The sequence below is a fragment of the Rhagoletis zephyria genome, unplaced genomic scaffold, assembly GCF_001687245.7.
Source record: "Rhagoletis zephyria isolate East Lansing unplaced genomic scaffold, Rhagoletis_zephyria_1.1 Rzeph_scaffold_02772, whole genome shotgun sequence".
Classification (NCBI taxonomy): Eukaryota; Metazoa; Arthropoda; class Insecta; order Diptera; family Tephritidae; genus Rhagoletis; species Rhagoletis zephyria.
In genome coordinates, this window is record NW_016159856.1 from 15,787 (window position 1) to 75,438 (window position 59,652).

Consider the following 59,652-nt stretch of genomic DNA (forward strand, 5'->3'; position numbering starts at 1 on the left):
ATGGGAGGTAGGCGTGGTTATTGTCCGATTTTGCCCATTTTCAATACCATCCGTCCTTCCTACGCCCGAAAGAAGTACACGTACCAAGTTTCGTTACGATATCTTGATTTTTACTCGAGTTATCGTGTGCACAGACGGATGGACAGACGGATGGAAGGACGGACGGACGGACGGACAGACAGTGACCGCTTAACCGATTTCTCTTTTCATTCTGATCATTTATGTATACATTTGTCTATATCTATCTCGATTCGTTTTGCCTGTTACAAACAACCGTTATGTGAACAAAGTTATAATACCCTTGTGCACAAGTGCGCTCGGGTATAAAAAGTAAGTGCGCCTGGGCCACACTGGAGAAGTGAAACTTACGTTACATATCTATAACCAATAAACGTACATATCGCACACCATCTTCAAAAGAGTCACAACTCAAAAGTTGGCATTTTTTAAATTATACACTAAAAATGTACACAGAGCTATTATTTACCTTTCACCAAAAGCTGGAGTAAATTTTTGTTATAATTTGTTAAAAAAACCTAAGGAAAAGTCGGCCTTGCCCATACGATTAGCATGTGCTACGAAATAGTTTTTCGCATTTTCTGACGAACGTATTATTTTGAGTTGTGACTCTTTTGAAGACGGTGTGCGATATGTCTGTTTTTGCTTAAGGTCTATTTTTTGTCTGTTGTTTCGTTCTAATTGCACTTATGTTATTCTGTTTTCCTTTATCTCTATTTTTATCTTTATACTCTATCGATAACAAAATCGATAGTAACATCCAACAAATTATCGATAATAGAACCGACAAAAATATCGATAACAAAATCGATGACAAATTCGAGAAAAATTTCGATAGCAAAATCGATAATGATATTGGTAGCAAAATCGATTAGAAAATCAATAAAAACATTGATAAAAATATCGATAACAAAATCGATAAAATATCGATTATTACATCGACAAGTTCTGAAAATATCGATAACAAAATCTATAAAAATATCCATAACAAAACCGATAAAAATTTCGATTATTATATCGATAAGTCCCGAGAATCCAGAAAATCTCTAAAATCCCAAAATAGTTCCCAAATTGAGTCTCCGTGTCTCTAGGTATATCATTTTCTCTATAATTACCTTTACTTTCATCTTTCTTCCTCTATCTTCATCTTTTTCTTTATATTCACCTTTGTTTTTACTTTTATGTTTATCATTTTCTTCATCTACATATTCCTCTCCTTTGCCCTTATTGAAGTAAAGTGTTTAAATTTACCTTGGTCTTCATTTTTGACTTTATCTTTACGCATCTTTGTTTTTGTTTTTATTTGTATCTTTATCTTTATCCTTTTCTTTATCTATGTACGTATTCACCTTTGTTTTCACTCTTGTATTGGCCTTTTTCTAAGTGTTATTGTTTAATCTTTTATTAGCAAGTTTTTGTTTAATTATTAACATACATTCAAGAAACAATTGTTTCCGTCCCAACCATTTCCGCTGCACCATTTTCGTTGGGTTTGCCAATTTACTCTAAACCAACCAACCGCCGCTAAAGAAGTTTCACTTCAAAAATATTTTTGGAAACAAAGTTTTTTTTTTAATGAAACTTTTTAATCGGGTAAAGATGGTATGAAAAAGAACGGAACTTTAATAATCTATTCTGGAAGTTGTTTATTTAAGCAAGGTTGATTATATTTATTCACACACGCAAAGAAAAAATATGTCTTATAAAATGTACCTGACTTTCGTTCGCCAGTAGGTACCACGTCGTAAGAAATCTTGTTGTGACTCAGAAAGTAGCATATTTTGCAGTAAATGAACTCATGATTTTTAAATCGAATGCCTATGACCTCGTGAAGGGTATAAAAACTTGCATCCCACATGCCTTCATATTGTACGCCACGTTCTCAACATCGCGCTGCTGCGTGGTAAAACAGCAAATGCAAAAACAAAACAGGAATTGTGTGTGAAATGAAAAATATCATCAAAATCAAAAAAAGTATACATATGGATATGGATGTACATATGTATGCATTTAAAAAAGAAACGCTGGAGATTCAATAAAAATCGCATCATACCGGCTTGTTGCTTGTTGCACGTTGCACGGCTGCTACTGGCCGCGTGTTGCATTCATCAAAGCGTTGACAAAGTGTTTGCTTTAATGTCAACTGACAACGAATGATGTACCCTCATTCGTTCGGAGCGGTTTTGGGGCGCGCCTCCCTTACGATGTGCCCCCTCGTACATATCATCCTCCTCTTTAACTTGCGTCTGGCTATCTGTCTGTCTGTCTGTCTGTCCGTCTGCCTGTTTATCTGTTTGTTTGTTTGATTATTTATTTGTTTGTGCTGTTGTCTTTTACGCTTGTTGACTCTGTACGCAACGCTTTATTTGCCTCATCATTTCTTCATTTGTGCTGACGCCGTCATGTTGCAAGTATGAGTAGAGTGTTCAACTTTCAGTGCGCAGTGCATGAGAAGAGATTTCGCCCAACGCACATGTGCCACAACTCCTTCCAGAGGGAAGGAAAAATCGAAAAAAAGAAGAAAATATGCAATATGGATAGCAAGCATTAGCCTGCAGCTTTAGTCGGTGTGTATTGGTATGTTCGCCTGTGTGTACTTATGTATGTATATCCTAAGTCAATGTCAATGATGTGTTGGTTGCTTCATGAAATCCGCCACATTCATTACAACGCCCTGCACTGCCGCGCCGCATACACTTAGCATCTTTAGCTTAGAAGTTGCTTGCAACAGCAACTCAGTGTGGCAGTTGTGGCAGCGACAATTGTCAATGAAATTTTCGTCATAAATTTTCCGCCTTTCAAATGTCGTGCGAGATGCTTTGATTCGTCTTGTTATTTCATTTGGATTGCTTGTGCTGTTTGTTTTGTTTTTTTTTTGCTTTCCTGTCTGCTGATCTCGTATTCTATGCCTTGTTATTGCTGTTTCATCGTTGAAATCGGTATGGTTATAAATCGGCGCACATTTCACGCTTTCTTGCATGTCAACAAACGCCGAACACCGCACAACGATCTTTTCTCTGGTTATGGTTTTGCCCTTTTATTTCTTTTTATTTTATTTTTTTCCGGTTACCATTTGTTGCAGCAGTCAAAGCGCGCGTTGCAAGTGCAAATGAGTGTGCCCTTTCGGCCGCCAGTTGGCTACAGGAAAAGGCATCTACATAAATGTCACATTTTTTGGCTTATTAATTTCATCCATAAATGAGTGGCAACGTAAATTTTTGGTATCATTTTAAATGATGTGTATCCTCGGTAAACGAAGAAGGGTAATTCAAAGATTTTTCGATACGAAGTGAACTTAATGAGATACAGTAGAATGCTTTGAGGAAAAAAATTATGAAACATTTTTTAATTTTCAGGTGTTTTCAAGTCGCGCTGATATATTTTTAAAAAAGAACTGCAAAGGGTATTTCAACAGCTGAAGTTAGGTAAGGTTTTTACTCAAAGAGTTCTACTTTTCCACAAAAATCGGGTCTTCAAAATTAATGAAGAACTGAGTGCCTAGGAAGTCAAGTCTTCGGCTAAACAATGCAGGACTAAGCATGCAAATTTTGGCGATTAACATCGATACATTAATGTTTCGATGCGTCTTGGAAATGAACATCGATGCTAAAATACATTGTCAGAATAATATTGATATATCGATGGTTTCCGATGTTTCACAATTTGTTAGGTATCGGCAGATCGATCATTTTTTAGTAATAAAGTTAGTATGCTTAATACTGGAAGCCACGAATAAATTCAGAAATTCTGGATGTTCCCCTAAAGAATGAGTAGTAAAATTCATCACGAGTCCAAAACTTTTAATGGTTAATTTGAATCCAAAGCAAGTCTGAGTCTTACTAAAGTCGATGTTTAAAACATCGTTGAAGCTGTCATCGATGTACCGTCAATTAAACGATTTTTTAAAATTGTAAACATCGAGGGCAAACATCGAATTTTGAGCCGATATTATCGGAGTGTCAAAAATATCGATACCTCGTTTGCATCCCTTTGCAGGATACTGACACAAAAGTGTAATGTTTCTGTTCGCTCAAGGCTTGAGAACAGCTGTGCAGACGATTGATTACAGGCTAAAAATAGTTATAAAATATCAAGGGGGCGTGGCACCTCCCATACAAACTGAATTTTTCATACTGCATGTCCCAGGAAGTGTTTACGGTCGACTATTGCGACTTGATATCGAGATATATGAAATCAATTCTATACTCGTGGGGAAAAATGAGGGCTATTGGAAAAAGGGGCATGGCACCTGCCATAAAAACTGTGTGGCCACCTACCGTTGGCGTTTAACCAAATAGCCGAACTGCATACGTTATATGTATTTACAACAGAGTAAAACTATTTTTTCTCTCTGCCGTGAGGATTTTTATTTTTTAACTTCGAAGTTTCATTGAAATTATTGGTATTAAATAAAATAGAAAATTTCGAAGAATTGAAAAATAAAATCATTTGTTTTTTGTTTTTGTTGTGTTTTTCCGTATTTAAGATTTTCTATTTTCAGATATTTGTGAAATTGTTATATTTTCAATCAATAATAATCGCTAAATTAAATTTTTACTTTTTCGGTCAAAATTAATCGTTATTTTAGAATTTTTATTTTTCCGATCAAAATATTGGTTATTTTAGATTTTTATGTTTTCGATAATTTTTAACCATTATAATGTAAACTGCGTATTTATGATCTAAAAAAATAAAAATTAAAAATAACGATCAAAAATTGATCGAACAAACCCCAAAATAACGAATATTTATTCTTAATCAATAACATTTAATATTGATTGAAAAAATAGAAAATGTAAATGTAATTATAAACCTTTAACCTTGAATATCATTGAAAATTTCCAATAGTTATTTTTGATAAAAATATGTGTTTAAGACTAAAAGGATGTTCACATGAGACAATTTTAGAGGCGATTAGTTGATTCCAAATTTGGCTACCTCCAACTTCATTGGGGGCGCTTATTTAAAAGGCCGTTCACACCAGGCGATTGTCGCTTTTAACTTAATGTTGCCTGTGAAATCGCCTCATGTAAACTCCGTATATGTAATATGTATGTACACTTCCGCAGTCTCGAATTTCGTCCTTCGAACTTTATTCTTCTTCTTCTTCCTCTTATTTGGCACTACAACCGTTTGCCGGTTTGGGCGATACCAGAAAACTTCGCCAATTGCCTCTCTCCTTTACAAATTGACGCCAGTTGTTCATCCCGAATACAGAGAGGTCATTGCTCACTTGGTCCTTTCATTAGGTTTGTGACCGGCCTTGCTTTCATTTTCCACCCATGGGTGCCGAGTCGAATGACGTTTTCACTGGACTGTCATCATCCATGCGCACAACATGTCCAAGCTAGCACCATCGTTGTATTTTTATGCGCCTACCTATGTACATGTCGTTAAAAAGCTAGTAGCTAGTAGCTAGCTTCTATCCTCTTCGATACCCGTCGCCTACGCCAATAGGACCGTATATCTTGCGTAGAATAGTTCTCTCAAAAGCCCCAATCCTTTCTCATCTTTGTTTGACATCCTCCTTATTTTTGCGCCATATAAAAAGACGGGCATTCTGAGAGACTTGAAGAGCGTGATTTTTGATCGTCGAGAGACAAATCCGCTTTTCAATTGCCTACCGAACCCAAAGTAGCACCTAACGTCCGGAATATACTAAGTCTAACTCCTTATGTGTTGCCAGAGGGTTATTTGCCTTGCTATTTTTTCAGCGTAATATACTAAACCAAGTTTAACAAATTTACTGAGTTTATTAAATTTCATCCCACCGTGGCGCTTGTAATGTAATGTCCCATTTCACTGCGATAGAGCAGATCTCGCTCAAGCCGACAGACATCCGTGATAGTCTTGCCATTCGTCTGTGCGAATCAAAGTGAAATTATGTAAATTTCTTTTACCAAAGAAGGTGAAAAAAATAAATAAATGGAGTACAAATGTAGTTGTGGTTGTGCTTTAGTGGCAGTTGTGCAGTGCGGGGACAAGTGTAAGTATACTCACATGTCGCCGCGTAATGAGATGTTTCGCGTTGGCATTCCATTTTGCTGTCATTTATTTTTCCCATAGATTTTTATGTCATTTCATTTTTTCCCAATTACGGGTTCAAGTGCGCTTGCCGGTAAATGATGTGCAGTGAAGTGGAGCGCTGGAAAGGAGCAAGGTTAAGGCGATATGGATGGAAGAAACGAAGGAAGGAAGGAAGGAAGCGGGAGTGCATACATACATATGTATGAGTGAAATACAGAGCAGCAAGAACAAGCATACTTACATACATTAGCTACGTATCAGCTGGAGCTTGTAAAACAGCGATTGCATATAAATCATTTGCGGCCGCCCATAAGCGAGGGGGAGTGTGTATGGGCTTTCTACAATGGTTGAAGCGGTGAAGAGAAAGAAGAAAATATGGAAGCAAATAAAGTAAGAAAAAAAAAATTAAAGAGTAGTTGAAGATACATCAGAATGAAGCAGCGCAAAAAATGAAGGGGAAGTGGCGTAGAAAACATCAACACTTCGAAGAGATTGCACTGACGGTAAATAAATGTGAACGCTGAATGTGTCTATTTTTGACGCAATTGTCTTCAGCAGCACGGCAATGAGCATAAATGAAACAATAACAACAACCGCAATCGCATGATATCGCAGCACCCAACAGCCCAACACTCATTTCATGCTTGACAAATTCGACAAGAAATCCTTTGAATTTATCGCAGCCGCAACGCGATTCAGTTGACGCATATTTAAGCCAATTGCTGAAGAGACGGGACCGGGGAACAGGATGCCAGGCAGCGCGCAGCAATGGCATATCCCTCGTGGCTGTGCAGCTTTTTACAACACCCAACCAACCAGTCAGTCAGACAATCAGCCTTTCAACTGTTCGCTGAATGTGCCAGCAGTGCATATGGTAATCATTTGAAGTTCACAAAACGAGCTGACAGATCCACCAAATGCTGAGCTGTTGGATTATTTTGGAGAAGAGGAGAGAACGCATTGAGCACACCAGACGCCGCCCGCATCTACGCTTCATGGAGCATTTAGCTAAATACAAATGTATGTGGGTCAGAGGCGCTCTAAAAAAATATTTTATGGGGGAAGGTTTGAATCTGAATCACGACATTGAAAGGCTTTTCCTTTTTTTATATTTTTGGGAGGTATACTAGTCAAACGGATCTCAGATTCGAACTCAGTGGCTCGAAGTACATGTGGGTAGGTGGGTCTGGTTAAAAGCACACACCACTTTTTTTGTGTGCCGGTTGGAATTAGGAACCGTTGGGTAGCAGCTTTGGATAATTCTCCCCTAATAGCTTCAAACTGTTTTTTTTCAATATAGCCCTACTATTAGAGAACAGTAGATGCCGCGACAATGATTGCTGAAATGATAAGCTTTTAAAACAACTAAAAGGAGAATAATCAAAACCAGGTTACGACTTTGCAAATATTCCTTTTTCAACCACCAAAGACTGCTTGTAGGAACTCCNGGAACCGTTGGGTAGCAGCTTTGGATAATTCTCCCCTAATAGCTTCAAACTGTTTTTTTTCAATATAGCCCTACTATTAGAGAACAGTAGATGCCGCGACAATGATTGCTGAAATGATAAGCTTTTAAAACAACTAAAAGGAGAATAATCAAAACCAGGTTACGACTTTGCAAATATTCCTTTTTCAACCACCAAAGACTGCTTGTAGGAACTCCAGACCTAAATCCACTCGTAATAATTTTGGGCCGCATAGGTTCTAACGCATAAAAACAAAAAAAAAATATTAACTCTTATCAAAGGGAAAAATACCTTCAGTTTTCACAAAACGCTGATGGAAACAATGGGAAGAAAAATTTCGCTACTTCCAAGAAGTATTGAAACTTGAAAATATTTGGTGATTTTACTGAGAAGCCAGTTTTTTAAATTTTTTCTTCACACAGTGCATTTAAGAAATTATTGGGTTTAAACCCCAAAGCCCCCATTGGATGCGCTCATGATGTGGAAGGAGCTATATATGTACATAGGTAGTATATATGTATGTATGTACATGCATAGATACCCTGCAAAAAATTGTGCGACTAATCTCTAAAGAGAGTTGTAACTAGTTAGTCCGTGTGCATGCTGGTGATGTGGCGCGACGTGCACATTTGGTAGCTAATTTAGGGTCGCGATGCGTAATTATAATTGGGGCTGATTCATTGTACCGCCATACTCGTATGCGTGAATTATTTACATTTATGTGTATATACTATAGATTTGTTCGTTTATTTCAATTATAAATATGTCGGCATGTATATGGCCTGCAGGAAAGGCACTACAACTTTTCCAACAGTATTGCAGAAAAACACAAATGTATTTCAGAAAGGGCCAAATGAATTTCAGAAAAACTCAAATGTATTTCAGAAAATGGCAAATGTATTTCAGAAAAGTTCAAATGATTTTCAGAAAAACGCAAATGTATTTCAGAAAAGGACAAATGTGTTTCAGAATTTCATTTGGCTATTTCTGAAATACATTTGGCCTTTTCTGAAATAAATTTGGGGTTTGCTGAAATACATTTGACTTTTTCTGAAATTCATTTGGCCTTCTCTGAAATTCATTTGGCCTTTTCTGAAATACATTTGAGGTTTTCTAAAATAATGTTGGAAAAGCTTTCCAGATTAACTACGAAATGACAGTCGTCCGACTATGCATCAGCACCTACCAATAGAAATGCTAGTAGCATAATACCAGTTGGCTTGATAGTCTGCTGATTCATCACCCGTGAAAGGAATAAGTAGCCGCTGCGACAGTCACAATGGCCGACAGACAAAGTAATCCAAGGTCTTTGCCAATTAAAACGCAGGTGGCGCTGATCTCATAAGTGATTCGCAACTGCCGAACTGGTAGACCATCGCTTTAGCTTATACTAGTTAATTAACTGGTATTTTACTGACTGATTTGGCTGCAGGGTGGTTCTCCTTAGATTTTTGTTAACTGCCTCAATAAATCCATTTGAATAATTCCTCATGTTCTCGAAAATAATTCTTAACCGCTTGACTTAAGAATTTATACTTCTGTAGCTCTTAAATTTGGTGTTTTTATTAAAAAACTAATTGAAAACGATTACATACATATTGTACTAGGGCTATGGAGCTATGTGTTTGTGGTTGTTGTTAGGCTTATAAGATTTAGTTAAAACCTTGTTTATGGCTACGCGCTAAAATTGAGTAATAAACTAAGGGTTGACAAATGTTTTTTGACTTTTAATTGTAAATTAATTGGTGATCTGTAGAAGTATTAACAGTTGATGTAGGGCTATTTTTACATCTAGTATTCCCTTGAGTTTGTGATTCCTTAACTGCAGATGGATAACTAACTTAAAACATTACAAAAAAAGCCTTCGAAGAGTTTATTATTGACACAAAAGCTCCTTGGACTTGGTTTCACTACGCATAAGTTGGAGCAGAAGAGAAACGATTGGCGGGATTTATTGAACTCCACCAAAAACGCGTTGGTGGTTACAGCGCCAAATAAGAAGAAGTATGCAATTTAATAATCATTTTAAAAATAATTTCCGGGTAGGTTGCGGGTGTATATAAATTTGCTTGGATTCGCTGGGTGGAACTTAGGTGAAGTTCTCTGAAAATAGAGTATAATTTGACTAAAAAGGTAGAAGGCCCACATTTGAAGAAGTAAATAAAAAACACTTCGCTTTTGTTAAACCGAACTTCTAATCCAATTTGGGGAGTTCTTCTTGGTGTTACACAAAAGGACCTACAGTTTTACGCCACCAAGCAATGCAAATGATTTTCATAGGAAGCTTATTCAATGCAGAAACATACTCGGAAATTTGCTATTGCCTGCCTTGGGGTGACCGCTTTAGAGAAGGATTGAAATTATTTAAAAAAACGAATAAACTAATTACATTTTTTGGAAAAAAAATCGCGAATTTTTAATTAAAAAACTATTTCATCAACAATAAAAATGACACTCCATCAATCTACGAAATAATTGCATAACTGTCAAGAATAGCTAATTAGCTAGAACAGCGCTAAGACATCGCTTATGCAACTTCTCTTTAGAAACGGATCACTCCAAGTATTCACAATGATTTTCATCGTCTCCCTCATTAACCACAACGGCAAACTATAATTTCCATTTGTTAAACATTTGGCATGCCAGCTCATTAAGTTGAGGTAGTGGTTATGTGCCTCAGAATGCTGCTTGTACATCCGCTAGCCATTGACAAAAGCCGGCGAACCGCTGCTGCGGCCGATGTGCCCGTAGTGCTGGCAATCGTGAAAAAGAAGTCAAGGTCCCAAACCATTTAGCACATAAATTTCATTCAAATGACAACAATTGAAGACAGCAACAAGCAACAGCACTCAAGCGGCAACAAATTTAGCTGCACGAGCACGACCACCAACAACACTACAGCAGCAAATTCATTGTTGTTAGTGACCGCAACGCAAGCGATTCGCTACAGGTGTGGCTACTGCAGCTTAGAGGTGCAACGGCAACGGCAACGGCAACGGCACCGCCAACGCTACCAACGGCAACTAACCAACCGTGACCACAAGTGAATGAATTGAAGCTGCGGCAGTGCGGTTGCAACGATGCGCGCCATTACATTCCATCAGCCAGCCGTGGTCAAGTCGTTGAACGAACCAACGACAACAATCCGACACGTTTGCTCTCAAATGGCACGGAGTTGATGGCCGCAGGTCGCTCTCAGCGGCCATTCGAGGTACACCCGCTAACGCCGGTTGCGCAGCGTGAAAAATACGCGGATAGCGCTAGCAACNCCAAGTAAATTTTTGTGCGCCTGCGCTCAACTGTGATTCACAATGGCAAAAAAAAAGAGCACAAAGAAAACTTACTTTGGCCCTAGCACGTCTCCATCCAGTGGCGCAAGTGTGTTTTCGTCGCACAACTGGCGAAAATTTATTTGGTAAAATTCTCATTAAGCGTTGAAGAAGTAGAAGAGTGCACTCTAAGGGCGTAAGCAAACAGTGCGTGAAATGTCACAAACGCAAAAAATAGATGCAGGCGTAAACCTAGTGAGGACTAAGCTTAAACACTGAAAAAAATTATTCGTGCATTTTCAACTCACATTGTATTTAACTACTTACCTTCTCTTCATTGTCTCTCCATCCTCACTTTTGGTAGACAAAATTAATCTGATCGGCGATAATATGTCTACTTGGTTCTCTATCTGTGAAAAAGTTTTACTGTACTTCTTCTGATGCAATTTTTTAAGGATTCCTCAGAGGGAAGAATTGAAAATTTTTTTGTAAAAGGGTTAGATTAATATTAAGAGTATGCAGCATCTCGCCCTTGTTTCCGTGACCAAGTTCGATTTATTGTAACTGGACCTATATTTGAGCTACATATCGTTAACCAATTTCAAGAGGTATTTTGGCTGAATGCTATTTACATAGGTGAACGGCTATTTGGGAACTGCGATCCTTGAAAGCATATTATCGGTTCCGAAGTGGCACACATTGTGCTCTGCTCCTCCTGTTCCTCGATACCAAACCCGCAGTGGACAAAGTGAACAACCCCCACGATTGAAAAGCGCTTAATTACCCTGCTGTAGCCAGTAAGTGCGACAATTATTAGTGCGCGCCTAGTACGGCAGAGGAACACTTCAGTTTTCCTCATTGATTTTTCCACGTATTTTATTATGCATATTTTTCATCCGGATATAATAATTCGGCTTCAGCTAAATAGCTGCTTTCGTGGCGAAAATATCTGATACTTCATTGCCCAATGCTCCGCAGTATCCCGTTATACAAATGTGGTAAACGGGGATAAGCTGAGTCTTAAATCTGAAGGCTAGCTGTTAGAGTATGCTTAAGTTCGGATACATGCTTCATGCCAATTTGGATTTTATGCCCCAGTTCCTCCCCAATAGTTTCCGTCCTGGCCTTTTAAATAGCTGTATCTGTGTCCGAATCTCATTAGAGCTGTCATCAAGGATAGGTCTCTGATATTTGACATATTTTCTCCTTGAATAAATAACTCTAGAACTTTGTTCTTTAGAGAGCTTTGAAGGGAACTAAAACGGTGGACGTTTTCGAGATCAAACTTCTTAGCCAACAAAAATTTTACGAGAGCTTTCTATTCTGAAATCAAACTTCGAACACTCGAAGATTAACTTGCTGCCCTCTAGGCACATCAGAAAGCATCTCTACCTACTCATGGAGGAGATTCATACGTACTTCGCACAACCACTGACCCGCGCCTCTACAATCATGCCATAAGCGAGATTCCAGTGAGACTGTTATCACTTTTAATCTCTCGCCCCATGAACACCGTCATTGGAGTCAACTAACACCTAATAGATTTATGTCCGCCTTGTGAAGGTCTTCTGCAGACCAACCACCTCTTCACTTGACCCATTAAACCACGTTATGTAACACCTTTCTCACTGGCCCGATAGCACCGAAACAGCGATATATGATTCTATTGTTATGTAAGCTTGACGACAACGATTGCCGGACTAGCTAATTTAGGCAGGCCTAAGTAGTGCCGCTCGAAGAAAAACAACAGCAGCAGAGTTTCTGATTATGAGAATAACTCACACTTGCCTGCATTAAAGTATTGAATAGGAATACGCTTCAGAAATTTGTTGCCTCAGGTTTCGCAATAAATTTTCCCCAGGTGGATTTTGCCAATAGTCTCCACCAATTAAAAGCCGGTAAATGTTGAAGTCAACACCCAGTCTTCAATATGTAGTATGTATGTATACGAGTCCGATCGTTCCTGACTTTCAACTCAGTGGCGGCCAGAAGGGAGAATGTAGCCAAATTTTCTAGTAGGTTTGATATGTTGGGAAAGCACGTATTTTGTCTTCATATTTCTTCTCGGAAGCATATTTTCTCATTGTGCCATTAATGAGTGCCAGGAGGAAACAAATTTCTCTAACCGTTGTTATCCACAACCATTACTTTCTAAGGAGAAATGAGGGAGGTCCGATAGTTCTACTTCAGTGTGGGGCACACTCACACTAACACATGTTGCGAAATGTTGTCAAAAACGCCTGAAACTATTCTACTTTCATTATCTCTACCAAAGTTGGTAAAAAGTGTGTGCTTTTCATCGTCTTATGTGGATAGTTGGACTTTAGAGAGAACTTGTTGGTATTAGCTGTAGTTGGATAATTGGTGCAAAAACACGGTATACTGTGATGATTCCAGTAAGAATTATCACTGCGAATTTGTTTTAAGTTAAAAGTTTATAGGCTTCTTTCTTGGCCATAAAGGCTTTGAATCTTAACAGTTGTGTCGGTTTGTTCATAGCTATCCTCAACTTGTCTATATCCGTGATGCACTTCGAAAAATTTCGCTCAGTGTTCGCCAGTTTTATTACTAAAAATTATAACCGCTGTCAGTCTGCTTTGCATCTCACTACCAAGTAAATAAGCAAGCAAAGCGAAGCGCAGCCAGTCAGACGACGAGAACGCGTCACAGCGACATTTGTGTAAATTTTATTAATCACAATTTATGTGCGTATAAATTATAAACGAAATCGTTTTCATGCGAACACTACAACAATCATGAAAGGCCAAGCTGAATGCAGCAGCAGGAGAAAAACGGCAACGGTTGCAACAACAATAAAAACGCAAAGCAAAAAAACGAAAAACAAAAAAACAATGCGGCAGTTGCGCAAAGTTTGCGATGACTGCGCGCAGCAGTGGCCAACAATATTTTTGACGCTACCGAAGTGCGTTGATGTTGCCGCACGGCAAAATATAGAGTCTGGTGTTTAAACGGCTTGGAGGTGAATATTGCAGTCTATTTTTGCTGGCGATTTTTTTACGCGCTTGTTACCCCCCATCGTCTTAAATTAACACAAATGGATTGGCGGCGGTTACGGTGTAAGTGGCTTCAGACCGCTGGCTGTCTGGCTGTCTGGCTGCCTGGGTGAAGCTCATCTCGCCCCCATTGCTAATTTGCGCAGGCGCAGCATCCTTTCATTTGCCACCGCTGCTGCTGCTGGCAAATTATTTCGCTCATTTATAAATAAATACGAGTGCGGGCCTAGAAATATAACCGACTTTTACTAAATGCGCGGCAACTCATTAGTGCGTCGGACTAATTGTACATTGATGCGCGGAATGAAGTCTGTTGCTCCATTTGTAGGATATTTAAATGTAATGATTTCGTTTTTAGTATTCCACAGCTACCCACATGCATTTTTATGCAAATCTATTTTATAAAGTGCATTCTCACACAGTTATTGTTCCAAATAGTTTATAATTTATTTTTCAATCCCGTGCATCCAACAAAGGTATCTTGCGGCACGACACACGTGCAACGACGCATCCCATGTTATAGTCAATTACTACAGAAATTATGTACTACACTAACAACTTCTAATTTAAAATTATTTACTTTTTTTCAACTGTGCTTGTGCAACCTTTTGTAGCATGTCTTACAAAAAGAAAAAGAGCGCTGATGCGATTTTTACCTCGCGGTTATTGTTACTGGATTAGTTGCATCATCAATGTTAGAATGTGTTGCGCGTGGCGAGAGCAAATTTTTTTGCCACATTCTGCGTACCTTTTAAGATGCTGCGCCTCCGCATGTACGTTTTTCACCATCGGTTCATTTGCGCTGCTGAAGTTAACGAGAAAGAATTTTCGAAGTTATGCGCATTGCATGTAAGCCATAAATTGAGTCATAATTGAGGATCGGTAGAGCGGTGTAGCAAAGCTAAAGGTGCACCATATGTAGTTATGTATGAATATATGTAATGTTTGAAGAAATTCCTGTATTGTTTTTGGATGAATTTGTATATTTACGGTGGATTATCTGGAAATAAAATCTGGACCTGCTCAAGCACAAGAATTGATAAAGAAAGGACGAAAAGAGGATATCTAGGGGGTTTAATTCGAAAATCGCTCCCATTGAAAAGGCATTTAGAAGTAAGAAGAGGCTTTTTATGGATTATTAAACAACGTCTTGAACATTTTTCGAATAGGAGGATTTTCAATCCATTCTGAGATAGGGTGTTTTTGGTGCGGCAGCTGAGATAGGGCATTTTTGAATAAAATTCTGAGATAGGGTTTTTTTCAACTAAATTTTGAAGTAGGGCGTTTTCGAACCGGTTACCGAGATAGGTCGATCCGTCGCTCAGCCATCGATATGTAAGAGCGCCAGGAATTAGGAAATGAAAATATCATTTTGATCTGGCATGGAGCATGGATTAAATGATTAAAGTTGCTATCAACCAATGATGAGTTGTGAATTTTTTCACGAGTTTTAAAAAGACAATTGCAGTTACCAATCATTTAAAAATTACCTTCTCATTCCTTTTTATCCGACTTCAAAAAAAGGATGAGGTTATTAATTCGTCGGAATATTTTTTTTATGTATGTTACCGCATAATTTTGGACCACGTTATCCCTTTTCTATAATTAGTTTTTATTTAAGGGAAAGGTGGTACGTCCAAGGTAGTCCCATACTAATTATAGGTATTGGTTTAGATCCGATAATTGGATCATGAAGAAAGTAACGGTACTCTTAAATTTTTGCTTAACGTTTTTTTGCTTAAAAATTACTTGTAATTTTATTTTTTTTTTATGTGAGATAATGAAATAAGGATATTATTTCTAAGGATGTTATTTCTAATGTTGTTGAAGCAGAATTGGGTTTATTTTAACTTAGTCAGATAACTAACGACTAAGTAACCTAACCCAACATATATTTCTCTTGTAGCATACTACAATATCAATATAATCTTGAGCGATCATAGTTGACTTCCATATGTAGTTGCAAACAATGCTTCTTTCATCCAACGGAACTTCAAACTTCTCTATCCAGCACCTAATCCTCTTCAGGTTGGCTCCACAGCACAGTAAATAACCTGTCAATGACCACTACTTATTTACCAAATTTATTTGCTAAATTTCATTGTCAACTCGTTACAACACCACTTTGAACAACTGAGCGAATCTAAGAAAATCGCTTATGAAAGTCGGCAGAAGTGACCAACAAAGTAAGCGCAACGAAATGAAAATAATTTTCCAGAGTTAAAAATTCATTTCGTTTGTAATCAAAAAGTTAAGTGTGGACGCTTGTAACGCCTTTGGGCGCATGCGCACAAATAATTGCGGGGGCGTCATTCACATGCTGTTGGAAAGAACAGCGAGGAGAGTAGTTTGATGGTTGAAACGTCGAAGAGGGAATAGAAGGTACATAAGCCGTGATGGTGAGACAACCACACAAGGCCAGCTAAGGTAAGCTTGCTAAACAATCGGTTCCGGGCGCCTACAAGTGTTGTCATGTTGCAAGGCTAACGAGTTGCAAGCGAATCTCGAAGGATCGTTGGTTAAAAAGAAAATGCAATTATACTTATTTATGATATGAGGGTATGTGTGTGTATGTTTTTGAGTTGGAATGCATGTTTTTTTTAGATATTGTGAAATACAAATGTACGTATAAATGAAATATGTCATTGACAATTAATTGGCAAATCGAAAATTGGAAAATAACTCCGCCTTGTAGACAAAGACGTAATACGAACATATGAATGTATGTAAGTGCGAAAAGCCAATGGGAAATACTGTATTTTTTTAACAAATGAGAATTTTAACAATTATATGTAAGATAAGTTGTAAAAAAACTAAGTATGAATGAGCTGAAAATTTAGTTTTGATTGCACAAATGGTGCACAAATGCGATGGGGTATTAGAACAATTAATATATAAGCCACTCAACTGCCTCAGTTAACAAGAAGTAGATGTTAGAACACCTCAGAATCAATGGAATATATGTAGGCTGAACTGTTAAACGCCAAGGGCGAATAGCTAGTAAGGTTCATATTGCAGCTGTAAATAATAATTTGGCTGATGAATACATTCACGAAGATAGAACAGTTAGACTACTTTGTCAAACATACTAGAAGCCAGATCCAGCAGGTTTGCTTTGTTGAACTCGGCCAAAATCGCACAGACGGTTACAGTGCCAAATAAGAAGTAGAAGAGTTTTCTGGTAGACAAATACTGATTTTTAACTATTCCATACCATTTCTACGAAAAGTAGTTTTTTCCTCATATAAAGTACATGGAAAACTTTGGGCGCTTTGAGTGACCTCTAAAAATTATTTGATTTCAAAATAAAAAATTAAGGGTGTATTTTGTTCGGTATAGAACAATCCTAGGGGGTGAGAGCATAAAAATTCCGACTTTACTTTTTCCCACATGTATTTTTGGGCCACCCTACCGAAATACCTACATACACTCACATACCTTTAGTCTCCTTCTCTCACTTCCAGCGGTAGCACGTGTTTGCAAAATGATGGCGAAGTGATTTTGTATGGAAAATCACATATTTGAATCAATTGCCCATACATTTGAATCAAATAAACATACTTACTTACAAAAATGAATCTCCCGATAGGTTTGGAATCTTGTCTTTGAAACACCACACTTTTTTTTTTTGAAATCGCTTCATTAGTTCGCGTGCATTAAGCGTTTTCGTGATAACCTCCATATCGAAACGTAAGACGTATTCTACGTAAAAAAAAAAAATATACCATTCGATCAGTTCTGACGGGTACTATACATAGATAATTAGGTATAGCACTGCGACGGGCAGGTCTATTGTGCCCTTAGCTTATCACAACACCTCGACTAGCCCTAGAGGCTCTATAAATTCCATAATAGATCCCGGGGATAGTGAGTATATGTGCTCCTCTCTTGGCCACGGGTGCCCTATGCTCCTATTCCTTCTGTAAGCAACGGCCTCACACTCCAGAAGAAGGTGTAAAGGAGTCTACTTGGCCGCGTCGCAAAACACACACACGGCGCTGGACCAGGTTCTTAATTTATACAGGCGCCCTCTTAGCCTGCAATGGCCCGTCAAAAACCCTGTAATGGTTGTTAGTTTCACCTTGCTTTTTGCCTGATGTAGACTCATGGTTTACACCAGAGCAGTTCCCTAAGTTTCCTTTCTGAGCATTTGCTTTATGGTGTTGGGTCCCACTGCAAGGAAGGGCTTAAGTCCTATTGGGGTCGAGCCAGCCACCGTTCTGGCCAGATGATCAGTTTCCTATAACTCCCATGTGCCCTGGTATCCACATCAGTTGCATATCACCAACCTCCGCCAGAGCATTAAGCCTCTCTACACACTCCAAAACTAAGAAGGACTTGATCTTGAATGATGAGAGAGCCTTAATGGCCGCCTGACTATCGCTCGATTTAAGTATCCTCTCGTTCCTATAATTTCTACTAATGTTAATCTCAGCACACATACTAATGGAATAGACCTCCGCTATACTATGCATACATACATATACCTATGAATATATACATATGTACGTACATCCATGCATGGCTATATCCCTAGAATAATCTCTAACGCATCCGGTTTCATAATAAAATTACCGCGTATTTGATTATCAGGCCATTACGTTTATATTAAATTTAAATTGAAATTAATTAAATTTTAAAACCTGAAACCGCTACTTATCTGCTGTGGCAATATTAGCACATTACAGCATTACGTAGCATTACTCGTAATAGTCAGTTCAACATGTCTCTTAATAAAAATGCTTCGATAACGAAAACTACTCATGAAATCATCTGCACGTAAACGCCTGCGAGGCATGCCACACGCTTACCAAAAGCAAATGAATAAAGATAACAATATAACAGAAATGTTGCTTTCCCAGATCTCTAATTACCCGCGTACGCTGAGCAATTTTCAAATCAGCTCTTTAATAGCTGATGGTGGTACATAGCTATGTACATAGCTGCTGGCGCATGTGTGACACGTTTCTTCCAAAATTAATGTTTTCTTTTACGAAACTATTTTTGCAAAATAGACAATACGGAAAGCTTCACAGGGGATAATATGTAGTGAGTGCTGTATACATACATATTACCGTATAGGCGGATGTGCCTGTAGGAAAACTGATTTTAACGACCTGCAATTAAATAAAAACTCTCGAACTTGGCATTTGTATACCCGTACTTTTTAGGTAATTAAGATTACATTTGTAGCAAATATGTACATCCATATGTACATACATAGGCGTATGTTGTTGGCCTTTTTGTATTTTTCCTACACGGTACATTCCCTTAAAATTTGTTGGTAGTGCTAGTGGCGGTTTCAAATAGCGACTGGCTCTCTCTCGACAAGTCTTTTGTTTGGCCGAGCGTTGGTTGGCGCGTAATTTGAGTGCACGGAAATACCGCGTAATTAACTGTTATAGCCTGAAGCAATGGCAATGTTGGCTTCCCCTGCCAGCTCTTCAAAGGTTCCGCTCACATACTTACATTTAGTACTGTGAGTTCACTTGAATATTCGTAGATAAACAATGCCCTGTAGCCAACCGTTGGTTGTTTGTGTATTTTTGGAATTAGCTCAACCGTTTGTCACGCGCGCATCTCAATTATAGTGGAACACAAGCGACAGTTGGCAGGATGCTCTTTAGTGTACTCGCATGCTTGAAAAAAAAGAACAATAACCCAAAGCGAATAGTGTATTTCCAAAATGCTTTGAAATTTGACATTTAATAAGAGAAATGGTAAAATTTTACCAAAACCAAAAAAAAAACAGCGCAATATTTCAAATAGAAGTTATCAGTAGCAGAATGAAGTTGAGCATAACGTCCAGCTCCATCAAAATCGGGATGGAAAAGCATGTTGAAAAAATATTGGCAAACGTCGTTGAAGTGCTTGTAATTAGGACAAGTTGCTTCTCAAGAGCGTGCACTTTGGGCTTGAAGCGCTCCAGAGCATTATCCTACGCAAGGTTTATGTACATAATGAGCCTGGCTTGTACTGACTGCAATGACAGACTACTTCAGCAAAGTGATTCTGATAATCGCTGTCACTAATTTTCATCGTCGAAATTCTCTAAATGAAAAGCAGTGGGGCCTAAAAGTATACAAGATGAAAAAGTAGCAGATGCAAAGTATAATCAGTCGACAGCGGATTTTTATGCAAAAAAAAGCCTAAAAGTATTTACCACATAACCATAAAAAATGTATTTCAAATTTATATATTTTGCTAATAGTTATGTATTACATATATTTAAGCTTGTTTTTGTTTTGTTCTTTGCATAAAAATGCGCTGTCTTATAATCAGCCAAATCTACCTCATCCAGCATATTTTCCAGATTTTGACCCCTTGTGGATTTATTTCAAACCAAAGACAATATAGTAGAATATTTAGAAGCGGTAAAAAATTTCAGAAATATACTACACTAAATATATAGGTTTAAGAGTAGAATATTCAAAGAAATTTAAAGCTGTTTTCTGGAAAATAATTATTTTATAATTATAATTGTGTGTTGGTGTTGGTTGATTTTTCCGACAGGGTGTTGGAACGAATTTCCGTAATCCCTTGTCAAGCTCTTTTTGCAGACAAACCGGTTTCGGCGTTGCTCTCCGGAACGAAAAATGACGCTGAAGATGGCACAACGCCGAAACCGGTTTGTCTGCAAACCAAGCTTGACAAGGGAAGACGGAAATTTGTTCCAAAATAAATCAATTATAATTGTATTTTATTCAAAAGAAATACTATCCAACTGTCTTTGAAACATATTTCTCAACAAAATTAGTTATTTAGCAGCGAAGTTCCCAATAAGCAAAATAAATTTGGGAGCTATGTGTTTAATGGCCACATGTATTAAAAATGAAATCAAAAAACTAAATAAGGCCGCGCGGGTACAATTCATTTTGAAAATTGAATAAAATGCCGCGCTTCAAAAAAATCATCATCATCTGTCCCAATTCCGCGATCAAAAAATGGTATTAGGCCCCGCAGGCATAATTCATTTTGAAATTAGGCCGCGATCAATAAACGAAATTAGGCCGCCGAAAATAATAAGAAGGTCTTAATTCCATCCACCAAATTTGGGGCAAGCTTTGGAATATATCCTTTGCGTGCGCGTGTTCTGCCCTTAGCAGATCGCGGATTTGTAAAAAAAAAAGTTGTAAATATTTGGAAAATTGATATTTCACAAACTAAAAAATGATCTTACTCCAATGTTTATTGAACCTCTTCTTGACTCATAAATACCAAGCGTCCCACTCTTGAAGGACGATATGTACATATAGATGTAATCGAGTTTGCTCTTTGTCGTATAATATTTATGTATGTCGCATACATATTTATGTATGTGTGTATTTCACTTACTACTTCCTCTTGGCCATACAAATTTCCACTACTCATTCACTCACTAATCCAATTTTATTCACTTACACATGGCATGGCTGCTTGCCCTTCCACACGGAGGCATTAAATTTATGAACTTTTGCATAAAATTCACATTTCTCATTGGCGAAAATGGCTTTACGTTGTAATTCACATTTAACACCTGAACATAATTCACTTGATTCCAATATGAGAATTATGAGCTTTAGCGGATAAGAGGAGCCAATTGTGAATTCCTTTTCACGATTGCTACAAAAGAAATTTACATACTCGTTTATTTAAAATCAGCAGGTGAAAGGGCAAACAAATGATTTGGGTTAACTTTTATTGCGGACAGTGGTGCGAAATGTTAAATGGGGACAGCAGTCAATTATATTTTAAATTGAAATACAATCGCAATGGTTACTGTAGGTATTATTTTCGAGATGACCTTTTCTTTTTTTTAAGTTGCAAAACCTTCAAAGCTGTTGTGCAAGTTGGGCGATTTTATAGCAAGGTGGTTGAGATATGTCACAGAGAGATTGTCTGCATTCCATCGAGGCTTTTCTATCACCTGCAGATTTAGCAGAATGAATACTGCAAAGAATTTATTTTGACGGTGACATGCACCGACGTAAAAACGCAAAAGATACTTGGCCGCCTGACTGCCTACGTATAGGCTTACGTTTGAATTGATCGTCGTTTCGGTGTAGGTTCGCTCTGCTGCTATCCTCATTGCAAAGACCTCATCTTGAAGTAGGTATGCTGCAATGGTCAGCTAACCTTACTGCACGCCTGACGTTCAGATCCCGGCACCCATTTAGAGCCCTTCGTGAAAATGTTTAAGGCTAGGTTTCATACCATTGCGCCATCCCTCCTCCTCAATCGTTGTGCGACACATTCGCCCCCACTTAAAGCTAGGTGCCATGTGGTACGTGCTATCGCTGTGGTAGGAAACGAGATTTTTTTCCGCAAGGTAGCACTCCGCAGGAGAAAATCTGCGATACGATGTTTATTCGATCAATCTCTATCGATCCAAAAATCGAAAAATTTGTAAAACAAAGCCTTCTTGGGATCTTTTAGTCCAGCACCATTGCATTCCGCGTACGCGAATTAGGTTTTCCCGCTGGGTCGCCTTCTTCAGGGCTTTTGAAACTGACACGATGCAATCATCAGCCTAAAGTCCCCAAAATATACTGCCAGCATAATTTTTTTGTTTCTGGTCATGCTGTGGTGGTGTAGTGGTAAGCAGTGCGCGTCTGTGATGCCAGACTTTTTAAAAATAAAAAACTCATAACTCTAATACGCATATCCAAAGTCGTGTCCTCGCAAAATGTCTAAAGTTTCTCCGTTTTCATTGCGTGAAATCTTTTTCTAATTTTCACATTGTTTGAATTATTTCTATCCACTGTTCCAAGCTGCGCATCAGCGTAGTTTTAAAAAGTCTGCGGCATCATTCGTCGCTGTCGGTATTAAAGGATTAACCTCGAAATTTATTAACCTCTATTCGCGCTGTGGTAAAACAAAAAATTAAAAACAGGACCAAAAGAATGGCATACATATTTTTGGATTATTCAGAGAGCAACCACTTGTATGTTCGTACTTGGTGTGTTAGTACGTACATATGTATGTATGTATATAGGCTTACAATAAATTTATTTTAACCTTACATATACATACATACATACAATGTAAATACCCTTACATATTTATGGGTGATTTCAAAGATATGAGCTTGGATGGATTATAACCGGGAGGATAGTCAAAGTATATACATATGTACATACATACTGACATTATTTGAAATAAATTGTGTGCAAAAGTTTGAAAGTCAGGAAATGATAATTTTCTAAAGCTTCTTCTTTGAGAACAGACTACTTTACTTGTCCGCAAACAACAAGACGCTGCTGATACGCTACGCATTTATCAAAATGTGAGCCCCCCAATTTGGGAATTATGTACTCCTTGCCAGGATTTGAATGTAAAATATGCTTTCAATTACCAAAGGGTACATTTTGAGCCTGCGACACCTTCGAAGGGATATTGAAGTGATTGCTTGCGAAGCGAGCAAAGGGATATCACTTAAATTTGCTATGAAGCTATGTTAATATCTTTCATGATACTCGTATTGAAGTCTTGCTGTGGACACTCAATTTGCCCAGAGGGCGCACATGATTGCCTGCTAGTCGGCCTGTAGTTTCTGGCTTTCTTCTTCTTTGCCAACCAAATCGCGCCTGGCTACCTTCTACGGGAATACCAAAAGTCAAATAAAATTTACAATTATTCAACGCGCATAAATTCGAAAAGGGAGAAAGGCACACACACACGCACCGCAACGCCTGGGACTTCATTATTGGCTAGCCGAATCAGCGGTGGAAGTGAAGTAGTAGAAGCTAAAGAAGCTGTGGCGCAGCAAAAGTAAAAGGCCAAACGGAAATGTCAAATTGGCTAAATGATTTACTGATGCTGGAGTGGTGCCACAGCCACCGCAACGCAATGCAAATAAATATTCGATGGTGTGTGTATGTGTGTGAGTGTGTGAGTGTGTATGTGTGAGTGTGTATACTATCCCTGCAGGGAAACCGCGGACTAGTGAATCCAATTTCTAGTTCCGTACTAGGTCTTTATCGCCAAAATGGAACTAGTCCGATAGGAACTATATCCCCACCAGTCCAAAATCGGCGAAAAGTGGTACTTTTAAGAAACTAATTTTTTCAGTTCTTTTCACTACAAATCGATATCTAAAGTGACGAATTTAGAAATGGTTCGGAACTATAGAAAAAGTGATGCAGAACGAACTAGATCCTATTTGTCGAATTTAGAACTATTTCGGAACCATCGAATAAGGGATGCAGCGGGAGGCTTGTTTACTTTACATAGATATGTGTTCGGCGGCTTTTTCGTTCAAATACGCTTCTATTCTGTGCTTCGCAGATGCTATTTCATAGTTTGGTAATACAAGACAAAGCTTTGTGTTAACATATTAACATCTTGGGGCCATCTGGAATCTAACCAATAACAGCGAGCACCTCTGCAAAGTCAGCTACAGTAAGGTAAGGAAACGTACATTTCTTACAATCATTCAAACAAATTAAATTTCAAATTGAAAAAACGTTTCTTTGAAAATAATGTAAAATCGCACACGGAAGAACCGAAAAGATTGAAAAATCATGATACTTTTTTCTTTCGTCTGTCGATTTTAGAACTGGTTCGGAACTATAGAATTTAGGACTAGTTCTGAACTATCGAAAAAGGGATGCAGCGGGGGCAATTGACACTTCCTAGGACATCGCCATGTTAAATTCGCCAGTGGCTTGCATGCAAAAGAGATTTATCGCGAACCAGTACTGGGTCTAAATGTACTAGAAGCGCCCTAGTTCAGAACTAGAGATTTTCCCCACAGGGATACTCTATACCAGTGATTCCCAAAGTGGTCCTGGTGGACTTTCGCTGCGGTCCACGGGAGACGTTATGGGAATCTACGCTGGCGTGAAAAAAATAGTGGGGGGCTCACAAGTTGTAAGTGAAGTAACGAACAAAAATGTTGCCTAAGCCTTACCTACATATCAATGTAGGCGGATAATACACAACTGAAAAAAATTAAGGGTGCAAAAAATCAATAGCTTGCTTGTTTGTTTCTGATGAATATTTCAAGCTTCGGTCTTTCCTTTATTTTCAGGTTCTCAATGAAAAGCTTGGAGTAAAAACGGGTTTTGTTGGTTTAAAAATGAATGAATTAAAACTGAAGCCAAGTATTGATATTTTGCTGTCAATCCATCAAGCACATCCCTCCAATTAAAATTATGAAGTCTGTAATGATGTTATTTTAGTAAATAGAACACAAGAAAATGCGCTATTTTTGTTTTTCTTTTTTTTCACTTAAAATAAAGTTTGGAATTCAGCTGCGACAAAAATTTCCATCGTTAGACCTAATCTTCAAGTTTTTGACGAGTTCTGAAATTATGGTAGAATGTTAGCATCAGGGGATCTACCGAAACCTATAAAATTTATAAAGTGGTCTACAAGAAAAAAGTTTGGGAACCTCTGCTCCATACTTTATATGCAGTTAGAGAAAATGAGAAAAGGTTCCTTACATTTAGTTGCACACACACACACATTAAACATTGCTTGGCTGCATTAATATTTTATTCGAATTTAAGGTCTTAGCATTTGTAATCCTCTATTTAAAATGCTTACTGCCAAGCGTTGACAAAGTGCGAGTGCTTGCAACGCTGTGTGGCAGGCTCAAAGTGATTGCAGGCAATACATATATATACAGCGAAATGAAACTGTATGGAGTACACCAGATGAAAATTTCATTAACCCATGAACTTTTCAGCATTTTTCTTGTGCTGCCTCACTACCTCTCTTTGGCTTTGGCGGCTGCTGTCTCTGGCTCTGGTGGCCTTGGTTGCTACATTCCACCGACATTTTTCAATTTTAATGTGGCACGTTTGCATTCGTACGCGCTACAATCGCATATTTGGCCTGCTCTGGTTATTGCTGTACTGTATTTGTTGTTATGACCATTAAATTGTAGTATGTTGTTAGTTTTGTGCGTGTTTTCAACTTTTCTGTTTTTCGAATTTTTGGTACTGTTATTTCCACTTCAAGTTTTTTGTTTTTTCTTGTTAACCTTCTGGCATTGTTCCTGTGCGGAACCGGAAATAATGGCAACACGTTGCAACATTATGTTTGAAATTACATTTTAATTATTTTGTATGTATGCACGTTCTACGTTGTTGTCAATGACAATAACAACTATTTATAATTAAAAAAATAGCAACTTGCTCACATACATACTATGTATGTATGCACTAGGAATGTTAATCCCGGGGTCCCAGGATCCTGGCCTTTTTAATGTCCCGAAAATCCCGCGATTATTTGCCAAGAAAAAAAATTTGCACCGATGGCAATAATAGAGACTCCTTTTCTTGAATAATATTTAATATTTTTTTTAATGTCTAGCTCATTATACATATAACACCGCGCGATAGTAAACTTTGAACACATATATCAATATAATCGCGAAGTCTCAGTCAAATACCGTCTCTCTTGTCTGGGTTCCCGGACATAGGAACATAGAAGGCAATGAGAAGGCGGATGAGTTGGCGAAGGCAGGAGCCGGTTTGGATGAATCCCAGGCAGTGGCACTGGGTTGCCCTCTGGGAGTAGTCCATAGAGAGATTACTACGCATTTCCTTGAACTTGCTAGACGCAGGTGGTCAGATATACAGACTTGCAAGATAGCGAGAAAACTATGGCCTGACTATAACAGAACGAAAACCTTGGACCTGCTTAGCAGATCAAGGCCAGAGGTATTTAGCATTTTAGCAACCATCACGGGCCACTGGCCCATAGGCAAACATTCGGCAAAAATAGGTCTACCCCATAATATGATTTGCCGCAGCTGTCAACTGGAAGATACCGAAGAAAGTATCCAGCATTTCCTGTGTGAATGTCCAGGCCTTTCGAACATTGGACACAAGACGTTAGGGAAACATCTAGTAGCAGAACTAACCGACCTATCAGGAGCTACCATTAGCGAAATCGGCAGATTCATTAGAGAGTCGAAATGGTTCGACCTAGCAACATAGGAAGTGCATAGACAAGATATTTATCCCCCGCGAGAAGTGCATCAAAATGGCGCAATAATGCGCAAGTTGTGTCCTGGGCAGCGACTAGGAAGCACTGCAACCAACCAACCATAAGCGCGAAACCATTTTCGAAATATAGCAAAATTGCGTTTTTAGTTTTTCACTCTGACGTCAGTAATTCAAAAATGATTTAAAAAATTCAGAGAAATATGCTTAGAGAAGAAGTATGGGTCTCCAATCTAAGACGAAATCCTGTGGAATTTAAACGGATTCAAGCTTTTGGTGCAGAAGGACTGGTAAGTATTGAAAATGTGCTTTTAAAATTTTATCCTTGCAATTTCGCAATATGTGTTTGCTTTTGAAAAAATTATATTTTAAGGCCTTATATAAACTCGATAAAATCCTCGAATTTCGTCCTGCTAACTTTATCAGCTTACAAAATTACATATTCGTCCTTGTGAATCCAAAAAATTAAAATTTTTTAAATTCTAAAGAAATTTCCTTTTTTCATTTGGTACCCAAATATTTATTCTACATTGCATTGAATTTTTTTTTTAAATTTTTGGAATTAATCATATCTTTGAAGTTACAAAGTCTTTTAAAATAAATCCTGACGTCAGAGAGAAAAAATAAAAATGCCACTTTAAATAAAAAAGTAGTATTTATTTATAATTTCTCAAAAATTATAGAAATAATTTTTTCGATTCAAGCTGTTGAAATGTATTGAATATCTAAATCCCAGAACTAATACCGGGATCGCGGGATTGCGTGATCGGTAAAAGCTGAAAAATCAACATCCCTAGTATGTACGTGAAGTTATTCCAAAGCGCTTGCTTTATTTCAGTTTTTAAGCTGCGTGCTGTTAAATGGAAACATAATTTTTTTTTGTATTACTAAATTACTTTTATTCACATTTCCTTCGCATCTGTATTATTTTAGTTCCATACGAAGAGCGCACGTTTTATCGTAATAAAAATCTCAGTTTTAACATTTAATTTTATATTTGATTAAAGTTCGCCAAATTACGCTTTTATGGACATTCTAATAATGACAGAAACTTATGTAATTATTTCTGTTCTGAAATAAGCTTTGAAATCACGATTCGACAAATACTTACCCGATAAATTTAAGGATATTTTTCAAGGTAATTAGCTACAAAACTGAACCCAGAGCTCGGCAGATCCACCCCTTACCAGTAACTCTTTTAATAAGTGGAAGACGGAACTTGTTGTCGATTCGCAGCTATTCCGGGCAATATTCCTTGATGCCCTAAAGCCTCTATTTAAGTTGTAATTTATTTTGCAATGCACCACAGTTAGTGTCATTGGAGGTCCGTTTCAATTAAGATTTTTATAACTAAAAAACAACTGAAAAGCCGGCAGAAGACGCCGCCACAAGACGCCGCCAGAATGCACGTACAAATTAGCGCTGCATGTTGCACTCACAAACAATTAATTACGTTATTTTTCTTCCATGCCCGGATACCGGTTCCGCTTAAGAAAAAGTCTTGAACTCTACTACCGCTGGGCAGTTTGTGAACTCAATAAAATCTCAATCGAGCCGTACGTTGCAATACAAAAGAAAAGGGTTACTTGCTCCGAAAATCAGATTTAAAAGCAAAATTCAATAGTGCTGCCAAGCATTGACACTGGCGTGTTTTTTATTTGATTGCATGCCATAAATTATGGCTATGTTAATGACACGGCCAAGTGTCGCGCCGAGCAAAATAAGGACTAGTAAAATTTAAGCGAGGAGAGGTCGGTCGTTCGTTCGATATGCGGCAGAGTAAAAAAAAAAAGAAGAAGAAACTGCAGAGATGCAGATGCTGCACCTTTCTGTCTGCAACTCCAATGTAGCAGTGACGCATTGCGACGGCAACACTTTGGCGTGATGGTCAAAATGTTCTCATTCCTACTTATGTTACTATAGCTTTTGCATTCGAGCAATGGCCTGTATGTTGCAATAACAAGCGCATACCCACACACACACACACACACACACACACACACATATATGTACTACTCGCATGAATGCATGCCCATGCAATATTTGCAGTAATGAAACGCGCCACAGCCACACATTTGCCCACATATGTCAGTTGACATTTGCGAGAATTTGCTTTAGTTTTTGTTACATCAGCATACATACATACATATGTACATATTTTAGTTAGGCTTGTTGCTGTTGCCGCTTTTGGGCAATTTTTCAACTCCTTTGGCGATTGTTTGCATATTGCCTTGTTGTTGTCATTATGTTGTTTGTGCCTCTGCTATGAGACGAGACTGAGTTGTTAGTTATGTTGTTGTACTGCATGTTTTGTTGCACTATCCTTCGGTGTCTGCACTTTTGGTATTTTCTGGCTAAATTCATTTTCGGTTTGTTGCGCGAATTTATCGCTGCGATTAAATTGAGTCGCGCGCATGCGCAAATGTTCAATATACCAAAGACGCAAACACACACACACACATACACAATGGTGTTGCATTGCGCTGTGCATTTGGCCGCGGGTGCCAAACGAAATGAAGTGAAGTGAAATGAATTTGAAGGTGTCGTGCCCGAATCCTTGTTTGCTCATAAATATCTGACCGTTTTCGTGGCCTCCCTGCACCCGCAATACCCAACACTGCTTCCACACCAACGCGCCAGCAACTGCTGCGTCAGCAAAAGTTAATGCAACAACTGGCATATGGAGACACTCAATGCGACAGACATGCGGACGAAAACAACACAGTCGGATACAAAGACAGATTTCAAACAAATAAGCCAACGAAATGAAACAAGTCAATAGCCTACGGCTGTACATCTTCAACTCAACAATTTTGCCAGTCCGACAGTGGCAACTTGCGTTATATTGCATATCTACTCGAATACGTGTAGTTGTTGCATGCAGAATTCGCACAAGTTTATTTGTAGGTATGCGCAAACTAACAACTAACATATTGAGTGTCATGTGAGTGGGTGGTTAACAAGCTATGGCGCATGTGCACTGCCACTCAGGCTTACAGAGTGGACAGGAAAAGAGACGTACATTTGGTTAGACAGGCAAAATATGCCTGCAAACATTCAGCCGCCATTACAGTGAGACAGCCAAGTGATGGTGGTCATGAAGCCGATGGACTAGTTAGATACATTTTCTTGCAACTATTAGATATTCAAAGGTGTAAATGCAAATGAGCTTAACTTTGTTTGTACATAAATACTAACTTATATATATATATGTGCATACATAGATGTATGTATAACAATACAAATTGACCCTTACTAATATTTTTTTCTCGAACAATGCAGCTTGCGCATAAAATTGGAGCTTTCATAGCATCATTTTATATGGCATAATGTCTTATCGGAGGTATGATTATATATCTGTACTTATCAGTCGAAGCAGGTCACCTTTGACATGATAAAAAGTCGCCACGTCTGCATTATTAAAGGCTCGCAGAGGTCCTTCTCTATTCTCACCGAGCTAATGGCTAATGGTGTTGCTCAACGTGCTTTAGAAATCGAAAAAAAAGATGGTATGGGCCAACATTATTATAGCGTTTCTAAATCAAGATTTGGCCTGTTGCTGAATACCTAGCCTATGGTGGAGTTACAAGGTCTTATGCCAGAACGATGAGACCCAGCGGTAATTGGCGCCAATGGCTTTCGTTCGGTCAATTGTTATTCTTACACCGTCATAATCAGGCGGTGAGACATCGTTCGTTGACTGGGAGCCACTACTTTCAGTGCTGCTACCATTCAATGGCGTGGCAAAGTGTTCCCTCCATAATTTAAATGCGTTCCGGACATCGGTCACCAGGTCCCTATGGTTGTTCTTACAAGAATTCGACCTGGTCTTGGAACCATTTTTCCTGTCGGCCATCATTTCAAGCTTCCTTCTTCAGCTCCCTATTTCACACGTTCGCAGCGTGGCCTTGTAGGCGGCATCTTTTCCTCCTGAAATCCAACTACCTCTTCGATGGCGCTACGTAATGAGCTGAAAATGTGGTTTCACTGCTCGCATTGTAGGGTGTAAGGGTCAACTTGCTTATAAACTGATCGTCTGTTGAAATTACAGCTTTTCGAAGTTGAGATTTTCTTGAATTGCTGTTTCTTGCATTGCTAGGTGCACATTTTTTGCTGCACAGAGGCGTGTGCGTATCTTAGCTGCTACAATATAGGGGTCCAAATCTCTATTAGGCCCACCAAGTTTTCGTCCATCCAAAGCTCTGGAACCGTACCTTCTGTCTATCGACTTGGGTTTTTGTATTTCGATCCGAAGACAGTAATGTGCTATATTGATCTTCTTATACTGAACCTACTACTGCAGACTACCATGTTTCGGACACCGAGGAAATGGATCCGACTGTGGGACCATCGATAGTAGCTCCTTTTTCTTTAAGATAGGCTTTCAATTGAGCTTTAATATACATCTGAGCATTCGATTTCGCTCGAGGAATATAAAATTTCTTCTATGTTGCTTATAAGACTTTTGGCATAACGCCAATTAGCGAGATTTCGATTTTACCTGACTAAGAAAAAATACATACAAAAAGTCTAACGGTGAACGTAAACGCTATACCACTATGATTTACTTTTTTGAAGCTGCACAGAATTTAGCTTTGCGTTACGAATTAGACGCGGTTGTCAACAGCCAATTACGATTTAAAAGATTTCCTTATTTATGTTTGTCTGCACAGCCGGATAGAATTTTGCCTTGCATTACGAATGACAAGATGTTACCGACAACGAATTTCGAATTAGCTTGGTACTTTCCTATGGAAGGAGGAATAAAAATCAAACACTTGCCACGATAAATCGAAAGTTAAATCAAGCACGACCCTGGCGGATATTGATTATTTTAAATGACAGCATCGAACTAGGCCTGCCTTTAGGTTAAATACAGAATAAATAAATAGGCCATAAATCTCGGCCATCAAATTAAAGTACTTAATTTCCTATCACTGTCACTTGATCAACACCACAGCAAAGCTGAGAGTTTATGGACAACAATTTGACAACCAAAATCGAATGATTTCAATTCTCTGTAGGAAAGAGTCAAACGGGCAAATAGTCCATAGAGTGGAAGACTGCACCGAATCGACAGAAAATCGACAGCACGCACACATGCAATTCATTTTGTGTCCTTCGGCAAACGTTTTTTTTTACGAATTTCATTTTGGTTCTCAATTTACAAGTACCTACGGTGACCATCCGTCCTCTATTTCAAATGACGGTCCTTTATTTTGGCCATCTGTCCTTTATACATTTTTACAAAATAAATTGACGCTATTGTCTTTTATATTTCACACTGCAGTTTAAATGAGCTTTGGAGTTTGTCGCCACCTGGCATTGGGAAAAAATAGAAACGATTGACTTGTTGCCGGTTATAGCGCCAACCAGAAGTCCAACTTTTGCGTTCTGGTCAGCTGTAAATTTCTGAAGTGAAACATCTTTAAGAATATGATTTTAGGCTATACACTTAAAACGCCATGGCTCTAAATAAAAAAGGAGCCTCTGCCCGCCTAGTTGATGACCTCAAAAAAAAAAGGCTATTGAATCTGAGTATGCCGTTTATCACTCAGTGAGGTAAGCGTTATTGGTAGTGCTATGAAAAAATCAAATGGTTATGGATTTGTCTTTACCTGGCATTGGGACATAATAGAAATGATTGACTTGTTGCTTTGGATTCGGCTGTAAGCCGGTTATAGCGCCAATTAAGAAGGCCAACTTGTGCATCTGGTCACCTGTATATTTCTGAGGCGTCTATACCTGAACTGACCATACCCAAACTCATCACAACCCTCATAAACTCACCTCACTCGAACTCAATACACACCTAAATCGACCACACCTAATTTCACTACGTGGCACGATATGAAATGATATCTCATGATACGACAGCCTATCACTTCACATCCTATCACATAAAATCACATTACATTACATCGCATTACCTGGCATAACACCATATCATCTAGGTGATTATGTATGTCGATGAAGAGAAGGATAAAAGAAATTCACAATTCCAAACCAATGAAATACGTAGAAGGTATATCGATTATGAGAAAAACTGGACTAGTTTCATTGCAGTGTGAATTTTTTTTATTTACCTAAATGAATAATTTAATAATCGCTTTTATTTGTTGTTGGTACGAGAAAATGCCTAGAGTATGCACGTAAACCTAAATCATCTGGAAAAAGTCCTTCATTAACCGACTTCACAAAATGGAGAAGGTTATCATTTTTTATTTTTTTTATGTATGTTAACGCATAACTTTGAATCACGTTACCCGATTTCGATAATTGTTTTTTCATCGGAAAGGTGGTCCCATACTAATTTTGTTTAGATTCGATTAACGATAATCTTAAATTTTTATATGAGAATTTTGTTTTTTGCTTAAAAATTACTTGTTTTACATTATACAATATGGTCACCGTATAACTATATATACTAGTTATGTACCTATACCGCAAAGAAAAGTGTGTTTGTGCAGTATGTAGTGAGAACCCAGCTAACTGTGGTAATTTCGTAGACAGCAATGTCACAATAAAATTGAAGGAAGCTATCACGATTGAGAAATCGAGGCATACATATGTATGTGTGTATGTAGGTAACTGTATAAAACTCCAGCTAACAGGCAATAAAAAAAAATAAAATAAAACCAATAATGTAGATAGGCACAGCAGTAATCAGAGAAGCAACAATCAGACCAGAAACGGCATCAGCGCCGCCGTTGTTGATATCTGTCTGTCAGGCACTGAGCCATTCAGTCATTTGGTGTTGGCAGCCAGCCAGTCAGTCAGTCAAGCTGCTAACACCCAAGGCTAAAACGTTAAAATCTTGCTGTTAACTGTTTTTCTATAAAATCAAAGCAGACAACAGAGTTGAAACGAAATAAAACACAGCAGCAGTGTGCGTGTGTGCTGGCACTTGTATGCGTGTGTGTGTGTTTGTTGCCGGTACGCAGGTATCACAGAGTGCAATTTAACTGTTACCACAGTCGCTCATAGCCGCAAGCGTTGAACTGCGTACTGCCAAATACCAGGTGCCAAGAGCACACCAAGTAAGTGCGTATGTGTGCCAGGTGTTGCTGAAGCTTTAGCTGCCATTGCTAGGGATGTCATTGACAAAAGTACATCGATGTTTTTCCTCGCTTCGATGCATCGAAAGTTCTCACAGCAGCAAAGGACAAACATCGATGCATCCTTATACATACATAGTTCTACTACACAACTTAAATTAAAAAAAAAAAAACAAATTTCAAAGAATTTTATAAACTTTTTTACGTTTTTATGTATATTTTACGGCAGTTAAAAAGAAATCAAAATTTACGCTAAAAATTGTGGGATTAGAATTTTGTGTTGCATTTTGGTATGTATTTACATAATTTTTTCCGCAGCTGATTAAGGGTTTGCGAGGCTTTAGAAGATACTTCGATGCATCGATGTATCGATACTTCTATCATTTATGCATCGATTAGAAATATTTCGATACATCGAAGCAAAACATCGATATTTTCGTTACAGCAATATTTTATGAACATCCCTAGTCTTTGCCAAGGAGCACTGGTGTGTTTGTGTGTGTTAAGGAACCACAGCCGCTGCTGCAAAGGCGCTTTATTATATCCCAATTGTCGTTGCCGCCAGTGTCAACACATCGTGTTGGCAGGTTATAAATTCATTTTGGTGCTCACACCAATAAACGCATACACGCCAGCATACCCTCGAACACTTAGCCTTCTTCTATAAGCTCGAGCAATGGTGCGTCGCTGCCTCCAGCCAATGCTACTTACTTGCCTATGAAGTTGATGACTTGGTTGCCTTGACAGCCTTTTGCCGCCATATTTCTGTTTTTTTTTTTTTCATTTCCCTTTTGAACGTATTTGGTAGGCTCCAGCTAAGCGAAATACCTGGGTCCCTTCGGCGTCCGTTGCTTACAGTTACCAAAATTGTCATTTTCCGTTCGAATTGTTGCTGATTTCTTTTTGCGTCATCTGTATTTGTTGCTATTATTGTGTCATTTGTAGCTTAATAAATCTTTAAGGAAATTAAACTTGAGTGACATTCGATTCACTTGTGAAACGAATCGATTTGTAATCATTGATACTGAGGAATGCATCACTTGGAGGTAGATAATTTTTGTAAGTGGGAAAGTACGGCATAAATACATACTTACATATGTATGTACATGTACAATCAAGTATAAGGAATATTTAAAGTCTCGTGAGAGCAAAACATATGTAGTATATACATATACATACATATGTACATAACTAAAAAGAGTAATGATGAAGGATAAACAAAGCTAACGTTATTGTCCCACAGGTAACTGCGAAAAAAATGTGTACTGAAAATAGAAAATATGTATGAAAATTCCATAAAGCTGCGGTGTGGTCTGAGAGAGACTCCGGTGGACGAGCGTCTAGTCACAATCCGCATGAAAGCTCGATTCTTCAACATCTCGGTCATTTATGTTGACGCCCCGACGGAAGAGAAGGACGAGGCATTCAAAGATCTTCTCTGTGATATCAAAATCGTGATTGGCGATTTCGAGACCGGGATGGTCAAGAAAACGATCTGTGGGCCCACCGTCGGAAACTGAGGCTGATCGTAACCGGAAACATGTTAGGACTAGGTTCCAGCATAAAAAGATCCATCAAACTACATAATGTCTACAGATCGAAAAATGACAACAATACAATGAAATCTGAAAGTCAAAAAGCTGCAATTAATGCACCACCCAAGAAGAAGTGGGATTTAGGCAACCCTCAAAGAACCAATGGTCCGACGAGGAATGATACGAAGCTGCTGAGAAAAAAAAGATAGCACCTACAGGGCCACGTTATGATCGGACACAACACAAGCTACATATGTGGAACCGATGTAAGAAGCTGAAGAGGCAAGCAATAAGAAGAGAGAGACCGAAATAAAGGAGTGCGAAGAGCGAATGTTACAAATTATAAAACGATTTACCACGATAGGCTCGGCGTGTTCAAGTACATAGGCTACGCTGTATTGGTCTTGTCGTAAGAATGGACTCAAGCGCTCTTGTCCTGTAGGTCTTCATTCCGTTACACAGTGCATCGCGGTAGCGATAGCAAAAGAAATGGCAGCGCACTCTAATGGTCAATACCGCTTGGATGGTTGTAACACGTTCCTAGAACAATATGTAGAATTGGATCTTTGGTCTATGAACACTAACAATCTCGCTTTCGTCTATGTCAATTGAGAGCAGTGAATGAATAAATGCAAGAGAAATACGGGGGCGTTAATGTGCGCATGTATGTAAGAACTTTAAAAAATTTTAGGGATATACCCTTTTTATTATTAACTCCAAGGGCTGCCCTCCTACCGCCCATCCGCACAAGGGATGCAGTGCGCATACTGTATCGCTGAAAAGCGAACCTTCACAAGTTCATCGATTATATTTGAGGACACAAAACCCACTTAAAAAACGGAAAAAAACAGTAAGGAACCACAAAGTTTAGTCCAACCACTAAAGTTCACTCGACAGCTGTCGTTTTGTGGTGTAGATGGCTGTTACGTGTAGCGCAGCCGACTGGTGGAGCAAGGAGGTGAGCACTCAAGCGAATGGAGTGAACACTCGTTAAAGTGTCGCACTAATTAATTCAATGCTAATTTTACACGTTGATTGTCACATTGCATTTGTAAGCGCACAAATAGACATACGGACAAAGGAATGGTACTCACATGCGTGAAATGCATATGTAGATATACATATCCTGACTACTACAAGTAATATATTTATATATAGATATATATCAGCAAGTGCATGTGTACTAAAGTTGTTGAATGCAATAGTTAGTTGCTTTTTCTCACCAAATAAGCTGGTAATGAGTGAAGCGCCGAGCTATTGACGCTCAGGCGGTGTGAAATGTCTCAGCTAAGGGAGTTTGTGGTCGAGTTTAGTTTCCAAGCTAGAAGTTAATGCATTCAGGTAAGCAGCACAAAGAAAAGGCAGCAACGCGTTGCTAAGGTTGAAGTCAATTGCCAATTGCCGATTGTTGCCTAGGCAAATGCCTATAGCCGTATACCCACATGGATCCAGCCAATATATCTGCCATTCGCTAGCATACCAATCAATTCCAGCTCACCGACGATGATGTTGGTGACTATGATGCCGACGATGGGTGTCTTTGTCACTTCTTTATTATGCAGGCATATGTTTCCGCACGTCAGACTGCATCTGTCCGGCTAAAACACGTACGCGTACACCCGAACCGCGCCGCGCCTCGTTGCGCAAACAAACGAATTTGCATTGCTTTGTAGTACATACTCCAGTATGCGCAACGCAAATGTGTTCACGCATTTGCAATACCAGCCGTGGACAAAGTTTGTCGCGTCCGTCTATTTGTCGCAACGCACACATGTCCGAGCGCATTTATTAATCGCTCCGTCGCTCGCTCGTTCTCAGCGGTGGACGGACACACACCAATTGCTGGAGCTATTTGTGAGCGGTGCTATGCTCATGGAAATGCCGCCTCAGGCGTTGTCTTTGGCACTGGCAACAGCGGCTAACTCTGTAATGGTGACAAGAGGGATCGTGATTGTGGCATCATGTAACGCGCGTTCACGCGCACTCATTCAAACCGCCAACCGCATGCCGTCACCATCAGCTTGGTTGGTGGACGCCTCTTGCGCTTGTGCGCTTTGGTCAGCTCACATTGCCATTTCCATCGGAGTCATCGTCGTCATCGTTGTCGCTGAAGCGGTTGTGATCATAAATTTTCTTCAACAACATGTTCGATATTTTCTCTTCGATTTGCCGCACATTGCTGGCAACAACGCCAAACATACATATGTACATATGTACAAGCTAAGGCCATGACAAACAAGCGGAAAGTCGGAAACAACAACAACAAGCGCTAATGCCGGGTACAATACATACGTGTATGCATACACTGCCGGAAAAAAGTATTGGCACAGCAAATTTTTCACAATATATGGAACACTTTCTATTCAAATATTTTTTGGCTAATGCTTTATAAAAATATGGTTCATTCTACAACAAACAACATATAAATATAATTTCTAAACTTTGTGAAAAACTCGCGAAAATTCAATAAACTTTCATGCAAATTTTCAACTTTTTAATCAACTGTTTTAGTTTTTCTTGAGTATGCAGATTTGGAGCCCAATAAATTGTATTACAACAAAGTGCAAACTTGCAGTAGCTACGATTTGCCGTTGATTTTTGAAACTTTTTCAACGCAGCTCTTGCATACAAAAAAAAAAAAAATCCGAAAATACTTTGTATGGAAAAAATTCAAAACACATTCACACAATAAAGAAATCTCAAAAATCAACGCGATTTTTGACTAATTCAAAATTTGTATTATTTATACTATAATTTAATGGACTATAAAACTGCATACTCAAGAAAATTCCAAAAAATCGTATTAAAAAGTTGAAAATTTATTTATTTTCGCATGTTTTCCACAAAGTTTAGAAATAATATTTTTATGTTTTTTTTGTTGGAGAATGAATCATATTTTTATAAAAAAATTTGGGAAAATATTTGAATAGAAATTGTTGCATATATTGTGAAAAATTCAGTGTGACAATACTTTTTTCCGGCAGTGTACATACGGTGGCGAGTATATAAATAAATGCGACGAATTTTAAATTTTTAATTTTGAATCCGTTTTTTTTTTAATTTTCTGAGTATACAGTTTTGTAGCGTATTACATTTTAGTGCAATGAAGTGCAAGTTTGAAGTAGCTAGGACTAACCGTTGATTTTTTCAATTTTTTCTACGCGCGTTTTCTTCCATACAAAGTAAGTTCGACAATTTTTTTTATAAAGAAAATGAGCAACACCTTCCACAAAAAAAAGATCCGAAAACCGACAGCTACTTAAAACTTGCACTCCGTATAATAAAATTGAATGGGCTACAAAACTGCATACTCAGCATGTTCCTGAGGAATAAAATTAAAGAGATCAAAATTTTGATGAAACTATGTCGAATTTTGCTAAATTTTAACAACGTCTGATGGCATGGTTTTTGTTAGAAAACGAGCTACACTTTACTCACTTAAATAATCGAAAGGGAAATAGCCAATGAACGCTAAAATGTCTTCACCCTATTTATATTTTCGCCACTGTATATACTCATCTACATTGTTGCCTGTCCGCGCGGTACACGAACATTTGAAAAATTGTCGTATTTGCGCGTGGCCGGTTGACGATATTGACGCTGCTGCAACACATACATATCAGCAACAACATTGGCAATATACAGCGTTGGCAACTAAAGCTAGAATGCACATATACATACATACATACATACAGACATACATACATAACTATGCGTGTCTATACGCTTTAGTCTAATGCATCGAGCTTTTCGGCTTTAGTTTGCCTACAATGAATGCTGCTATTGCAACATTTGTTGCAATTGCTTTTCCGCGTTTTTTTTTTGTTGTTGTTACTATTGCACTTGTAGCCCACACTATTCGTTTTGCCGGTTTGCCGCGCTTCTCCGTTTACTTATGTATTTGTATCTGCCCTGGTGGGTGGCTGCTCATAAATAAATTTATGTATTACAACTTTTTCACGCTTCTCGCATCTTAAACGAGATTTGTTGCTGGAATCACAAAGTCAGCACATATTTACTGGCAAAGAAATATTGGTTACTTTAGCTGGTGTTGCACATAAATTTATTTGTCTAATTGGCTGCCGGAAAGTGTGTATGCTCATATGGTTTTCTTGTTATTAGAAACCTGCTGCACGACCCACTGTGGGTGGTGGTATTTGGTCATTGGTCATTGGCCGCTGGGGTTGTGAATGTGATTGGTTGTGAAGTTTGAGTAAGTTGGAAAAGAAGAACTTGAATGATTCTATTTCTTCTTCATATTTATAGTTTATATAGACCACTGCTCCGCTAATATTCCCGTGAGTGCCTTAAGAAACTCAGCCAACACTTCGTTCTTCGTTCATCAATCGATGCCCAAACTGAATGCGATGCTTTTAGTAGCTGTTCTGATATTATCATTCACTTGTAGCCATCGAATGCTCAGAAAGACTTGTACGTTCAGACTCGGTTAACCCAGATCTATCTCAGACCCCTTGGCTGTACGAATGGTTTATTTTTTTAATTTTCCAGAGAACAAATGTCCCGAAACCCGCAGATTAACAATGTACTGCCGAAAAAGTTGTGGGATCTTCGTCATTCATTAACACAGATGAAATTTGGGGAACCAGAACATATAGCGAAATGAAGGTATCGGTTTTTGATAGGTAAAGTCATAGAAAATTCAGGAGAAGAAGCTTCGTTTTATATCTTTACCTTTACGTTAAGGAATTTTGTATTTGATTTTCGTGGAGCTCTTTGTAACCTTTAAGGACGCTACCTGCGGCTCTTATAGGCCCAAAGCTTGCCCAGCCCTGGTCTATAATGTAGGCTAGTTTTAAGACAGCAAATACCATTATGCTTACCCACTTCTCCGCCATGGCAATTTTATTCATATTTCAGAATGAAATACACTTCAGTTGGCTGGAACACGGACTCAAGGCGTATGTGGGTAAGGCACAACTGCTTATCGCATAAATTGTTGGTAATTTGGATCAACGAGGCGCAGTAAGAGTTTTTATTTTTGTTTATTATTTTTCTGTATTAAAAAATTAAAATTCTCGCAAAGTAGCAAACTATCGCCTCTGCTTACAATTTCGTAACTCTATCGTTCGTTTTCGGCTTGTCTTTATATCGATTACGTTTAAGCTTTATTATTGCCGAACTAATTTTCGGACTCAGTTGCCGATATTCGGTGGATATACCGACCCATCTCTGATACTCGATACCTGTACCAGTAGGGCGCTCGAAGAGGTTGACTCCAACATCACCCAACTACTAACTGGTCAAGGCTCCTTCAGACACCACTGGCAATGCTGTAACTACAAAGATGCCGGCCATTGCTAAACTTGTCAAGAGGGATTGCGATCCGTCAGAAGTAGCCACACTGGCGGTAAAGTGGACAGGCAAGGAGTTTTACTTAGTTAGGATCGAAGCTCCACTCTATAGCCATGGGTAATTGCGCAATTTTTTTTTGGCGCTAGCTCAATAACGCCAGCGCCACCTGTGGGGTCAGCACACTAACCCAGCGCAATAGCGCAGTGTACTGAATTGAACACGGCGCCGTCTGAGTGTCACCACAGTACCCATCGTCATGCAGTGCAGTACACCATACAGTGGTGTCATGTCTATTATTTCTATAATTTTCGGTGCTGAGCAACGTTTGTATCGCCAACTGAATTTAATTGCTAGGAATGTAGTAATTGCCACGATATTTTATCATTCTTGAGTAAAAGCTTTAAATTCGCGTTCTCAACACTCAAAAGCAAAAACAAAGTACGTGGACATTTTCAAAGAGTTAAGGCGAATTGTGTGTGTGGCTCATGTGTTGCTTGGTGTTAATGGCGCTGGCGCTTTCCATATACTGGTGTTGGCGCGGCAACTCCGGCTACGGTGTTAAAGCAGTTGCGCCGCGCAGCGCAGTGTTACCCATGCCTACCACTCTATGAGGATTAGGCTTTCGAGCCTTTCTCCCTGTTAAAAAAAAGCGTAAAGGTTCACACACTGAAAGAGCAGAGCTTAATAAAATCGGACAAAAGTTCGGAAAATGCTGCTTTAAAAAATAATAATCGCAGTTTATAAAGAAGTGCGTACTTTCAAATTTACAGAAAAATTTCCTAAAGTAAAAAAAAATATGTACAAAAAGTAAAAAAAATTGTGTCCCCATTGTTTGCAGCCAGTGAGTAGTAATGAAGTAAAGTAGGTGGGTACACATACCAAAACCTTCGAAGCGCCTGCAACAAGCAATTGCTGTCTTGCAATTTAATTCATTAGGCACGACACGCAATGCAAAAAAAAAAAGCAGTAAACAATGGTAATCTAGAAGAGCAGCAACGCTTCCGACTTTCGTGTCCAAGGCTTTGAACATTTGGCTACTGAACTAGGTTTTTTTTTTTTTTATTGCTTGCTACACATATTGCATATTTCTGGCAACAATGCCAAAAAGCCAAGCCAAGTGGTCGAAAAAGTGTATGCAGTGAACAAAGAGGCGCTTGTCCGCAGACAGTGAGTCAGACAAACGACGAGGGAAGGAACAAGGGCTTAGTAAAAGGTATGCGGCGATGGCGGATAAATAAGTGAATTTTTGGGCAGTAAAAGAGTGTTGCATACATACATATCAATATACGAACGCAGGCATGTTATCAAATGTATTCATGTTGCTTATGTTCGTAGGTGAATTTATTAAAAGCATTCACTCGCTGCAAAAATTTCAGGACCAGGTGGTGTACGGGGGCATGGTTTTAAAGTATGTGCAAAAGGACCAGGTTGCTAACTAGTAACTTTTTATACTGACCTGGACCAGGTCAAAGGTAAAAAATGCATATAGGTATGTGTTAAAACACCAACCACCTCTTCCACCAATTTGATTCGGCTGCCGAAAGTGCATATAAGTAAAGCGAATTTAAAAAAAAAAGGCTTTTTAAATAATGAATTTTATTATTTAAATTTAAAAAGCATTTTCAAAATTATGAAATATTCGGTTTGTACAAAATCTTACGAAATTCAGTTCATGGTCGAAGAGGGGTCGTTGTGTATTATGCAGCGATGGAGCAGCAGTGGTTAGGGCCAATGGCATCGCAAACAGTACTGTAACCATTTGGATTACTAGTGTTGGTTGCAAGGAAGCGTGGTCCTGTACCAGTATTTAATCTAGTCCCACTTTTTGCAGGGCTCCGTATGCCTTGCCTGTGTGTGAGTGCTAATATCTGCATATTTGCTGTGTTTGCCATGCTTTTTCTTATCCATTTGGCAAATTTGCTGCTCTTTGCCGCATACTTGCATATGTAAAGCTATGCTGTGAATGCAGTTAAGTGCGTACAACGCGGCAACAAGGCATGCCAATAAGCTAGCAACCGACCTATGCTAAATATATGAAGTGATCTGTATCAGCCAAAATTTCCACCAACTACCTCGCGTCTATGCAAAAACGTTTGCCAAAAAAGCGATTGGAGTGGTACTTACTTGATATATGAACATTGTTCACAGGTTTGTAAGTGCGTAGCTATGTATGTATGTATGTATGTGTTTGTGTGTGTGTGTGTGTGTGTGTGTTGTGTTGCTTATGTGTGCGGTAAACAATTGCAACAATTGTTGCAACACACCAGACAATTACATTAGTAGCTTACGTGCGGCTTATGTAACAATAGACATCATCCTTATCCTTAAATGGGCTTAAAGGCACAAACATTTCTTTTGTCTTTGTCCATACAACAGCTCAGAGCTTATTTAGCTCATCTCAGCGTGGCGAGAGGGAGTGGAAAGAGGGATGCCGATCTACATATGTGTGTGTGTGGATGCACGCCAGTGGCAGAAAGTTGGCTTGCAGCTGCAGCGGCGCTCATAATGTCGTTGTGGCTGTTGGTATGTTTTTACCTTTTAGCGTGCAAAGTCAAGACTTGCTTTTGCAAACGGTAGCCGGTAGCTCGACTAGTAGCAGCAAACCAATTGAACAACTGAAACGGATGGTTTCGCATTGGTGCAGTGCACTGTGGTACAAACCCAAAATATTTTATGGAAAAAATTTGGAGTCGGCGTAGAACCCGAATTTTCCGTATGCAACATTTATGGACATAAATCAAGAAAATAAAAACGAAAAACTAGTATGGTCGACTTGTTTTAAAACATACCTTCCATATAAGCCTAATCCGAAAACCGTCTTAGAAAGTGCACCGATGACTTGATGACTCCGTGCGGCAAACATCGAAAGAAAAGATACCGATCTTAACTTTTTAAAAGTTTTTGTCCATAAAAGGTGTCAAAGTCGGCATTTATAAAGTAAAAGTTTGGTTTGTTAATAAGTAGTTAACAAAATATTTGCTCGTTTGCACTGCAACCAAAACAAAAGTTTTTAGAAAAACACACTGCCCAGCTCAGCAACAAAAGTCCCAATAAATTTTAGTTGAATAAAATAATTCTGACTTCTGTCACTTTTATTTTGTATAAAATTGTAAATTTCGTAAAAGGTCGAAATGCGAAAATTTAGTGCTCAAAACGCTGAATATTTTTCCACCATAATCCCACTGTGCGACGCCATAATCTCATACATGCAAACAAACATACATATATACAGATGCAGTTGCTTGGCTGTAACCAAGCCCGGAAATGAGCACCTCTGCACCCGCTCTGAAACTCTAAACGCCTTAAAAATTTACTTCACTTTCAAACCACTCCATAACTCAATTACCCAGCAGCCAGTTACGGCATACCCACATATTTAGCTACGTACACGTATAGGAGCGCGCCTGCCATTCAACTCGGAAAATTTTGCTCTATTACCTCTATGGATCTAGTAGCCATATATGTCCCACGTACATACATACATATGTATATAAGACGTCAGATATATTCTGCCAGCAAGCCCTGACCCCTTTTAAATAGTTCTTATGCCGCTTACTCACCTCGGAACCAACTCCATTGTCGTTCTATGTCTAAAACTTCGACACAAGTTCAACGCTAATAAATCAATTAAGCATTTGCTGTTAGTCTGTTCGTGAGCGTGTGCGAGCCGGTAAGGTAAGGTAAGGTAATTTAAATAAATGCCACCACAACAACAGCCACCACCACCACCACCACCACCACCACCACCACCACCACCAATGTGGCGCATATTAACAACTCTATATCCTCTACCTCGACCTATCTATCCTATTGTGTGCTTAAATTCCTTACAATTGTTGTTTGGCTTGGTGTTGCTGCTGCTGCTGCTGCTGCTGTTGCACTTGTACAATACAGCTTCATTAAAATTGTTGCAATGTGAAAATACATATTTACATATATCTTTACATGGGTGGGTGAGCGATGTAATGGCGCGCCGCTGCAGCAGTCAAGTGGGTTAAGAAGGTACGCGTGGGCGGTTCAGAAGTTTCACGATTGCCATGTATCCATGTTGATGCAAATTTACTCACCTATATGTACAATTGTGTCACATACATATCTACACTTATCATTACCTTTTATAAAGCTCACTTGTTGTGAACTTAATGCTCTTGGCGCATTTTAATGAATTTATTAGTTCAACAGTCAGCCACACCCTTTTGCTAAATTGAATTATTCGACTGTGCATGTCTGTGTTTATGCATAGGTATTTGTAAGCCGTAAATGCTCACTGCTTTGGTGATTTTGCAAAGTACTCTGCACTAATTAATATTAACTCCATTGCGCCTTTACAGAAAATATGTTGACAATTATTGAAACTTAATTCGATGAAATGCAATTAATGGGTTTGTTAAGCTGGTATTCCAGCCATATAAATCGTAAATTTACTTATGATCATCAATTATCTGATGATGCTTTCTCACAGAGAATTATACAAGCGCACGCGGACGCTAAGTTTGCGGAGAGCTACAAGTTTCGTAAACACCCGCATGTATGATTTTATTGATAATATCTACTATATTTCACAGTTGAGTAAAGATATGCATATAAAAAATATATATCTACTTATTTTTCTTATTTGTCTCTAAAAATGTCTGTCGGTTTCGGACCGTGACCAAACATCTTCGCCAATTGGCCACTCTCTTACGTTGCCCCCTTCTCTAATCTGGAAAATGCTGCGCTAACGGCCCTCCGTTTGAGACCGTCGATGTCCATGTCATCTGCATACGCCAGCAGTAACGCATTTTTGCTGCGCTGCAATTTATATTAGCAGATCGTCGAATTCAGATTGATTGCATAGAGCCTCCTCGTTTGGGCACCAAATGCTAGAAGAAGTCATTTACCATTTGAACGGAGCTAAAAGATGGGCTCTATTTCTGACCTCATTGACGTACTAGTTTTACGGGGATCCCAAATTTAGAGATGGCGTTGTATAGGCAGCTTCCCTTCATGCTATCAAAAGCGGCTTTAAATCGACAAAGTGAGATAGTGTGCGCCGATTTGATTTTCTGTCCAATCAGTTTATTCATAAAGGGCTTTAGCCTTTCGTCGATAGGACCGCAGTGATTGTCGCAAACAGCGGGATCTTCGTGCTGTGTGGATTGGCCAAAATACACTGAAATTCCAACCTTAGGGCATGTATTCAACAGACCAAGTTCTTGGGAGCTGGTTCATGTTCACTACCAGATCCTCGCGGTCTGCTCAGCCGGCAAACCGTCTGTTCAGGGCCTTCCCCTTTCTAAGCCACCTTATTGCTATTCTCAGCTCGTCTTAGTCAAGTGGGGAGAGCCTATTTGTATAATGCTCAATTTCGAGCTTAATACTAAAATACTTCTCAATCAAAATGAAAAATCCACATAAGCTCAGCGACCAAACGTTCATAATCTCAGCTATTTAATCACCCCAATTCCTTTTGCGAGATAAAGGCTTTTATTATCTGATGGAATGTGTTGGTATGTATGTCACAACACATCAACTTCCACTCGAGTATTGCAATGCAACTTCATTGAATGCAGTTGCAGTGGGAAGTCATCAATCATTTGCGCAGAACCTCTCTAATATTCTAACACACCGACATGACTATAAATATTCGAAAATATTGCATAAATAATAATACAACTTTGTTGTGAAAAAAATCTCCCTTTCCACATCAAACCAACTAAATGTCTAACTGACTGACATTTTGACTGATTCGTTCATTAAGCCGTCAACGCGTTGCATTGGGGAGCAAAAGTAGCTGCTGCGCTGCAGTAATCACAAAAGCAATAGCTAGCAGCAGTGACAGTTACGCATGCGCACGCTGGCGGAAAATGCGCATGCAAGCGCGTTTCGAGGCGCATAACCAACTCGAACTGTACTTACTTACTTCGCCTTCCATGCTTCTCTTTAACAATTATTCTTACTAAGCTTAAAAAAAAATTCCACGCTTTGACGACGTGCGCTGCACATGCATACATATGTGCGTATGTCTGTATAATGCTCGTAATGCCCACGGCTTTTTTGGCGGTGTGTGCATGCAGTGAATGGGCTGCATAGTGACACAAACGGTTAATTAAATAATTTTGGGTTGACTAATTGAGATGTGTTGGTGTCACATCAAAATGATGGATGCATCCTCATAGCTGTGACTAGTTCGTTTTCCACGTCTGCGTCAAATCGTCCAATCAACACAACAGCATCACTGCCCTCGGGAATAGCGGCTTAGAAATATATGCATATGTTTACTACATGTTTGTCTACGTAGCACATGTGGATATGTTGTCGTTTTGGTTGATTTTATTTCTTCAATTCCTACGCTTGCATTAATTAGTTCTTCCCTACAGTTCTTGCGTCACAAATGGCGTACAAATTGCATGGCGGAATTGTAGTAATAACTTCTCTATCAACCATTGATCCGCTTAAATGAGATTATTAAGACAGATTCACAACGCTGATTGTTAAGTAAAATTCAAATAAATATTTTCATTTCCCACAACTGGAAATAATTATCTCATGGTTTTATAGAAATAAAGAAACTGATGTTGGTTTCACTGTAAATATTAAATAAAAATCATAGAAGTATGGACCATATTTGCCATTGGAGTTGGTGTCCAGATAGCAAACAATCTATCGGATCCACAAGCTGCATTATTTTTGAGCCGTGGTAATGCCGAATCTCAACTTGGTCACCGCTAGCGTCCAGAAGAGTACTGAAACCAAATCATTGGTCTCTATTTTACCGGATCTCGTTGCGTTCTTGAAAAGTTCAGTGCATAACGGGACTTTCCGGAAACATTTTCTTGCCAACCAGAAATTTCTCACTCACGTATTTAAATCCCCCTCCTTTCTACTTTGTAGCGGTCTGGAATCCATCGTCATTCTACGTGGAAATGTGACTTTCGGTTATCAAAGCGTAAAGTATTTGGTTATTGGTATTGTAGCGACACTATTAAGCTGCGCCTATTTCGGGTTTTCCGTCAGTCGCTATCGTCAAGCTCAACCAACGGTAGGCCCATTAAACGAGCTGTTTAGATGGCGTCGGACAAAAGCGAGCTGAGTGGGATTGAGTTGACATGTGAAGAGGTGGTTGGTATCGTGCGGAGCCTCCAAATGCCGGACGCTCATTGGGGATATCAGGGTTGAGTATGGATAAGTAGCTATTGAGACGGCTACAACATCGTGGCCGTAATTGGGACAGAGTAGTGCGGGTCTCTCGTGGCAGTCGAAGCTCAGATTCTGCGATAGGGATAATTGGGCTCCGATCACGGCATTCATAGGTCAAAAGTCGTGATTGGGGGTGAACGTCGGTACGTCGAGGGATCTAGTGGTTGTCGTATTGACAATTGCGGTTGTGTGCGCGGAAATTTAAATAAAATTTTCATATTGTTCACCGCCGGAAATGGTGTGCCGTTGACGTGAATTCCTAGTTGAAGTCTGACCTCCCTTGTCCAGGCGGTGAAGAGAAGTTACGTTCTGTGTGCTCACTTTTTTTGGTCGAGACGCTCGACCACCGGAATGAATGACAGTACTTTACGACAAAGTTTCTCTTCTACCGTAAATCCGACAACGAACTTTCGCTCCTTACACGGCAGCTGTAGTGGACGCCGTAAAGTCCCACTTGATAATTACCTTGCCACATCTATCACATTTCTTGTATGTATGTGTCAGACCATTCAAAGTACATGCCCTAAAAGCATGGTCCTATAACATTTGTCTGATTGTCATCAAAAAAAGGGGATGATATTCGTCATTTTCTTTGGAACTTTGTCCTACGTCCTCGGCTCATTTCTTAAATTCATACGGGGCGCCGCTTGATCCAATCCAGACGCCGACTTGCAGCCGCACCTCGAAATGGCCCCACCAAATCTACTTCTCTTTTCCCGCCCTGACCCAAAATTCAGCACGGGTTGGTCATCGCATTTACAGATGGATTACTTACATTGGCCAGGGTGAGTGAGTATAGTCGTGTAACTTTTACTGGATACCTAGGTACACGTTTTACCATATACACCATAATCTCTGTAGCACAGATAAAAGATATTTTTTTTTAACTTTCCGGAGGTCTAAAAAAATGAATCATAGTATAGTGCCCGCATTTATATAAGTACTGAAACTTTTTTTTTACCAGAATTGACGATAAAACGATGATATAGAATTGTTTTCGTAACTATAATATTTAATTCTTCGCAAATTTCTGCACAATAATTAAGGAGTTCTCACACAAGAGAACCATGTAATCATAATCAACAACAATACCCAAGGCGTATGTGTCACACATCATTCGTATACATATTTATGAATAAAGGTGGCCGACAGTGCGTCCAATTAAATATATCCAGCACATTTTTAACAACCAAAAATTCCCACACCCATTCACTTAACTCCATCACACCGCCATCTGTATACGTTACAAGAATTCGTCGCTCCAAGCGAGCTTACAAACGCTGACACGTACTTACGACAAACTCGCCCGCAGAGTAGACAAGTGGTTACGTGCCACAATGTATGCGGCAAGAATAATTATGGATTATTAATAAAGCAATGTGGAGGTAATGAGTACCAAGTAAGTAGAACAGCGCAAGGAGAGGAGCGGAGCCGAGCGGTTGTGAATAACGCCTGATTACACACGCCAGCCAGCCTTGCGGTGGTCAACAAACAAAAGAAAAAAATCATACAGCATGCTCCACAACGACGTCTGTGACGATGTCCCCCGTCATATCGCTGGACATGCATCTGGTACGCAACTAACTACTGGCAGCAACAGCAGCAGCGCCAGCGCAACAGCCAAGTGGCAAGTGGCACGTTCAGTAGTGTGGCAGCGAACAAGTACGACAAGTGCTGGCGCATGTTTTGATGGTGGCTGAAAGAAGAGAAGCCGCCACCGTCGTGCAAAGAAATTTTCATATCATCTGCTGGATTAGACGGACATACTACTACAAGAGCGTTAAAGCGTTTGCTTAGCCAGTTAGCAAATGAAGGCCTAAACACACTTAGTTCATCTCTACGCCGTGTTTGTTTTTTTTTTCTTTCGGTTTTTGGCTTTTATTAGCATTCTGAGGACAAGCCCCCGGTTGTTCGTGCGTTCATCTAAGGCGCAATTTACACGTCTACAGCTTGCAGACAGACAAGTGTGTGCGAACGCTTTAGATTTAGTGTGTTTAAATATGGTATGCACACATCCTGCCTAGCCACAACGCATTGCTTGTCATCGCATGTTGCACGTTTCTTGTTGTCTGCCACTGTGCATACAGTGTTTGCCGCATTCGTTTGTGTCTGTTGCTATTGGGTCCATTGGTGCCTAGTTAGTCATAAGAGCGCGGCATTATTCTGTCGTTTTTTGTAGGCTATTTTTTGTGCTGACCGCAAAAATTAACACAAGTTTTAAATTTTCCAAATGAGTAAGGCAACTAACCGCCAGCGAGTAAGCGACCGGTCCTTCCTACTAACATGGAATACCCATTTATCAGGTGTACTATGTGCATATTCACTTGTACGTACCTGCGCAGCATACAAATACACATACATATACATATTAGTGTTCTGCCATCCCCTTTATACCGGAGCTACACATCTGTAAACACTGACGCTCTTACATAGTTGCTGTCATTAAGCTTATTGCAAGTTCAACTTTAGCCGACACCAGCATTTTTTTTTTGTTGCAGCGGGTGTTCGTGGCCGTTGTGGTCGTGTAATGGTTTCATTCTTATCATTACTTTAATTAATTGCATGATAATTACATGTACACGCATGTACATATGTACGTACTACGTTGCAGTAACAAAATTTTAGTTAAATAAGTTAATACGTTCCAGAATATACAAACGCCTTGTTCAGTAATGCATCAATGCAAAGCATCATCCTAAATATGTTTCAATTCGGCATTTGAATGGCGTATAGGAAACTCCCTTTAGTGTTGAGTGTTGATCCTTTTCTCACGAGTCTTTTCCAAGATTTTGCGTATTGTGAATACCTGATCTATGGTGGAATTGCCAGGTCTAAAGCCACACTGATAAGGTTGACGGTGAGTTTCAGCCTTTCACACAATATGCTCGATATGACCTTGTAACCTATGCTTAGAAGGCTGATCCCGCGGTAGTTGGCGCGAATGGCGAGGTTGTCTTTCTTGTGGATTGGGCGGAATGCAGTCGTCGGGCATGCGTTCACCTGACTTGAATTGCTCGGCTTCCAGGCTGTCAGCTCCAACAGCTTTGTTGTTTTTCAGCCGCGTTATAGCTATTCCTACCTCGTCATAGTCAGGCGGTGGAACATCGGCGTTGAGCCCGATCGCAGCGTGGCCCTGTAGGCGGCATATTTTTTCTCTGCAGCTTTCTGACACTCCTCATCGTACCAGTTGTTCTTTCGGCCTCGCTGAATTCTGACTACTTCTTCGGCGGCGCTACTTAATGAGTGGAAAATGTGGTTCCACCGCTCGCATATATATGTCGGTTTGTTGAAGAGTGCTCTGCCACCTCCATATATGTATGTATGTATATGAAATGGGTCCTTAAGCACGATTTGAACTCAGTAAGTCATTAAAAGGACAATTTTGTGGCTCTTTTGGAGTATTATTGAGTACTGGCGTTATACAAAATTTGTAACTGCTTAATATGAAAATACTGCCCTCAAAAAGTTATTAAATAACCATTCATAAGTTTATGTATGTACGTATATACATACATAGGTATATAGGTACGTACGGTATTACATCCAGTTGTAAGATTTCTGCAACATAAATTCATTCGCACACTGCAATTTACAAATTTGGTTTTTTAATTGACACTTTGCTGCCAGCCGTTGCAGCCATTCCTGACGACAATGTCCTCAAGTAGCCAGTTGTTTTTTGTCAATTACCAACGATTTATAGCCACTAAAAAGCTAATTAGATAAAAAGCTGCGGCTTGTAAACTTATTTATTTACATATTTTTAATACGCGAATGCATGCGGTAGGCATGAGAACAAAAAAGTCAAAAAATTAAGCCCCCAATGCTGTGCGGCAAATGCTTGCAGGTTATAGCGAAAGTCACGCTGTTGGAAAGTTGAAAGGAAACCGCGCAGGCACTCTATTGCACACATGCCTGTGTATGTATGTATTTATGTATGTATGTATGTTACTAAGTAGCAACACACTTGATTTATTGGCACCACCATTTTTGGTGGCGATTGTTGAAAAATGCATTTCATTATTGACGCGCATTAGCGCATTTAAGTAAGGAAGACACTCATTTCCATATACACCTTAAAATACATAAATAATACATACATATGTACATATGTATGTACGTGTATGCATACCATTTAGTACGTACATGTGTGAATATTTGGCAAAAGTGTCGAGGGGAATCTATTTTGGTGTCATAGTGGCATTCCTTGCTAAATTGTCGCTTGTAAGTGACAGTCACTTTGACCAAATTCGGTAGGATATTGAGGAAGAGAATCGCGCTGTACAAGCTATCGTAAATTGATTTATTTTCTTTTCAATTAAAAATAAAACATTATTTTATTTAGAATATTTTAGGGCCAATTTCATTATTTACTGTTAGAAATGCAATTTATTGTCACCTCTACTGCCGCTTTGCATATAAAGCAAATTTCTTCTAATAGGGCAATTCTGACCAAGATAATACTTTTTGGAAATTTTTTTAGTTTGTGTTAAGGCCTGCGCTTTCACAAAAACCTCACACTAGCAGCGAAGAAAATTGATTGATAAATAAACTAGGAAAGAATGTTACTCATACGCCATGTGTGAACTAATAAATAATGAAGTAATATATTGGGATGTAAACATTTTATGAAGAAATTATCACGTATTCTCATTTGACCATTTACAACTTTAATTATCAATTAATTTTCTTCGTTGATAGCTTTACGTTTTTGTAAAAGAACACGCCTTAAAACAAATCAAAAGAATTTCCAAAAAATTTAATTTTTAAATTTTTTCGCCGCTAAAGTTTGCAATTTTTTTCATTCGCAAAGCAAATTTAAAACGATTTTTTATTGCTTTAAACAATAAAATTAAATTTTTTTTTAATTTAACTTAGTTTTTAGAAAATTTATTACTAAAAGACATACAGAATAGCGTGAAGACCTCTATCCTAACAAGATATATTTCAATTAGTCTTTCGACAGACAGAAAAGAGCTTTTAAGATATTTTCCCGAATTTAGAAAGGTCTTAACCCTAGAACGCATTACGGGATACCCGTGTGTCCACTAACAATTTCGAACTGCTGTGGCTAAAGTACCACTACTTGTAGAGCATTGAAACTTCGGATCTAGGAAACTTAAGTATTTTGCGTCGTTTGTGTTCGGTTCTGTGGTACCGCCCCATAAGCTTCTGAAGTCGACACCTACGCAAACACATAACCGGGGTATCCGTGTGTCTACTAGTTTTTATATGAAAAACTTAGCAAGTAAAAAATTATTCATAGGTTTTTTTCGTAAAATTTTTATTAAAAATCTATAAAATTACATTACAAAATTTTTGTATGAAATTTAGCTGAAAATATTTTATTAAAATGTACAAGTTATTCCGGTCTCAAATGATGCGCATACACTTTTTCAGCTGTGTTCAAAGCACATTCCAACCTCGGATAAGGACCTCTTCTTTTTTGACGACCATGGCATACGTATAAAAGACTACGAGTTAGACCCCGTCGCAGAATATTGTCGTTCGCCTTAGTTGAGAGTTTTCAAGACCGGCTCCCGTCATTATAGCAAAATCGTGCTTGGTGATCACGAAAATTTTTACGAGGGAATGTCTGATAACGGGCCGAGACTGATCAACTTCGCTAAGGCCCGAAGTAAGGCTAGTAGTTTGGGTTGCTAAATTTCAAAAAAGCTCACTCAAGCCACGTGGCTGTCTCCGACATTTTGTGACACGCGGAAAGCCACGCTTCCAATGTTTTAGATGTACGCACATTCTGAAGGTCAAACATCGACTCGGTCGATCTCTTGTTGCAGGGCGGATACGAGCAACCCTTGGCGCTGCTTCTTCTTTTTCAATTCACTGTTTATTAAGGCTACTCCTAAATCTGCATTTGCAGGAAACAGACATTTTCTGCATCAAACATTTCGACATCCCTTATATTGGGCCCCTGCTCTTCACCGTACTCAGATAAAGAATATTCTCCATAGTCCACAATGGTGTCAAAAAGAGACTGAATATACGCCTCGTCTTCTGCAGCACTCAATATGTAAAAGAAAAGGCATTAAAAATTTTGATTTGTCAAAATATTTCATTATGTTATCCGAATCGACTGTGTACCGAATAAACCTGTCAAACTGCCAGCAAAGAATTTCCCGTAGTTGATTCGATTGTGTATTTTTTTAATTCATGTTTTTCAGAGAGCTCCTCTCTATCGATTTTAACAAAAGCTAGTCATGCTGCCCAAGCCAGGGAAAATAACCCAACTAGTTGTTTACCAAATTACTTTCTTTATACACAGCTGGTAAGATTGTGGAGCGCATGTGGAGTCAATAACGATTCAGAAAGGGTAGATTTACATTGGATTCGGTGTCTGCTGTAATCCAGCTTACTAGTCTTGCAATCATCGGATAACTAAGGCGGAGGGTCTGCTGTTGAGTAATTATAAGGATCAATGCATAAAATGCGTTTCAACTAGAAAAACTGAGCGAAATTATTGGACAGGACGCATCGCTTGGAAATATCGCAATTTCTTTTGACGTAGAATACGTCTTACCTTAAGGTATGGGGGCTATGTTCAAATGTTGTAGTTGTAATTTTTAGAGCTTCACAAAAACGCTTATTGCACGAGAACTAATAAAGCGATTTCAAAGAAAAGTGTGGCGTTTCAAAGATAAAATTCCAAACCTGTCGACAGATTCATTTTTGTAAATAACCAATTCGGTTTCTGTCGTAAAAACAACGGTAAACATTGCCTTATTTTGGGGTCAATTTTGAGCCTTTAAAGTGCTCTAGCAACTTATTGTTGGCATATATAACTTTCATTTTCGGGATATAGGTTCTTTGGAGCAGTAGAAATATTATCGGGTACAAATTTTATATAAATTTAACAAATATTGAGCATTTTAAGGCAAAAAATTGTTGAAAAAATTTGCAAATTTTTTTCATTACCAAAATGCTCGAAAACCGCTCGAATGATTTTGTTTTTGTTTTCTTTAATCAAAAATTCAAGAGTTTTCCTTTCGTTTGGTATATGGGAAGTATTGGTTGATATCTTCTATATATGTTTATTTTATTCAAATATATGGGCATAAATGATTTTCCATACAAAATCACCTCGTCATCATTTTGCAAACACGTGCATATGTTGGAAGTGTGGGAAGGAGACAAAAAGTATGTATGCGTATGTAATGCGGCTTTTGATAAACAGAGGCGCGCTATTTATAACCTAATCGCAGCGTGTGTACATATGTAAATACATACATACGTACATATGTTGATTGCAGTTAATGTGGATCTGTTTCTATTTTTAGAGCCGTTTTCTGAAGTAACCTTTAATTTTAAAGCTCACTTTATATTTAAAGGTTGGATTAAAAATAAAGCTAAGTGAAAAGTTAAGCATTTCTATTATCGGTTTTTGACGTATGTATGTTTCTTGGTTGTAAACCAATCTAAAACCAATAATAAAATGATTTACTTTAGACAAAATCATAAATTTTAATGCAACCTTTAAATATAAAGTGAGCTTCAAGGTTACAGGTTACTTGAGAAAACGGCCCTTAGTAATCTATGTATGTCTATACATACATATGTACATACATATTATATATGTACATACATATATGAACACATGTATGCATAATACGCGAAGACTTTTCGAAGTGAAACAACATTTAGAAAAAGTCCAATCCAAGAATAAAAGTAAAGGTGAGGACGTACATAGATAAAGAAAAGGATAAAGGCCAAGGTAAAAATAAACACAAAAACAAAGTTGAGTAAAGATAAAGGCAAACATGAAGACCAAGGTAAATTTAAACACTTTACTTATATGTATAAGTGCAAAGGTGAAGGGGAATATGTATATGAAGAATATGATAAACATAAAAATAAAAACAAAGATAAATATAAAGAAAAAGATGCGGATGAGGATACCGATAAAAGTATAGATGAAGATAGAGGAAGAAAGATTAAAATAAAGGTAGTTGTAGAGAAAAGGATATAGATAAAGGCACAGAGACTCAATCTCGGAACTATTTCGGGATTTTAGGGATTCTCGGGACTTATCGATATAATCGATATTTTGTTGGTTTTTCTTAGTGTGTGATTTCGTTTTTGACTTGGATATGCTCTTAACCATACCACGTATTCTACGTTTAAATATAGCGGCTGTATCTCCGATACAGCCTGCAGACCAAGACGAAGGCGCTGGACTGTTCCTTTTTTTTTCTACCGTTTTTAAAAGTCAGATGGTGAGACGATTAAAGGAAAACCAGTTCAATACCGTATACTTAAAAGTTGTATTTTCTGTATACATATGTATGTATATGTATATCACGTGTCCGAAAGCATTCAACATCCAACTCTTCCGATTTAATGTCAATATTTGGTTTTCATTCAAAAAATGCAACCGCAAACGAAGCAAAATGAAAAAGTATAAAATCATATCAACAAAGAGGTAACAACAAAATCGATTTATCGAAAAAATTATTACGGAGAAAATCGGCGAAAAAGGTGTTGAAAAAAGAGCAATTTGTTGGCTAACACCTACCTCCTACCTTTTTCCTTTTTTGCCCGTGCAGAATTTGCAGCGATATTGAGGTAATAATGAAGATTGCAAACGGACGGACGGACGGACGGACAGCCGCAACAAATTTGCATGCACTGAAGGTGCAACACAAAAGCCTAGTGGCAGCAATAGCAACCGTGTGGTAAGCAACAATGGTCGACGGCAGTCGCTAAACCGAAGCCGACAACTGTAACAAAAAATAAAAGTAAATAAATAAGCAAAAAGCGAAGTGAAAAATGGATACAAGTTGACTGAGAAAAAATCTTATTGATAAAATTGAGTGCAGGTTGGGGCAGAGTAAAGTGTAAAAAGTGAAGCACAAATTCATGGTATGAACGGGCAAAATGGAGCAATTGCTGGATGAGGCAGATCGTAGCAGACGTGCATACAGAAGTACGTTTGGAATTCGCGCAGTGGTTAGCGGCTTGCAACTTGGCATCAAGGGTGGCATATTTCTTCTTTAATTTAAAATGATATAAAGCTAAAGGTCAATGCAATGTGAATTAAATTTTATGCGATATGCAAAAAATCATCAGACACAATCGACAGCAAAAACAACAACATGGAAAAGAGTGGCATCTTTGCGGTTTTGGTGAGTACTCGGCACAGACCGAAAATCCAATAAAGTTGCAACCGATCGAACCAAAAAAAGAAAAGAAAAAAAAAGCAACATAAAAAGCACCACAACGGTTAAAGCGAAAATTACAACGACAGCAGCAATTGAAAAAGCACAGCCGTTAAGCAGCGCTGAAAAATTACAAAAATAAAATCGATTTTCTCGCACCTTTCTGCTGAGCCAGTGAACCTGGACTGACACCACAGACAAGCTGTGGTTAAATGGCTGGCGGATAGGCTGGTTGGACAAGCGCTGACGCTTAAGGTTGGCTTACCAACGAATGCAGTTCCGAATGCACGACAGAGCAGGACCAGTGGTATGTATATGCGATAGAGTATTCAGCTACAAACCACACTGCCCTTAGTTTAACGATATTTCATGTTATTTTAATGGATCTGGGTACTGATTATTGGTCCCAAAGGAACCGCTGATGACTACTTCAGCAGACTTTACTTGGTCGGTACTAGGCGACGGGACGCTCACACCCTCACTTACAAAACGGTGATGGATTAAGCAATAGGTCCAAAGAATCTTCCCGGTTGAGTAAGAGAGAGAGAGAGAGTCACATAACAAAAGGTGACAGGTGCGCTTGTCAAAATCGCTGATATTGAAGCACCGGTACCGCATGGAATATTAAATTACATATTTAGCAGCGAGAATTTTCACGGGTTAGAAAACTGAGACTTGTTCTTCTGCTAAAGCCGGGTAGAAATACTGAATGTTCCATCAGCACATAGGCCCCTCTATATGCTTGACGCCCTAGGATAAATATGCTATCGGCCACAATAATTCCTCGGGCGTCAAGATGAACTTTCCGACCTCCAGTTGTGGGTGCCGTTACAATCGTAGTCGAAGACAAATGAGTACACTTTCAGTGCTGCTTCCATTCAATAGGGTAGAAAGTACATAAGTGGGTCAGCCTCATTCCCTTAATGGAGGCTGAATTTTCCGACAGTGGTGCAAAAGATCACCCCATTGCCCACCTTGGTATTGAAATCGCTATGGTCAATTTTGATATCATGTCGGGGGCAGTGCTCATAATTATGTAGGCTCCATAGAAGAGATCCTTCCGTCGTGGCATAGCCGCGGATTAGCGAGATGTTGAGGAATCCCGCTTTGGTTCTGATTTTGGCAAGACGCTCGTCCACCGGGGTGAACACCAATACTCGGCGACGGAGTCTCTCTCCCACCGCAAATCCAACACTGAATTCGCGCTCCTTTACATGGCAACTGTAGTAGACGTCGCAAGGCGTGACGACGTTTGCCTTTTTTCCCATTAAGGGTCCGGATATTCCAGGTACAGACCGTCAAAGCATAATTCACTTTTATTTGCCGTGGTCGTCATCAAAAGAAAGGGTCTCATCCCAGGCTTTTTTTCATTGGGCCGGGTTTTGACGTGGCGGAACCCAAACCCAGCACAAGCAAGGTTTTACGTCCTCTCATTTTAGCTCGCACCCAAACGAATGTTTGTCGATACCTAGATGATACGTACACTAAATATCTGGACGTCAGCTGCGATTTGAACTGTATGCATAAGAATCACTTCTTGCCACTCCCAGGTGAATGGCAGTCAGAAGCTTTACCCACTTACTTGGCCTTCCGCAATGATCCCTTGTTGAATTATTTGTAGTTGTAAGCGATCATTAGATAACGTTGCAGTGTCTTACATAGGTGTTTAGTATCTTGGTGTGCTCATCGAATACCGAAAAATAGTAGTTGAAGAAGTTACTTGTTTGTCGCCGGCCCGACTATAAGACTAGCGCCTTTACTGATACGCAACAACTCAGTACGAATATTGGACCAAGTGTCGGGCGGCTCACAAGAAACAATGAATAAAAACTAGCTATGTATAATCTTTGTCTAAATAAATGGAGTAATTAACAATTTTGTGCCAGTGCAAACTAAATTAAAAACCAAATAAACTACGGCAACACAAGCTTAGCGAAATTTAAATTAAAAAAAAAATGTACATATATAAACATTTACAAGCTGAAGCGTTAATGTGGCAATTTTACAGCTCTATATATTTAGTACTGGTGTGCTTGCTGTGAAAATAGCCATAACAATTGAAATACAGATTACAAAAAACATGTCACTTGCAACCGCAAACCACTGCAAACGGATAGGTAGGTAGGTGTTAACTTCAAGGCTAATTTTTGTGCAGTTTTGCGGTTATTTCGCCAAAAGACAACGCAACCAATAACTTTAGGTGCAACTGCGCTGCTGCCTTTTTACTACAAATAACCGACAGAACTCGACAGATTTCACCCTACACCAGTAAGCACAAACATATTTACATACATACATACATATGCATATAAATTTTTGCGACTTCGTTGGCAGCGCTATTGCCACCGTTGAAACGCGATTGTGGCGATTTGTGGCTATCTGAGTGTTTTCAGTCAGAAGGTTATAAGCAAGCGCACACACGTAGGTACCAGCTACATGCAAAAGTGCATAAATATTTTGCCAGTATTATTCTTTCAGCAGCACAATTGTTGTCAACTTTTTTTCAATCTTCTCCTCGAATTATGTTGTTGTGGGTGCGGTTTCGTAGTTACCGCACTGCTGCGCTTTATGCCATCGTTTTTCTTGTTGTGCTGCTGTAGCTGTCACTCAATCGCTGTGCAATATGTTTTTATACCCGAGCGCACTTGTGCACAAGGGTATATTAATT

At 38.9% G+C, this 59,652-nt stretch overlaps 1 long non-coding RNA gene across 1 annotated transcript; it reads right to left on the reverse strand.

The window, feature by feature from the left end:
- Positions 1-43,870: 43,870 nt before the first annotated feature.
- LOC108367684 (uncharacterized) lies at positions 43,871-50,773 on the reverse strand. The gene is made up of 3 exons (XR_001848278.1): positions 50,671-50,773; positions 48,521-48,522; positions 43,871-43,881 (listed from the first exon to the last, which is right to left on the reverse strand). It is a non-coding gene; the product is annotated as an uncharacterized LOC108367684 (long non-coding RNA).
- Between the last annotated feature and the right edge of the window lie 8,879 nt (positions 50,774-59,652).